Raw genomic sequence first — 72,089 nt, 5'->3', positions numbered from 1 at the left:
CTCAGGACCGTATTACTAAGTATAAGTGGTTAAACTGAAGTGATATTGATAATCACTGGTGTCACGGCACCCACTTTGAGGAACCCTACATGCTTGCAATAATATATTTGATTTTTTAAACAGTGTTGAGAGACGTATGCATGGTTTCCGTTGGCCCATTAATGTTTAAATTAAACATCATCAGGGTCACTGATGACATTACCTTAACTAAAATCTTGCAGATGTGATTGACTGAATCGTGTAAAACAGGATTAGCTCAACAGTTTAGCCCAAATCCACTTTGGCACATAATCCAACATAAATGTATGCATCTGGGACAGGGGTTCTCTCATTTCAAATTAATCAATTCTTTGTGGGTAATGCTTTTATTGTGTCCGTACGTCTTGAGTCCTGAGTAGAACCTCTTTCCCAAACTTTTCAAAACTTTTTTTTTTTTTTAATATTTTGCTCCTAAAGATTTGGTACAAATTGGTACAGTGTGATTGGCTAAGATCAGCTCACAAGTTTGCAAGATTGCTCAAATCATGAACGCAGCTTGCAATCTCCGTGACATTTCGCACACACATTCCCACTAGGTCGAGGAGGGAATGCCACCCTTTTCACATTGGCGTGTTGTAGTCTAATCTTCTCTTTTGGGGGTCCCTGGCACAAAGGGAAAGGCTCGATATTTCTACGTGTCATTAGTTCGACTAAGGGTTAGGGTTAGGTTTTAGGGTTAGGTTTAGGCACAGTTTTACTGAGGTTTGGGTTAGGTTTAGGCATAGTGGTTAACATTCACCAACGTCGACAGTTTAGCAATTTCACCAGGTTAGCATTCACCAGTGTCGAGCTAATGGGACGTCGCAATATCGACCCGCACCGGTACAAAACCTTCTCAGATGGGGTACACAGAAAAATATTTATCAATGTGGAGGTCCTTGGCATGGAAAAGTTTGAGAACCACTGCCTAACTGTTTGATCAACAGTTAGAAGCAAAGACCCTTTTCATTAGTTGATCTCATAACATATCTAAACATTTTGCACAGTCAGTGAGAATCTTAGCACATCTCTGCTAATACACCAGATGTTGTTGTCAATGAAGGAGACAAATCAGTTTCCATTCTTGAAGTGGCCTGCACCTTCTAGCTTAGAGGATGCCTCTAAAGTCTAAACCATCACAGAGCTAGGCTGTAGGTGCAATCTGCTTGTATTCTTATTTGGCAGCCTTGGACAATGGACATAGGTTGGTTGTGTAACAGGCTTCCAACAACTTGGGATGCCAAAGAAGCAGCTAAACGGCTTGCAAAATTCTGTGCAATCGCAAATACTTGTACCCTTGAAGGGTTTGTGGGTAATGGATATTTGTCCAAGGTCTGCTGACTGTACATTAGTTACAGCAACTTGTAATATTTGTGTCCTTGTATCATGTTATGTAGACATAAATAAACGATTAAATGTGTGTGTGTGTGTGTGTGTGTGTGTGTGTGCGCGTGTGCGTGTGCGCGTGTGTGTGTGTGTGTGTGTGTGTGTGTGTGTGTACGTGTGCGTGTGTGCGTGCGCGTAGCGGAGGAAGACGAGGACAAGGAGGACGACTTCCGCGCTCCGCTCTACAAGACGGTGGAGATCCGGGGCATCCAGGTCAGGATGAAGTGGTGCTCCACCTGCCGCTTCTACCGGCCGCCTCGCTGCTCCCACTGCTCCGTCTGTGACAACTGTGTGGAGGTACACACACACACACACACACACACACACACACACACACACACACACACACACACGTACCCTTACACATAACCCATTAAAGCAGGGGTCTTCAACAGGGGGGCGGCACCAAATCTTTGTGTGATAGGATCTTTGTTTTTACATTAACCAATTGAACCCTAGCATCCCTAATCTTGAGGAAAGCATTTGCCAAAAATAGCAGATCTACAAGCTTGTAGATCGGCTATTTTTGGCACAGAGGTTTGGTGTAGAGGGGGAAAAAAGAGCAGACCAAGTACAGAGTGAAAGGTCAAGTTTATGAGGTATTGAGGGTTCAAGTGGTTAAATGTCTGAAAATACACATTAATACAAATCCAACATATACCGATGACAGTTCTGTCAAACAAGTCTATGAAGCTATCTATGAAACTTATGAAAAAGTTTAATTTAATTTTCAAAGATGTTCAAAAGTAGCAGATGTACAAGCTAGCAGTGTGGCACGAACTCCACGAAGTGACACGTTCATTCTGTATATCCACAAACACGTAGGCACAGTAAGCATTATTTGTCCCCAACCGCTATCAGCCATACAATTGAAACCTTATCTAATTGAATCCTTGAATACTTCTTTGGCTCTCACTGAAAATAGAAGATCTACAAGCTCACAAAGTGTCATGTCGCGATGGAGTAAAAATGGAATGTGAGGCTTATTCTCTCCTAGGTGACATTGCTCTCTACTCTTCAGCCATCGGATGAACTATCTTGAAAACTCATTCATGTTGCGTTTTCGCTGGGGAAGGTTATTTTTCCCGCGTCAGTGCTGCCTTGTAGACGTGACTCTGGGAAATAAGGCACCTTATAACACAGAGTTGTTGCTGTGTAGTGAAGTGGAGTATGATGTCCAGTAGTTGAATGTTGTCTATAGTCATCTATGTGCTGTGTCTTATAGGACTTTGACCACCACTGTCATCTCTGTGCTGTGTCTTATAGGACTTTGACCATAACTGTCATCTCTGTGCTGTGTCTTATAGGACTTTGACCACCACTGTCCGTGGGTGAACAACTGCATCGGCAGGAGGAACTACCGCTACTTCTTCCTGTTCCTGCTGTCGCTGACGGCTCACATCATGGCCGTGTTCGGCTTCGGCTTGCTCTTCATCCTCTACCACCGGCAGAACATCGACCGCCTCCACGCCATCGTCACGTATCCTCCTTCAAACACTGCCTTTTTTTAATGACATCTCAATGAATTGAGTACAAAGGACCCCAATGTAAACAAGCCATAGTGCTTTCTTGTGGTTTAAATCCTATTAGTACTCAACTGTGCTCTCCTGTGCCTTTTCTTTTTGAAACTGCCTATAAGGTATTCAATCAATCAAAACTTGTCCCCAAATGTGGACGCCAGTTTGAAAAGTGGGTGATCGCGGTGGCAGCCTCCGTCCCCCGTTTTCAGCAACAAGTGGATGAAAACGATTGACACTTCATTAGAGCCTATAGAAATATCCCTCACAAACGATGTTTCTGTGATATGACTAAATGTTTTGGGTCAGGATCAGTAGCAGAACCTGCCTTTCCAGTATAGGGGTGGAAGCTACTAAAATAATCCATCATAACCCAATCATGATAATTAATTATTAATAATAATTATTAAGTGAAACAAGATGTTTTACTATCCATGTGCTTATATTAACATTCAGGCCGGGTACACATTTTAGTGTATGGGAGGGGCTTACAGTACATGTACAGTATGTTGCAACATATTTGTTTTTGTAGGCTAAATTCTGATTTAGGCCTAACTATAGGTCAGGCCTAAATGGGTTAACGCACATGCGATGCAAGAGTGTGGTCTAGCCAACACCAGCTCAGGACTCCTGGATCGTTGCCCTCCACACTCTCCTATCTAACATCAGGGTCTTGAGCTCTACAGTGTTGTTAGCTATAAGCTGCCGCGCTGCAGTGCATCTACGTTAGGTGATGTGTGTCTTGGCTTTCCTGGCTTTGCCCTGGTTTGGCTCCCACAGTGTCTGTTTGCTTGCCTCTAGTTCTGGGTGCCTGGTGCAGTGCCCTGCCAGAATCACGCATATGTAATAGGAAAGATTTGTTGAACGTATAACTAAATTAAATTGGCACGGTCTAAATATTGTATTAATTCATACTGCAACAATGTGTCTACATTTCATCCTTGCATTACTTCTAGATCAATATATTCAATAATGTTCTTTAACAATGATGATCTCAGCCTGGCAGTGATGTGTGTAGCAGGTCTGTTCTTCATCCCTGTGGCTGGTCTCACCGGCTTCCATATCGTCCTGGTGGCCAGAGGCAGAACCACCAACGAACAGGTAACTGATTACTGAGTCTGTGTTTGTCAATGTGTGAGGGTGACTTAAACAGTAGCTGTGGATGATGCCACCTCTGCCGGCACAACGTATGAATTTGGGCTACCAACATAGCACACCCACAATGTTATTTTAGGATCCGTTTTTAGAATGTTGGTAGTGTTAAGTAGTATTACTGTTGAGAGCGTTGATAGTGTTGTTGAAGTATTAGTGTTAATAGTGTTAAAGTATTAGTACCGGTAGTAGTTTTAAAAGAACAGGGAGAATAATAATAAATAGTGAAGATAACGGTAGTGTTCTCGCTTTAGCGAGCCCACTATTACATCAAAAACCTGACTATAGCGCCAGTGTCATCAAATAGAAGGCAATACATGTTTGCTTTTATACTGTTTTATTCTGAACATAAACAGGGTGCAGCAGCAGTGGCAGCTCATAAATGTGTGGGGAGGAAATTATTGGCATAACAACTGCCTAAAGTCCTGCGTGCGTCTTCTCAATGAATATGAACAGCAACGGGGGCGCAATCACACTTCTTTTTCTGTCCCCTCGAGTCTACTTCACACTTCTTTTTCTGTCCTCTCGGGTCTACTTCTAAAACGACGATGGAAAGTAGAAGGCCTCCTTTATGAAGGGCAGGGGTCTGTGAAGTGCTTGGATCGAGGGCTGAAAAAATGGCACGTGCCCTTTTGATTACTGTGCGCTTGAAAAGACCTCAAATTTGATTCAGACTAGATAACTGTCTCTGCCTCCTGGTCAGTTTGCTCAGAAGTCTCTAAAGGAGCTGTGCGATTGGCAGTGTGAAATATACAAGCGTTTTAATTCTGCGCCTATTCCCACTGGACGCCAAAATGATCTACAAGCTGTAGCTTGTAGATCTGCCATTATTTGGCGAATGTTCTGCCCCAGGCTAATGGGTGTTGGGGATATTTTGATTATCGCGATAATATCGTAAATCGCACATCTTTTGGTCACACTAATCGTGACATGACATATTAATTTCGTCCCTAGTATGTACAATGTACAACTCAATCGCAGGGACTTGATCTCTCTATTATAAACCGCCCAATGCAAAGTTGACTTCTCATGGGGAGATTCTGAATAATCCTTATTGATGTATTCCTGAGAAGCCTAGAGCTTACTTCTGAGGTACTTTGTGTTACCATTGCACCGGGAACAACAGGCTTAATCGGAGTGAAGCGGAATTACAGCTCCTGTCAGGGTAAAAAAGAAAAGAAAAAAAGTATATGATCTTGTTCTTTGATTAATCTTTTTGAGCCTCTACAGCTTGTAATGTACAGTATGTTCGGTGACACTGCTGCACAATTCTCCCAGCACAAGTCTATGAAAAATGCTGTTACAAATTGAGTTTATGTTAATGTAATTTCAGTGTCTGCATGAGCCCCTCAAGAAATAAGATTGTAACTCACTCTCTCTCTCTCTCTCTCTCTCTCTCTCTCTCTCTCTCTCTCTCTCTCTCTCTCTCTCTCTCTCTCTCTCTCTCTCTCTCTCTCTCTCTCTCTCTCTGTCTCTCTCTCTCTCTCTCTCTCTCTGCTCAGGTGACAGGGAAGTTCAGAGGAGGTGTCAATCCCTTCACCAACGGTTGTTGGAAGAATGTGTCCCATGTCCTGTGCAGCTCACAAGCACCCAGGTATACTAGTCTGTTTTACACCTATATCTTCTGTCTTACTATTTATACTTCAATAAACCAGTCTCCTTCATGTTGTCCCCTATCGATGCATGATGCAGTGTCCCCTTTTGTGGCCAATTAGCGACATGTTGTATTGTTGAGCTATTTATTTATTTATTCTGTCCTCTATCTAATTAGTGTGGTTGCTATAGGCAACCAGACTATTGTTCTAGGTCAGATAACCTTTATGTCACCTGAAGTAAACCTGTTTATGTCACCTGTTTTCATTTAACCTTTCTGTAATCCCAAAAGTCCATTGAGTTCAATGGACCTTTTCTGTAACCTTTTCTGATTGGATCGTGTCCAATCAGACAGGATTGGTCATGCATTATTTATTTGACATCACAATATGTGATATGAATGGTGGGACGGAATTCATTTCCCAGTGGATTCGCTCATGACCAGCGTCAGGACTTCGCCTTTCTAGTTTGTTTCATCCTTGCTCTGCTGTGACAACTGGATTCCCCTTGGGATCAATGAAAGGCCTGTCTCTCTCTGTCTCCAGGTATCTGGGCAGGAAGAAGGCTGCTCAGAGTGCGTGCGTGCAGCCTCCGTTCCTGCGGCCCCAGCTGACCGAGGCCCAGCTGGCTGCTAAGATCCTGGACAACGGCATCCAGGGAGAGCTGCACAGGGTAAGCCTTCAGCTTCTCTTTCTGCCGAGTCAACAACAACCATAGACATGTGTGGCAAAATCGGCCTAGTCGGTTAGCGCTGTCGCCTCACAGCCAGAAGGTCCTGGGTTCGATTTCCGCTGTGGAAGCTCTGTTTTTTGTGAGGGTACCTAGCCTAGGAGACACAATATATTTGTTGTGCTTAGAGTCACTTTTCCATGCCAGTTTTAACGTGATCGTATCTCTCTCTCTCTCTCTCTCTCTCTCTCTCTCTCTCTCTCTCTCTCTCTCTCTCTTTCTTTCTCCTGTCTTTGCAGTCCAAGTCCAGTCTGGAGATGATGGAGAGTCAGTCATGTGACGCAGAGCCACCTCCTCCTCCTAAGCCAGAGCTGCGCTACCCTGGACTGTCCAGCAGAGGCAACGCAGAGGGTTAGTTACACTTCAATAGCAGTCTGGTTAACTCATTTGTAGCCGATCCCGCGATACTCGCGAAATATTAAAAGGTATCTAGAGTGCCGATCGCGCGTATACGCGGGCTATTTACTGTATATACAGTAAAGCTGGCAGGGGCTACATACCGTCCGTTGAAAAGTGCTGGCACGGGTGGACTCGCCGATTCATCATCATTGCGCATCCACGTGCACACAATAGTGATCTCTTAACATGGAAGCCAACGGTCTTTCTCATCTTTAATGTCCATTTTCTCCAAAAAACACTTTTGATGCCAAGGATGGCATTGGATTCTCGCTAAAATAGCAAAAGTATAAAGGGATCCATCTTCCACTCCTGTTTACACTGGTCTACAGTACCACCCCCTTGTATGGTGTGGCTCTGCTTAGAGCATACATGGGCAACTGGCGGCCCGGGGGCCACATGCGGCCCCCACCTTCACTTAACCACACTTAACCACAGGTTAATACCGGAATATTGATATATTATTGATTTCAGCTGTTACAATTCCAAACATGACCTGCTTTAATTAATATTAATATTAGTAGCTTATAGGACTAGTATAGTAGTATTAAAATGTATTTTGTTATGTCCAATTATGTATTTGTATTTAAGTTCATAAAGTTAACATGAGTATATAACTATGTGTTTGACATTAATTCAAAATGTTACATGTCAGGATTCCAATTTAAAAATATCAAAACGATATTCAGGATTCCAATTCAAAAGAAGCAAAAAATAGCCGATCTACAAGCTACAAAACGCATCGCACTGCGATGCGTTTTTAGCTTGTAGATTGGCTATTTTTGCTTCTTTTGTATGAGATACAAGAATGACAAAGTAGGACGTAGCAATATGCATTGTGGCCCTCTGGAGTGAAGGTGGAAATATAGTGGCCCTCGCCATCATCAAAGTTGCCCACCCCTGGCTTAGAGGGTAGGTGGGTATCTATGTCCAGAGCTAATCTCACAAACCACTGGACTGATCCGATTCAGCACAGAATGTCTTGTGCACACTGCCAGTAGGCCACAGAAGTACCTCCACTATCTGTTTTCATGTTTTAGAAATAATAACATATATAACTTAATTTTCATGATGGAAGTCAATGCGTTTGTGGTCGGGCTGAAACCTTGCCCAAATATGTTGTCACAGACAACATAGCCGTGCCATAGATGACTGACATCACTGGCTGGAGCCACACCTTTCCCATGTGATTCCCGCATCTACAGCACATGATAAATGTAACCACTTTTTATTTGGGCATGTCTTCATAGCCGAAGGCGTTCAAACGTTTTCAAAAATAGGGTTAAGTTGACGTAATTTCCATTGTTCTTTGAATTTCATATTCTCTCTCTCTCTCTCTCTCCTCTGTCTCTCTCATCTCTCCTCTGTGTCTCTGTCTCTCCTCTGTCCCTGTCTCTCTCTCCTCTGTCTCTCCCTGTCCTGTGCTGTCTTACAGAGAGCAGTCTGCTGAACAAAGCCCCTCCCACCCCCACAATGTACAAGTACAGACCCACCTACAGTCCTGGCAAGAACCACACAGCGCTCACACACGCCTACGCCAACCAGGTAGACACACACACACACACACACACACACACACACACACACACACACACACACACACACACACACACACACACACACACACACAACCTCTAACAAGGCCATGAAGCGACATAGTTATATTCAGACCTTCATGCCAAATTAGGGATGTGTAAATATTACCAAAATGAAAGTCCATTACTATATTTCTATTAACGCTGCCCTTTAAAAATGGCCATTTTCAGGCTGAACTGCCAAATTCTCCATATACTGCCATGTAATCCATAGTGCACGGATCATGCATGCCCATGTACAGATCATGCACCACGTGTGCTCACGCCCTTCACAGCTTTCAAACAAAATAATCTACTTGGAAATCCGTCAGGCATTCATGAGATAGCAGCCATTATGTTTTCTTCAAATGTAAACAAACAAGGCTGCCATGTTTGAAAGATGGGGTTGGTCTGGGGGTCAAACATGCAATTTCGCGATCATGCCTAGCAGAGAGTAGGAAGTAAATCTTATGCAAATTCAAATTCGGCCCCAACTCTGGGAAACTCGGGCTTGGTGGTGTCAAACAATGGGAATAACTCGGGGAAACTCAGGAGGGGGCAGCAAATGAGTTAATAATGATTATTATTCTATAATTGGACCACGGATTGCTCGTCTGTGACACGCCCGGTCTATGAGGACCCAGAGAGAGCGCGCCATAGAGCAGTGGTCTTCAACTGGGGGTCCGGGACCCCTAGGGGGTCCCCAGAGTTACTACAGGGGATCCTCCAAATCTTTGAGTGATAGAAACTTTTTTATCTCCTTTTTTATATTAACCACTTGAACCCTAGCGTCTGCGAGGCGTTGTGAGCTTGTAGATCGGCTATTTTCTGCAATACGCTTTGGTGTAGAGGGGAAAAAGAGCAGACTTAGTACAGAGTGAAAGGTCAAGGTTATTAAGTATTGACAGCTCAAGTGGTTAAATATCTGAAAACAGAAATTGACATGAATCCAAAATACACTGATGATTGTGTTGTCAAAAGATGAAACTATATGGGATCTATGAAAAGGTAGTAGGGGTCCCTGCTTCATCTCTCTCTCTCAAGTAAGGGGTCCTCGGCCTGAAAACGTTGAAGACCCCTGCCATAGAGATATAATGCCCTTGCATGTGAGACGTTCATTGTTTTGCCCATGACTCAGCTGGTTTCATTTGATTTATTTATTTTCATTACAAACTGATGGCTAACGCATCTTTCTGTTTCTGTTCTGTTGTTTTGATTTCCTGTCGTCTGTCTTGATTTGGTTTCTCAGTGGCTTTCTGTCGATCAGTATCAGTAAGTGCATGTTCTGAAAGCTTCTAGTCCTGTCTGTCAACCTTTTCCTTTTTCCGTGCACACAGTGAAATCCTGGCTGTGAATTTAACTCTGAGAGGGTACAAACGGAACCAATTGGATCCAGTTCCAGTGGTGGAAAAAGTACTCAAATGTTTCAGTAAAAGTACAAAAGTATTGGCATCAAAACGTACTTAAAGTGCCAAAAGTAGAAAGTACTCGTTATGCAGAATGTCCCATTTCAATTCATCAAATGTATAAAAGTCTTTTGAAAATTGCAGATCTACTGTACAAGCTCACAATGGCACAGTGCAAACACAAAGACACAGGGCTTGTAGATTGGCCATTTTCAAATGGCAGAAATGTATAGGGTTGAAATATTTAATGTATGTTATTGTTTTGTAATAATCAATCTACAAAGTAACTAGTACAAATAAATGTAGTGGAGTAAAAGTACAATATTTGCATCCGAGATGTTGTCGAGTACCTCAAAATTGTACTTAACTCATTCGTAGTTTACGGCCGTAAAGCCCGTTAATTTCTCTATGTCTTTCACTGCCGGCTTCTCCTACCTGTTAACGTGGGCGCTCGTCCAGTTCCCATCGTGCGTGGATCGGACACTGCTATGCATCGTGTGTTCGCGTATTCCATCAGCTTCTCAAATCCGTTGAAACTTTTTCAATTGATCAATAAGTTCTCCATATGTAAGCCGGAGTTCAGACAGAAAGTTAACGGGCCAAAATAGAGGACGGACTTCCGCTTCCGGTTCAGGGACTCCAATGTTAAAGTTGTCCGCTCAATAATGTGTCCGTGTAGAAACCGATCGCGGAGCATTAGTTCCGGCCTATTTTAGTTCGGTTCGATAAAAAAATGTTTTTTAAGTAATTTTTATTACATTTACGGGTTCTACGGGCATGGCAGAGAAGGGGTACAAAGGGGTATTTTGATGGCAGAGTTTGAGTTAAGTACAGTAAGTAAATGTACTTAGTTACTTCACACCACTGTCCAGTTCTATTTGTGGACTCTCAGAGTTGGCGACCCGTAAGGGTCCATTTGGTTCCTTTTGGACCCTCGCAGAGTAGAATTAACACTCGGGATTGTATTTCCCAGGGAGGAAACTTTATTGGAATGCATTTTGAATACTTTGAAAATGCAATTGTAGCACTTAGATTTGTGATATTTCTGAATAATCTACTCATCGCTAGTTGCCTGTGAATGCCTTCATGAGAACAAATCCCAAATAAAGATGTTATCCGTTTCACATACAATAGAGTTTGAATAATTTAATGAATGATATCTTACATTTTGTGATGCTTGGATCAAATCCCTGTAATCTGGCGAGATGAATCAAGCCCATCTCAAATTCAAACATTTAAACTGTATTCAGAAAACCATTTGCATTTCTGTTCACAGAATTAATGTTACTACATAGAAATAAATGCAACTTAGCCAGTTACAAATGGAAAATGGTCCCTGTGGTGGTAATGGTTTGATACACTCATCGTAGTCTAGCTTCCCAGGTCTTAGCATCTGATGTCCCACCCTGTGTCAGTCACACTTTCTGGTTTTATTTTTTAACCACTTTCATCCTGGCGTCCCTATTTTGGGCTTGCAATTATAGAACATCATACACTTTCAAAAAGTAAAAATTTAAAAAATGACAAGCACTGTTGTGAGCTTGTTCATGTGTTCGGCATACAACATCCTTGTATGATCAATTATACCTTATATACTGTACAACAGGGCTTAAGTGGTTGACAAACCTCCAGTCTTCTCCTCCTCTTCTCCTTGTGTTCACATTTAGCTAGGAGTCACTCCTTTGTGATTTGCCCTGTCATATTTGTTTGTTTGTTTCTGCCAGAGTTGGTTATTGAGCAACTTTTCATCAATTCAAATGGCCCTGATGTTATCACTAACAATTGTTGAACTTGCAGCAGTCTGTGAAGACAGTGCCTGCACTGAGGTACATGCAGTGGTGTGTTCTACCGTGTTACGCTGTATTTGTAGCGTAACACGTAGCGTCGTAGCCATCCAAAAAGCGTCAGAGAAAGCGTATCTGATACGCATCTGATAGTCAGGAGGAGGTGCTGGGGCAGCAAGAATGTGGACTTCATTGCCTGTATGTGTAGCTATTGTCTTTCTCCATGATCAATGTCTGCTGGCGAAGGAATTCACACATTAAACAATAGACCTGCCACACTTCATAGTGTTCAAACTGCACGTCATCCTACAGCACAGACCATGCGTGCACATACAGTATATGCGTGCACATGTTTGTGTGCCGTGCGTGTGGGAGGGTGGGAATAATTATAGATGCCATCCAAAAAAATCTAGAACACACCACTGGGTACATGGTACAGTAGACCAAGATGTACTCCTACTGTTTCAGCCTTGTGCTGTTGAAGAAAGTGTCTCTGAAAATTAATCCTCTTGGCTTTTTTCTTTTTTTTCTTTTCATTAATTTCTTGCCGTTTCATTGAGGTTTTGAATGTTAGTCTGTAAGCAACGCTAGATTACTTGCTTATTTAATGAAATGTTATTGCGTTCTTAAAAAATTAAAAGCTCTGAGAACAAAATTTTGTCTCTTGTGAGCTGTGACTGCTCCAGGGCGAGAGAGATGGAAGTGAGTGCTGTGACCATGGCACAGGTTTTCTTGTTGAGTACCATGTCCCACTCTGACCTTTTGATTTCTCCATTAATCACTTTAGAATTTGGTTTGTGGCATTTGATTGATTGATTGATTGATTGATTGATTGATTGATTGATTGATAGAATACTTTATTAGCAGTTTGCAAAACAAAGGTACAGGAAAGCCCAGTTCAATACAAGGTCTGCTAAGAGTATGTAAAATCCAAGAATTCCATTGACGTCCTTTGTACTCAATTCATTGAAACATTTAATGACAGACAAATATACAAATACTATGCGAAAATATCATCCTATGAACAGTTAGAAATCAAAAAGAAAAAATATGTATAGTAAACATACAACTGTTGTATGCTACACCTCAGGTTCTCCATTTTTTTGAGTAGCAGCCATGCAACTACCGTGACTCTTGTCAGTCAGTCCGAAAATGTTCAAGCGTGAACTGAGAACTGGCTTATTATGGACTACGCTTGTTAAATGTTGCATAACAGCAGAGCAGTCCATCTCTCAACTCGCCTCTTGTTATATCTACTGTATACACACACATTAATGGTGATGGGCAGTTCACTCCGGATGGTGGAGGTTGTGCAAGACCTCGTAAACACAAACCAACAAAAACTGTTTTAACTGACATACAGTTAAACAGGTAAAATGCAAATGTAGTTTTCTTCTTTTTATTAAACATAAAGTGTTACTGTTTTGTCACTATTTAACCACTAGAGGGGGTTCATGTGTAAGAAATGGTGTCCTATAACAGGTTGATGCCAACTGTTCTGTCATTATGTGGTGGAACAGTGGTTCTCAAAGTGGATTTCAGGGTCTCTCTAGGTTCCTTTGTGGGTGTCTAAATTGACCCATACAAGTCTGTAACTTAGACAGTGTACACAGGTTCATTTGGTTCCGGGTCCATTTGGTTCGTTTTTTTGACTGATTGATTGATTATTGTTTAAATGGAGAACAGTACACGTATAGTCAATACAATAGAAATGTAGTACAGTACAGTTAAACACCCTGCCTAAAAGGAACATCCCAAATAAGTCCTTTTACGGCCTTTTTTACTTTGGAAGTTCTTGTTGTTCAATTCAGGGACAAAGGGGAGACCTTCAGATTTCAAAGTTTGAGAACCACTGTTATGGAAGAACACACTGGAAACTTTTTAACCTAAATGTCCTTCTGCCTCTTTCTCTTTGCCTTTCCACTCCCTGCTCCCCATTCTCTCTGTGTCTCTGTGTCTCTTTCTCTCTCTCTGTGTGTCTCTCTCTCTGTGTCTCTGTGTCTCTTTCTCTCTCTCTGTGTCTCTCTCTCTCTGTGTCTCTTTCTCTCTCTGTGTGTCTCTGTGTCTCTCTGTGTCTTTGTCTCTCTCTCTGTGTGTCTCTGTATGTCTAGTTGAGTCGGGGTGAGAGCGTGGGCAGTGCCAGGGAGTCGTCCTCCTCCTCGTTGCTCCAGGCGGGCCAGCAGCCGGGCTTCCGCTCTCAGCCCAGCCTGGACGGCCGCGACACTCCCTCCGAGAGAGCAGGAGGAGCCCTGGAGCGGAGGGAGGGCGGAGGAGTGGGCGGAGGGGGAGGAGGAGGAGGCATCCCCGGCTACTCCCTGGGCGGGCGCTCCTACCCCTCCTTCTCCGACCCGGCCGTGCTGTCGGGTGGGGGAGGGGGAGGGCGTCAGGGCGGCGGGGGCGGCCCCGCCTCCGAGGCCACCTCTGCCAGCTACAAGAGCCTGGCCAACCAGACGCCATCCCACCAGCCGTCGCGCAACAGCCTGTCGTACGACAGCCTGCTGGCGGGGAGCGGCGGCGGCGACGACTTCGACCCCTCGTCGCCTGCGGCGGGCGGCGGGCGGCTCTCCCCGCCGGCCGGGAGGCCGCGCACGCCGGCCGGCTACAGCTCGCCCTTCATGTCAGCGCAGCAGCGCGAGCAAGACGCCCTGCTGTCCAGCTCGGCCTCGCAGTCTCCGCACCACCAACCACAACCACCACCGCCGCACCAACACCATCACCACCACCACCATCACCACCGCACCGCCCAGCTGCCGCACCACCACCAGCAGCAGCACCACCCGCCCTACCTCCACCGCTCCGCCTCCTCCACCTCGCCCCCGCCCCTCCCGCCCGCGCCCCCCGAGCGGGAGCGGCTGCTCAGCGAGCCCCACGCCTCCGCCACGGCGGCACACCACCATCACCACCACCACTCCTCGTCCTCCTCCTCGTCCTCCCACCACCACCACCATCACTCCTCCTCCTCGTCCTCCGCCACCTCCTCGCGCCCCCCGCGCTTCTCGGCGGCGCCGCACGGCTACCCCTACCGCACGCGCTCCACGGACACGCCACTGCTGCCGCCGCCTTCCTCCGCCTCCACCTCCTCCAACACGAACACCACCCACCCGCCCCGCGCGCCCCACGCCCCGCCCCTGGGCAAGTCGCTGTCGTACTCGAGCGCGGCGGCCGCCGAGATGCAGTACCGGCTGGTCCGAAAGGCCTCGGCCTCGGCCAGCGCCAACGCCGCGGGGGCGGGAGGAGGAGGGATGGGAGGAGGGATACAAGCGCAGAAGTGAGTATAAGCGCCAGCGCCGGTCGCGGGGACGATCGGCTACTCTTTTCCTCTCCTCCCAACCCCTCCTACCTCCTGCCTGCCTGTCTGACAACCTCAACTACCTAAAATGACTGCTGCTCCTCCTCCACTTCTTCTTCTTCTTCCTCCCTTCTTTTCTTCATCCTCCTCTCCTCCTGCCAGGTTGCCTGTGAGTTCTTCCTTTTTTTTCCTCTTTGCTCGTCTTTCACTCGTTCATTCGTGGTTGTCTGTCGTCCTCCGTTGTCGTCTCGTCAGCGTCCCTCCCCCCACTGTGCTGTGTGTTTTCGGGGTGGCGTCCTCCTGGTTCGTTGTGTTGTCTTTTTCCGCGCTGTTTGCCTCTCGGCTCCTGTGGTCGCAGAACAGGCTTAGTGCATGTGCTGTAGGTTTCCAGAAGATGGCGTACACTCAGACCCGTTGAAGAGAGAGTTACGTCTCTAGCACAGGGGTTCCCAAACTTTTTTGATGCGAGGCGTTGTGTGCTTGTAGATTGGCTGTTTTCACTAGTTTTGTGCGACAGTCTTGTATGATGAAGCAGGGCTTTGCTTTACCAAAAGACTTACACATTTGAAACTTGGAGATAATGAGGTTTCTGCCCGACAGTGACGATATTTTAGCTATTATATTGCGAGGAAAAGGTTGAGATAATAGCCATTTTGGTTAGAACTGACTGAAAATAACTTTGTACTTCAAGTTTAAAATGATACTAAATATTTAAGTGTCCAAATAAATTCCAAATATTATCAAATGATCTCGCGGCACCCCTGGACTGCCGTCGCGGCACCCCAGGGTGCCCACTTTGAAAACCCCTGCTCTAGCATAGACTCCCATTGTAAGAATGGAATGCGGAAATGATCTTTTGTCTGTCTCAATGAGGACGTTTCAATGTTTGGAACTCACAGCCCATAGCAGCCCGCTTCGCGGCGAGATCAAGGCGTGTCTCTCTCTTTCTCTTTTTCAGCGGTTCCGAGATTACAACACATATACAAAACCGTTATACAAAGCACAACAACAATATGCAAAGAATACATACCGGTAATATGTAAAACAACATTATCAAAAATAATTCCATTGCATGAATTTTCAACCTCAAGTAGAATTTAGTGTGACAATCAGTGTGATCTAGTATGAGAGCGACGATCATAAGAATGGAATACAGAAATGCTCATTCTATCTCAATGCGATAGTTCCAATGTCTGGAACTATCTCATTGAGATAGAACGAGCGGCGAGACTCTCTTATTCTATGCCTCTGGTTCAAATATGCTGCTGAGCCAATCAAAGGAAAGCTAATGGGAAGCTGAAATAGGTACGCCACCTTCTGGAAACCCCTGGGACTACGGTTCTACACAGAGCCTGTTCAGATTTGAACAGGGCCTGGTAGAGGTCTGTCACACCTGTAATAGCTAAATCCATTCAACCATGTTTGTTTTGTAAAGAACATTTCATTAACCACTTGAACCCCAGCATGCCTATTCCGGGGTGGAATCATGACAATTTGTGTCTTTGAATATATTGTCCAGATTCTATAAATGTCTTCTAAAGAAAGTTTCTATCATCAGTGGTTCACAAACTTTTTCATGTCAAGGACCTCCAAAATCATAGGTATTTGTCCACGGACCCCCCATCTCAAAATATGTTGCCCCCCCAGAACCAGAGATTTGAATTACTCAAATTGACAAATCAAAGATATATATTCAAAGATTAGCATTAGAGTGCAGCGCTATGAGCTTGTATATCTGCTATTTTTGAATAGCCTAATAAAAAAAGAATGGTTAAAGCAACACAGATGTGTTCCAGGTCTGCCTTAAAGATATGAACTAAATGTATTCTTTGATGGATTATTAGAACAAGGATCCATAATATATTCTGAGAACTTTAGCCAAAAATAGCAGATCTACAAGCTACTCTACCCAAGCTTGTAGATTGGCTATTTTCGGCAAAGAGGTTTGGTGTAGAGGGGAAAAAGAGCAGACTAAGTACCGAGTAAAAGGTCAAGTTTATTGAGTATGAATGGTTCCAGTAGTTAAATATCTGAAAAATACAAATTGACATGAATCCAAAATACACTGATGATTGTGCTGTCAAACAATGAAACTATATGGAATCTATGAAGAGGTTGTGGGGGTCCCTGCTTCATCTCTCTCTCTCTCAACCAAGGGGTCCTTGGCCTGAAAACGTTGAAGACCCCTGGTCTAGAACAGGGGTTCCCAAACTTTTTTTTCTCAGGGCACCCCTGTAAATATTTTTTTAATCCGAGGCACCCCTACATTATCATTTTCACTTCCAGCACCTTATATTTATAGCATATCTTCGTTGTCGGGCGGAAAGCTTGTATGTCCAAAACCGTTTGTTTTGTATTTATCATCTATTAAATGTACTAAACAGCCGATCTACAAGCACACAACGCCTCGCGATGCGAGGCGTTGTGTGCTTGTAGATCTGCTGTTTTCACTAGTTTTGTGCGACAGTCTTCTATGGTGAAGCAGGGCTTTGCTTTACCAAAATACGTACACATTTGAAACTTGGACATACAAGGTTTCTGCCCGACAGTGACGATATTTTAGAGATTATGTTGCGAGGTAATAGCCATTTTGGTTAGAACTGACTGAAAATAACTTTGTACTTTGTTCCAATTATTATCAAATTATCTCGCGGCACCCCTGGACTGCCATCACGGCACCCCAGGGTGCAGCGTCACCCACTTTGAAAACCCCTGGTCTAGAAGGATCACTCTAAACGTGGTACTGATGCTGCCGTTATCTCTGTCCTCTGCCTCTCTCTCTCTCTCTCCGTCAGGGATGAGTCCATCCAGATGAAACCTCTGAGTCGGCCCAACGGCGGCCAGGCCCTCTCCTCCTCCTCCTCCTCCCCTCCCCCAGCCTCCTGCTCCGCCCCTTGCTCGCCCTCCCACCCGCTGGGCGTGTCCACGCGCCCCGGAGCGGCCGGGCCCGCGCCCAGCCCCGCCCACAAGCCCCAAGGAGGCGGAGTCAAGAAGGTGACAGGGGTCGGGGGCACCACGTATGAGATCTCAGTCTGAACTCTGTCGGACGGACGGACGGACGGACGGACGGACGAACGGACTCCAGGACCAAAACTATTACAGGAACAGATCAGACTGAACGATAGCTTCTGTATTTCTGGCATTTCGAGGGGACGTTTTGGGAGGGCGTTCTTTTTGGTCTTTTTGTATGTTCATACTGCAGACCAGAGGCAGAGAAAGAGAGGGAATAACGACAGAGTGGAGATACTTTTTTTGTATTTCTGTTTCTTTCTTCTTTTTACTTTGTGGAGCTAATTTTAACTACCGGTAACTCCCGATAGAAACTGTTACGTCGCTGGTTAACGCCTTGACGTGGACTGGGCCGAGTTGAAGCCAGGTCTGGGCTGCTAACTGGACGGCGCCGTGAAAGCGTTTCATTCCACGCTGAGAGATCGGGTCTCGGTTCAGCCGTTAACACTGCAATCCCATCTCATCTGCGACCAGGACTCGCGTCGAACGGGACCAATCCTGGCTGCATGGTTGGTCAGAGAGTACAGTAACCATGAACACTAAAGGCATGTCATAATAATAAGTGATAAGAGATTTGGTGTAGAGTTTGGGGGGGCGCAGGGGGTATAGACCCCTGGGGGGTATATAGGGTTGCCTGGGTGTCCAGACCTACTGTAGTTTAAAGGATCCTTTTTTTAAAGAATTATGGTTGTAATCCGTGTGGGGCTCAGGGTGTAGCTCTGGACGAAAGGGGCACAATACCCCGCCGGTGATTCCGCCATAGTGAAAATACCTGTGTCCATTTTTAAAAGCCGCCACCGAACGGAGAATCGCTAAGACGTTCATTTAGCCCTAGACAGGACGGCGGGCCTAGAAGAAACCTTATTTAACCAATAAAATACAAACAAGGTGTTGTCCTGTGGTGCATGCATGGGGCCCAGTCAGGCATTATTATCCCTCTTTCTTCCTCTCACACACTTTGCCTTCTGGGGGTCCTCCGTCAAGCTCTCCTTCCTCCCGGGGACCCCTCGGGTACACCGAGGACCGAGGAGCCGCCTCGTATCTCCTGTACAATGTACAATCAAGGAACTACACCGTAGAAAAGAAGAAGAAAAACACACAGACAACTCCCAGCCAATCGTGCACCACGAGAGACAAGACTCTGAACGCTGTGGTGATTGCAGGGGGGAGCCGTGTCTGTGAACCTGTTGATCGCGTGGAGGAGCTTTTTGCCTTTTCATCAGAGGGAAGAAAAAGGTGATGCTGGGAGGGAGAGAATAGAAAAAAAGAACCGCTGATTCCCCTCGTTTCATTCAGTTGATTTATTCCTAGGTGTGTATATGATTCCGTGTTTGTACAGAATGATGATGTGATTTAAATGTGGAATTTCCTGAAGAGAAAAACTAAACGAAAAAACAAAAGCAGTGGCGTTTGTAATAATAAGACTCATGCAGCATGCACTAGTACTACTAGCCACTAATGGGCCACTGTGATTGGCTGTGGACCATGCTGTCAGTCGTCTTTTGACCCAATCGGAAACATAAGGATGCTAAAGTGAACAAGGAAACGGTGTTTAATATGTGTTGTTGGGGTCTCTAAGACGGGGCAGCCTTTTCTAGGAGAAAAACAAAAAACAAAATACCTTAGAGAAATTGCCTTGGAAATCAAAGAAATTTGTTGTCTTTTTTTATTTCATTAATTTAATTTAAAATTGTTTTATATGAATTTATAAAAAAAAGTAAGAAAATAGCTGTTGATAAATGAAGAGTTTTTAATATTGCTCCAAGGCATGGCTGGTGTTAAATTGAGGGTGGTAACGAAACATGCCTGTCCCCCCCCGTTCGCTCATTTGTGGATGCTCCACCCTAGTTCCGAAATGATGTCCAGCCAATAAGAAAAATGCAATGTCCTTTGTCTGAGAAAAGCATAATCGTAGATGTTGGGTAGAAACCTTGTACAGTATTACAAGTTCTGTTCATTACTTTTCAGGAAATGGAAAAAGGAACCTTTGTTCCAACCCAGGGGTAAACTTTGTTCGCTGTAAATGAAGCATTCTTCCTGGGTTCTCATTGAAGCTGCTGTTCCTATTAAAGGGATATTTCACTTTCAAAAGAACTTTTGGTCATTTTATCGTCTAATCAGGCTTTTATGAACACTGAACTCTACTGATTATTATTATCTCAATGCAATTCAATGAGGTTTTGGGGCAAACTTCACACTTGATTTTATTATCTTAGTAAAACTTTTCATAAACACTTATTAGTTATTATGGTCCCATTCATTTTAAAATGAATGATAAAGTAGGCTATGTTTCTAGGCTTTCTACTGGTTCTACCAACCGAAGACCCGCCCTCACTGCGGTTGACAGCCAATAGCATTCATTTGATTAATTTCCGGTTGCATTTCTGGACCGTATCTAGAAAGATGGTAAATTTGAAATCGCTGTAAAATAAGCTTCATTTACGGTCTTTAGAAACCACTGGCGTCACTTTTATTACAGTCTATGGTTCCAATGGATCCTACATTATGTAGTTGTTTATTTATTCACAAGCCTTTTTTTAATTGGTCATAAAACCCTCACAGAGACACTTGAAACTTTCAGTCTTGTGTCACTCTTTTGGATTTGTAGATTGGCTATTTTTCCCTACTGTTGTGTGCCACTGTCAATATGACAAAGTATACATTCGTTTATGAAAGTTCAAAACATCAGTAGGCTACAAGGTTTCTGCCCGACAGCGTCATGCGTTTGAAATAAAGGTTTGGAAAAACATATGAGGTGTTATGAGGTGTTATACATCAGGTCTTCATTTAGCTTTCAAACCCACGTTATGTCAACCCATTAAGACCTGAGAACCATTCTAAAAATGTCTTCTAAATGTCTACTAAATCAGTTAAAACAGTTTTCTGAATATTCTATATCCTTCTATATAAGTGGTGCTCTCACATTTTCATGTCGAGGAACCCCAAAATGATATGTATTCGGCCATGGACCCCCATCTCAAAGTATGTTCTTCCAGAGACCCCCCCCTGAAGCCAAAAATTCACGTTAAAATAATATACTGTATATTCAAAGATTTGCACAAATGTTCCAAAAATAGCAGATATGTGAGCTTGTATATCTGCTATTTCTCAATAGCTAAAGTATAAAATGTTGGTTAAAGTGGTTTAAGATGTGAAATGACATAGATGCTTTCCAGGTCTTAAAGGGGTAATTACCCTTCAGTTAACCCTTCCCTACTTCAGTGCTGGGAATGGACTTATGTCATCTATCAAACACACTGATTAGTGAGGTAATTAGGCCATTTCCTCAAACACTTTCAAGTCAAGGACCCCTAAAATGATATGTATTCATGGGTTTCATTTGTAGTCCTAAACGGCCATGTTGAGGACCAACACGGGTGTTTCAATTTGTCTGATTGGCACAGAACTAAATGTTCTACGCCAATCGATCAGAACACCTGTGTTGGTCCTCAACATTGACTCGAGGACTACAAATAAAAACCTAAATATTTTGTGCCAGGGACCCCAGAAGAGTTGTGTCGCAAATTATCTTGGTCAAATGGTCAAAAATAGCAGATTTACAAGCTTGCTGCATGTGCACCTGTATATCTGCTTTATAATAGACAATGTTGATTGTGATGCTGTATTAACACATTTTCTGACCCAATTTCAAGTGAATTGAATTATAATTACATTAAAACTACCCATTTGGCTCAGGGGACCCCACTTTGAAACTAACAGTCATAACTATGACAGGCTTATGCTTAATATTGACTCTGACCTATGATGTTTTCCAGCTCTGAAAATACCGTATTAAGCTCACAACCTGTCACAATGCGTTGTGTGCTCAGCAGACATGAGCAAGAGGGTGACATTACAAATCATGCACACCTGGGTGTCCCACCTTTTTGCCATGTAAAGGACACAAACAGCCCATAGCCTACTTGAAAACTAGAAGGAGCACTTTATTTTAGCAAATTGTGCATCCAGTTTTGAGGCAGTTTCAATTACATGGTATAAATTAAGCACACCGTGACCGCAAGGACATTTATTTTTTATCCAAATGTTTTTCCATCTTACATTTTACCCTAAATGTCTTTTTAAACGAGCAAGACTTTTGCACAGTATGACAGGTGGGTTGGAGAAGTCAAAGGGCCGAACAAGGTAGAAGAAAGACTCCTGCACACTGTCTTTAAATGCAAATACAGAGTTGAAAGGGAAACGCATCATTTTTGTTACGGAAACCTCCGCCAGGCACTGCTCCCATCATTTTCAAGCACTTATGCTATGCCACACATAAAATGCAAAAAATAAACCACAGCGGATATCCGCCTCCCCCACTTCTGTTTTGTCCTTGCACTGCAGTCGCATACGTTTGTCCTACTGTGAATCAAATTAGCCGAAGCGAAGCATATAGCTTACTGCTTAGTAGAAATGGAAATTCAAAAATATAATTTAAAAGGCGACTTTAAAGCTTTCAGGTGGCATAGTTTAGTTAACCACTTAAACCGTATAATGTTTACCGGAGTCCCTCAGGGCTCTATACAAGTGTATTTTCTGCTTTGTGTTATTGTGGGGAAAGCTTTTGCTGAAAATTGCTGATCGACAAGCTCACAACATGTTGCAACACCATGTGTTCTGAGCTGGGTTGAGAGCAAAATGATCCGTCTCCCATTAAACTAGTTTTGCATTTTGAAGACTGATGTGTGGGGTATACTTCTTCTTCCCTAAACATCTCTGAAAGCAAAATCCTGCTTGCGTCCTCCTGTCGAGTTGAACAAAACAAAAATATAAAAATAAAACAAGGTTAGTTTGGCGTTCGTCCCTGGACTGCTTACAGTCAATTGATCCACATCATGCAAATACAAACCTTCCCTTGGAACAAGAAAATCTCCCTCTCTTTGTCCATTGTTGCATTTCAATAACATAAGTCTTATTTTTTTATTTTATCTTGGTATATTTAAAGACAAAGTTACCTACAGGACACAACTCTCGATGGAAAGTGAGTGACAGGGATGGATGGTAGAGACCCGAGGCTGGGGGTCAAGTGTATGTGACATGATGCAACATGACATACGTTTGATTGAGACTGTGTGTTAATTACATTTATGTTTCCATCAAAGAAACAGGAGGTGTACTGTATAGCTTCATCTGTGTGCAAGTATGGGTGTATGCTCTGTGTGTGTGTGTGTGTGTGTGTGTGTGTGTGTGTGTGTGTGTGACTGTGTGTGTGTGTGTGTGTGTGTGTGTGTGTGTGTATGCGTGCGGGCGGGCGTGTTTAAGTATGTGTTTGAGGATTGATAATAAACTCAATGAAACAGGTCAGATGTCTTTTGTCACTCTTTTGAGATAAGAAAATCACCATACCACTATTATTTTCTTTCTCTGCGTATTAACCAATTCTATTCTTTTATACTTTTTCATCACAGCTTGTAGATGGTCTACAGTATTTTCTTTTATTCTTTTTTTTAATTCGACAGTATAATGACATGCCCAAAATAGGTATGTTTTATTCTTTAATATTTATTTAAATAAAAGTATCGGTTAAACAAACTATGGCATTAACAATATGTAGTGCTTTAGTGTCACACTGGTAACAATGAATTTAAATCCATATTAAAGGACAACTTTGGTTTCCTTGTCCAAAAGTTTTACTTTAATATAGGGGTCTTCAACAGGGGGTCCGGGACCCCTAGGGGGTCTTCAGAGTTACTACAAGGGGTCCTCCAAATCTTCCAGTCCTTTTTATATTAACAACTTAATATTCCATATTCTGAGAACTGTAGCCAAAAATAGCAGATCTGCGAGGCGTTGGGAGCTTGTAGATCGGCTATTTTCGGCAAAGAGGTTTGGTGTAGAGGGTAAAAAGAGCAGACTAAGTACAGAGTAAAAGGTCAAGTATATTAGGTAACGACGGCTCAAGTGGTTAAATATCTGAAAACACAAATTGACATGAATCCAAAATACACAGATAATTGTGCTGTCAAACAATGAAACTATATGGAATCTCCGAAAAGGTTGTGGGGGTCCCTGCTTCATCTCTCTCTCGACTAAGGGCCCCTTAGTCGAGAGAGAGACTTTCAGACCAAGCTTGGCCTGAAAACGTTGAAGGCCCCTGCTATAATATCAAATATGCACTGATAAAAACAAATGACACAAGAGTTAATCATGTGCACATTGTTTTATTGCATGAAAAAAACAGGTCAGACTTTCATTCATTTTCAGCAGGCTTGTTCATCCCCTTACATGAGCACCAAGTGAAATCCTCAGAGCCAATTGATCCCATTTGTAACTCAGAGAATGTACAAATGGAACAGTAAATGAACCCTGAGGACTTTACTGTGTATGTTATGATACACTGCTGCTCAATTCAGTGCAACTCAAAAGAAAAATGATGCCAGAAGAATATGTACAGTAGACTGATGGCCTGACAACAAAACAAAAGCACAAGTTGAAGGGTCAATCAGTAGGCCTAGAATTATTGAATGCTTTAACCAGTGGAAAAATAGCAGATATACAAGCTCACAGCGCGGCACCGAGTGCCGCGCTGCGAGCTTGTAGATCTGCTATTTTTTGAAAAGTTGTGAAAATATGTGCAAATCTTTGAATATTATGTATTTTTAAAGCGAACGTTTGTAACTCAAATTTTGCTTCTGGGGGTGGTCCCTGGAACTAAATATTTTGAGATGGGGATCCGTGGCCAAATACATATAATTTTGGGGGTCCTTCACATGAAAAGGTTTGAGAACCACTGACATAGTAGTCTCTCAAGAACAGACTAACTGAGCTCCAGTTGAGTGAAAAGGACGTTTTCTTTGACGAAGATTGCTGACATATAGAAACATACGTTTTTCAAAAAATCTTGGAAGGATTCAAAAGACACTTATAGAATCGGGTAAAAATTCTAATTTTCACGATTTTTCAAAAATAGCAGATCTACAAGCTCGCAGCGCGGCACTCGGTGCCGCGCTGTGAGCTTGTAGATCTGCTATTTTTCAATAGTTAAAGCATAAAATAATGATACACAATAATGTGTACCTGTTCTGGATGGGTTATTAAAGGACACAGAGTTAGTAATAGAACGCTCCTTCAGGGAAACCACTTCACAGTGTTGACTAACAGCAGAACTGACCAGGTGATAAATGATGATGGCACATTTTCCATCACAAAATGCAAAAAGAAAAAAACAAATACGACAGGAATTAGAAAAGGAAACAGTCTTTCAGATTCAGTCAGTGTCAGTTGCGTCAGTTTCTGCGTATATGGGTGTAATTTTTACCAATAAAATAAATGGTCCGACAACTATATTAGCCACAAGGCTAAATGGCCAAAAATGCAATGATCCTCCTGCACCATGGAGCAATTCCATGCAGTGCAAAATAATTAACTTACTTTTTGTTTGCTATTATGCTGTGATATAAATTGTAAATGTCTCCAAAACAGATACAAAAACAAACAAAACATGGAATGGATCGTACCAAAAACAAATAACCTATACAGTAGGATGTTAAATTGTTCATGTACCACACGTATTAAAAGGAACATCTAAATACTGTAGCAGCGGTAGTTAGCATAAAACATTTGACCATATTTCTGAGCATGCAGTCATACTATTTAATAATATTTCATGGACTGGCATTTTAACCTTGGAATGGTGGGTACTGTAGGTATGTTATTATGGACCATCTGGAGTCTGGACTCATCCAATTTACACTACTTTTAATTGTTTCTTAGCTTTCCCGTTCAGGTTAAAAACTACAGCAGGTACTACACTCTCAAAGCTACATTAACACAGCTGTTTTGGTGTGGAGAGGAGTGTCATGTCTGATCACTGCCTGTTGCACTATGGACTGGACAATAGTAGTGTGTAAATAGTATTTTCCCCCTCACATTTCTGCGTACTTTGCAGTTTTTAATGTGAGCTGTTAGCATGAAGATTATTGCCTGCTTGATACGCAGAAACAAATCCTCAGTCTTAATGTAACACACAACCAACCAAAAATGTATACAATCGTAACCAAATGGACCCTTACGTTTGTACTACACTGAGTTAAAGACACCATATCACACCATAGCCCTACGCAGTCTAATGGGCCGTCCACACCAAACTCTAATTATTGTTCAACATTGTCGTTATAGTTGTGTTGCAGACTCTGCCATCCACTTGAGTCAGAAAGATTAGATATTTATAGTTGTCGTGCTTGGTGTGTGACTGGCCCTCAACAGTGAAGCTGAACTTTCCTTGCACAACAAAAATCTTAAGATTTGAAATGATGGACGGAGCAAACTAACTATATTCTGTTGCCGTTGTTTGCTGAACATAAGACAAATTCAATTTGTTTGTTGAGACAGAAGAGGAAAAACAACAAACAAAATAATTAACAAATGATAAGAGATAAAAAAGGAATGCCAAAACAATTATGCATGCTCATCTCATGTCAACGACTACAGACTGTTCATGTCCTGTAAAACAGCGTTCCACTGTCAATGACCTTTGACACCACCTTTGTGGCACCCCTTTAAATGTAATTTACACTCCATCGCATTTACAAGGTAACAAGCATGTCGTGACTATGGAGTATTAATTAGGCATTACTGTTCTGACTTACAAGTTTGAGCGCAAAATGTGACAAGCCTCAAAAGTGTAACACTGCAAGGTTTTGCGATTAAAAAAACCCTCTCAAACATCTACTTTTATGTACACTTTAGATTTAAATTAGTTTAAATTAAAATCTTTAAAAAAAGAAATAGCGATTCAGCAAAATTAGAAATAGCGATTCAGCAAAATTAGATTAGGTAAGTTAAAAAAAGAGAAGGAAAAAGTTCAAAATTCTAAACTAAATAACATAAAAACAAACATGTTCCCTTGTTCATCACTCCATTTCACCGCATGGTTTCAGTCAGATCAGGATGTGTTCAGTCACACGTCAAGTTTTAATGGGTTCAGAAATGAAAGGTAACATGCCGTGAACCCACACAAACAGCACATCTACACAACAACACATTCACAGGCCTTTTGAATTGATCTAAATGTTTGGATCCATTACGTCCTCAAAGAGAAACGCATACATGCTCCAGAATGTCCCATCTAAAAAGGTCCATTTATGGCTTTGCGCGACAAATGAAAAGTGACATCAAAACAACCAAGATGTGTTGCGGATGGCCTTCTCAGAGGGTGTCACCTTCCACAGGGAGATAAGGTAGTCACAGACGCCTGCTTAAAATGTTGCATATGGTTAGCCTCATAATTCAAAAAGGTTTTCAGGAGACAAAACTAAAATCACTTTCTGCTTAAGTCACCTAGATCAGTGGTTCCACCCCAAAGGTTGAGAACCACTGACCTAGAAGGCAGAAAGTAAAAAACATTTAGTTTTTCCTAAGTCATGTTTCACTGCCTTTGTTTACTTTATATCTGCTTAACTCTACTCTCCTAACACTGCTGACTCCTTATTGCCAATGTTCTGAGCCTATGAGAATGCTTGTTGCATTAAAAATCATCAAGTCAAGAGGTTGACTTAAAAGCACTTTCTGGAATGTATGTCAGTCATTCTTTGGAATGTAACAAGCAATCTGACTGGCTTAGGACACAGGCAATAGGGCACAATGATGCCGCAGTGTTAGCAGAATAAAGCTAGGCAGAAATGTCAATTTGAATGAGTTAGGCTAACGATACTGATTAGTTGGGAAGATCAAATAAAGGACTGTTGGACTGTGGCGATGCTATCGGAGAGTTGCAGACAGCTCAAGACGGAATGTTGTTACACACGTGGTGCCACGCATCGTCTGACACTTGTCGCTCAAAGCATATAGTGTACTAACCTTTAAGGATGAGATATTTTTCCAAATACAAAACGACAGTTTTGATTCAAAATTAGGTTGATTTTTCACCGCAAATTAAGGCATCAACCTGCATGAATGTGGCTTAAACTTATATGAATTTTTAATGCTAAATACTCCAGATTTCCGGAGCGTTTATCCTCATGCCCCTGGTGTGTTAAGACCTTTAAGCGTACACTTGCTCACCGTTTTGCTTTCAAAATGGAACATCCCACTTTAACCAGTCCATATTTGGGACAATAAGCTGATTTTCTTTAAAAACAAATCCACAAAATAGCGCATCTACAAGCACACAACAAGCTGCGATGCGCTGTGAGCTTATAGATCTGCTATGTGTTGCTATATACGTCGTACAATGAAGTAGCCTATACAGGGCTCACGCTTATGGTTCCTCTACTGCCGGACAGTCAGGTGGTGCATGGATGATTTGAAATGCAGAGCTTTAGTGTTATAGAGTCTGTAATGTGTTTCAGAGGGCTTTTCCACCCTGCCAAAACAAAAAAACAAAAAAATAACAACATTCCTTTGAAAACATCAATCCCATGTCGGTGTAGAAACATTGGAGAGGAGTGAAGAAATGGACGCTTAAAAAAATAATTAGCAAAAAAAACAAAGAGGAGAAGAGGTTAGGATGAAACATTCCATCCCAAACAGCCAAGGCGATCCGAGAGAGGAAATCCTTATTTGTCCTTCTTTGTCTCCAGCTCCTCCCCCGCCTGGGGGGTGTCCCCGCCCTCCTGCTCTGGCTCCTCCTCCTCCGGGACGGGCGCGAACTGTGATTGGATGGCCTTGTCGCCCTTCACCTTGTTGAGCTTCTTGGACTTCTGGTAGAGCTCGTTGAGGTTGAACTCTCGGATGATGTTCTCCTGTTGGGGCAGGAATGGAAGGGAGTGGGTTTTTGTTCAGATTGAAAACGTCACCCCGAAAACAGCGTTCATTTTGACTGCAGATTTTGACGTAGTTTTAGTCATAGTCTTTTGCTATTACAACTGCTAAAAGGTGTAAAAAGGTGGCATGAATAGCCAGTCATATTTAATGAAGACTTGCCTGACGGGAAACCTGAAAGCAAATCCCATTTACCCGAACGTTTTAATTACTTGCCACGTGCAGGCGGGCAACCGTTAGCGTCAACTGAAACACATTTTGAGAACCTATACTGTATGTCCCCAACAGACCGACTGACCGACAGTCTGAGGCATGCACACCTCTGTAAAGCTCCAGGACACTGCTCTGCCCTTCTTGTCCACCTGGGGGCGCCTCATCACCTCCTTCCCTCCCTGGAAAAGCACCAAGGAAGGCAGCTGCTTGGACAGAGGAGAGGTTGATACTTTGTACCTGGAGGAAGGGAGAGAGAGAGGCAAGAATTAAATACAAAAAGAGAGAAATAATTTAATATCTTCTATTGCAGACACAATTTCTAACACATTCTGTCTTTCCTCTGGGATGATGAGCTGGTAAGAGATCATGTTTATATTATCTATCTACTGAAAGACAAAATAACACTTACTTTTTGGACACCTCTCCATATCGTCCAATGTCCACCTTTCCAAACTTGAGGCCGGCACAATTATACCTGAAATGTTTAAAACAAAATGGACTTGATGACCCGGAAGACTAAATGAGAATACATGGCATCTCTAGAATAGTGATTTGGCAAGATGCAGATCACATTGGAGAAAAAGAAAGAAAAAGGTTTGAAATAAATATTGTCACAGAGTGATGCGTTTTACAGTTGAAAATCAGCCATTTATGTCAAGCAACCAATTACTAATCAGCACTTACTTTAATGAGAGATCAGCATAGACTGATGCAAAGGACTGGCACTCTGGAGACCAGTTGGCGAAGAACTCCACGATCCACGTCACTCGACTGTCTCTCTCTAACTCATCCTGAAAGACACAGATGAGAGAACATCGTTTAGTGCAAACCGTGGCTCAAATGTTCCATTTTATTTTTTTTTGTGCAGGCAATATTCCAATCTTTACCCCATATGCCATTTGGTAAATGGTGCATTAATATAGTGCCTTTATCCAAGGCGCTTACAGAGATTGTGCATTACATTTACCCATTCACACACATACATACGGCAGAGGAGCCGGCTGGGGGAGCCGGGGATCGAACTGGGAACCTTCCTGTACCCAAGCGGCCACTCTACCTCCTGAGACACTGCTGCCCCATTTAACCTTCCCCTAGCAGTTTTCTGTGTTGCCACTTGCTGTTGTATCCTACTGGCTCACCTGCCAGTGAGGAGCCCCCACCGGGAGGACGTGGCACCTCCGTCCTACTCCTCCCATTCAATAGAAAGTACAGCGACACAGATCGCCCTCCAAACCCCAGCCCTGGAACACGGCCAACTGTGTTTGTAAAGAAGCTAAGCCAGATGCACCGTGATGATGGATTCAAACCCCTAGCCTCCCACGGTGGTGAACAGGTGCTTCACCCCTGCACCAATCGAGCACCCACCATGCTTTTAACAACTATGTAAAACACTGTTGGACAAAAACATATCCACGCAAGATAAGAAAAGCAATGAAAAACAACAACAAAAATAGCACGCATGCGTGTCCCGATAAAGCCGGTCGATTTGACATATGGCCCATGTGCGTGCCACCAAAACTGTGGGGGGAGTAGCACGGCAAAAAAGGTTTACTTAGGAGACAGATGGAATAAAGTTGGTAAAGTACCATTATAAAATATATCTTTTCCCGATGGATAAACAATAGCTGTTCATCAACCGCCTGGTCTGCTTTTGCAGACCAGATGGATCTAAGTGCATGTCTTCGCATCTAGCTATACTCACATCAATGGTTTTATCACTGAAGTACTTGATGTATTCTGGTCCCATGTAGAGAGGAGGCTTACAGATCATCAGGAACACTGCAACAACACAAACAATTCATTCAACAGTGTAGTATTAGTAGTATGACATGCATAAGGCTACGGACCCCCAATTAATGGCATTTCTATCTCTGAGACCACTTTTTTTAAATCAACGCTAATTTAACTCGGAGAGTGTACAAAATAAATGGAACAGAATGGACCCATTAGGGTCCATTTTCCAACAGATAATTTATCAGTTGGAAGTGGTTCCCAGGCACATTGGCCAGTGTACACACATACACTGTGAAAGTTTAAAAGTGTTGTAGTACAGTAAGTGATATAAATAGATCTGTAATCATTGCTACAGAGTGTTTGTTCAGTAACAAGGGTCTCCTTGTCTCTCCTGCTCTTTGGTAGTAGACAGAAAAATGCATTTTCAGGTCGGGATAAAACTTTAATCCAATCAGAAGAGAGAAAAAAACATTGAGCAGCATTGGAACTGGAACATTAACACTGGTATAGTGACCTGAAAATAAAGATTTCCGTTTTACTGTTTAAGAGCTCAGCAAACACTCAAGTATATTATCAGAATATAGAGCTTTAACATTTCTTTACAAAAAAGGGTTTTATTTTTACAACACCTTTATCACATTAGTTCCCAACATTACAGTCAGCATAATAATCAAAAGTATGGAAATGTATGCATCAGTTGGTAACTGGACAGTGTACAAAGTGTACAGTTATAACTTGAGAACAAAGGGATTGTATGGTGCGCCACAGCCTATACAGCTAGTCCGGTGCAACACAGGAGCAGGGACAGAAGTTTGCAGAGGAGAGAGAGTGGAGCAGCTTGGACAAATAATGTATTATGTATTATATTGATTAATATACAGTTGATGTTCTGACCTGTGCAGAGGGTGAGGTAGTATTGATATAATGACAGTACTGACCTATGCAGAGGGTGAGGTAGATACAGTATAATGACAGTACTTTTCTTTTTTTTTAATAATTTTTATCCCACGATTTTGCCACCCATTTTCACCCTGTGCCAATTGCCTATGTAATCCTGGGCTCTGCTCTCCCTCTGCCGCGCCTGGGGAGACAACGGACTGACCTCATGCTTCCTTCAATGCATGAGTAGTCCAAGTTGTTTCTTTTCACCTGACAGGGGGGATTTCCCCGGTATGGACGTAGCGCGTGGAAGGAACACGTTATTCCAACCAGTTATTTTCCCCTCCATCAAGCGCCCCGGCTGGCCAGGGGGAGGCATTATTGAGACCAGGATTACTGCATGTTTTTGTGAGGGTATCAACCCTAGGAGACACGGGGAGAACATGCAAACTCCACACAGAAAGGCCCTATCGCCGACCCCAACTAGTGTGTGACGCTGATGACGCAGAGGGAGAAACACGCCCCCAGCACCCACAGCGTCCCCCGGCGGGAATCGAACCCAGAACCTTCTAGCTTTGAGGCGAAGCTAATGACAGTACTGACCTATGCAGAGGGTGAGGTAGATACAGTATAATGACAGTACTGACCTATACAGAGGGTGAGGTAGAGCAGACCCATCCTGATGTCCAGTCTGAAGAACAGGATGACGTTGGCCACCTTACTGAACAGAATGATGTTCCCCACATGCTGCTCCACCGTGACTGTTACACACACACACACACACACACACACACACACACACACACACACACACACACACACACACACACACACACACACACACACACACACACACACACACACACACACACACACAAATAAAAGGTCATTTTAACCAATCTGTATTAGTAGAGTACCAGCTCAGTGGGCTTGTGCTTAGAGTGTACACCCTTGGATCAAAACAAACACTATAAAATGGGATCCAGTGCCTCCCTGCTTGGCACTCAGCATCATTCAAGGGTTGAATTGGGGGTAAGTCCCTGTGACAAGCTAGCGTCATGTCCAGAGGATAGACTTCCAACATCCAAGCTGCAAAGCTTACTTATGGTACAGTATGTTATTACAATATAACTAGTACGTCTGCAGTGGTTGGAGTTGGTCTTCCATTGAGATATTTAGACACTGGTGCCGGATCAGGGACGCATCCTAGCAATTCCCAACCAAGTTGAGTGCCGATGCCCTGGCTGTAAAGATTTGGTTAACATGTAAAAGGTTTGCAGCTTTAGGCGGTTAGGCATCATAGGTACTCACTGGCTCTCCTGTTCTTCATCATGACGATGGCACTCAGAAACATCAGGATTTCCACCTCTCTCTGTAAGACAATGGGAGAGACGGTTATCAGTGTTTCTCCATCAGTAAACACACACACACACACACACACCCCTCCCCCACAGACCCTAACATACGTTAACCCATCGCAGGTGCTGTTTAAGGTGTCAACACAGTAAACGGCACCTCTCCTTTCAGATACTACAGCAGGTGGCTCTCAAAGGGGGCCTCAAGGTACTCCATTATTTATCTGTGTATGTCACAGTATAGACATTTGTAGAATGCTAAATGTAATTGTGTAGTCCAAAATATATGCCAAATCTTCTTTTATGGGGGTCCCTGACTCAGAACATTTTCAAGTGGTGACATGTCATGCATGACATGAAAATGATAGAGAACCACTTCTTACAACGCACGGCTGCAATGAAATGCACCTGGCTGCAATAGTCCTCTCCTCCATTTCTCTGTGACAAGACAAGTATCATGTCCTTCATGGGACTGGAACATAAGTCACAGTAAATGTTAAGGGTCCATTTGGTAATTTCTTTCAAGAGTTAGATTAACATAGATGTGTTAAATGTTTAATTTCTCTCAGAATGTGTTCCCTCTCCAATACTATACCGGCCTAGGTCTGTCATATTTTGTCAGAATCTTTTCCCCCTACGATATAACATGGCCTGAAGACTGAGCTGTCATATCTTGTACTGGCTGGGTATCATAATGTATTCCCCTCTCAACACAGTGCATCATGTAAACATTGTTTGTTTTACAGTTTGAGACAACATAATGTTAAAACTATCTTAAAACTAACATGTTAAATCTAACCTACCTGGTTTAAAGCCATGGTTAACTTCAATGACAAGCACTGGACACATTCATTTGGCAGACTAATAGACCCATCATTAGGCATTATGTGGGGGGACACTTCTGACCTTGTCACAACACACACACACCACCCACATGATACCGTCACTTTCATTGTCCCGATATCACCCTAGCTCTGGTCCATAGCGTTAGTGGAGTTGGTAGGGAGAACTCCACTAACACTATGGACCAGAGCCAATATCACCCTAGCAGGAGCAGATCTACCAGCTTAACGTTTATAGATCTACTATTATGATGGATGCCATGCCCATGCACCACCACCAGTGCAGTGATGCCATCCCAACAGAACGCTAGCCTATAATGCTGGGTGCCATCCAATGATGCTATGCTATGCTACCATCATTTATTTGGGATCACCAGGCAGTCACCACACACACATCATGCCCAGATTAGATTACCCACCCAGTCAAAGTCGCAGGAGTTGCCGTCCTCTCGCTGGCTGTCCAGTCGGTCGCAGATGCCGGGCGTCTTGCGGACCACCAGGAAGGCAGTGGACATGAAGAGAGAGGCCACATAGTAGGGCTTCAGCAGCCACTTGTACACCTGCGGCAAGTGGTAGAGGAACGCCAGCAGAGGCGTCAACAGCGCCATGGTTTATCTCACCAAAAACCTTCTAGTGTTGGTTAAAAAGAACCGGAATGGAACTGTGCGAACGCTAATGCTAAACCTGAAGGCTAAACATACGTATCTATTGTGTTGTGTGTGCTGCTTGCTGCTTTCTATGGTGACTGTGAGAATTAAAACACCGGAAGGAAGTGGCGGAGGTCACCGAGGACGAAGTGCCGAAGATCGGCGCTCATTGGCTGCTCGGGAAACCTGATCGGCGCTCATTGGCTGCTCGGGAAACCTGATCGGCGCTCATTGGTCGAAGGCTAGCTAACCAGCTTTGGGTTCTATTTGCTGTTCGACCCTCGTATCCGATCTAGAGCCCGCCTACTGGCTGGTGGTTTTTGAGCTTTGTACATACTCACAAGAATTATTTCCGTATCCGCTCCAGACCGGACATGCAAGCTTTAAAGGAGTAGTTCACCCCCAAAATGACTTTTTTCTATTGATTAGTCACGCCATGGAGTAGTGTTCACTAATATTTTTTTGTTTTTTGTCACATTCCTAAGACAAAAATTTGATTTGAGTACATTTACCCCCATTGATTCCGAAACGGGTCCCCATCCGGAACGAATGGGGGTAAATTTATTGTTATCACATTTTTGTCTTAGGAATGCGACAAAAAACTAAACATATTATTGAACTCTAGTCTCCATGGCGTGACTAATCAATAGAAGAAAAAAAAGTCATTTTGGGTGTGAACTACTCCTTTAAAACGAGTTGATCTCGGTTGATCTCCAGGTTTGCAGAAGGCAGGTCCTTCGTACTTGACTCAGAGTGGGTTTACCGTAATAACTAGTGGAGTAGCTCATCAAGTATCAAAAGTTGAGGTGTGTAAAGACCTGACTGAACAGTACTGTGAGTGTGGAGAGGACCTTAGGCTTGAATAACAGCCCATATTCCTTAGCCCCATAATAGAACCTCACCCTCCGCTACTGTTGAGGTCCTACAGGGGTATCCCGGAATTGTATCCAAAAAGTAAAGGTTGTTCCACGCTCCCAGAATAGGCCTATGTTTAACTATGACTAGCCTACAGCCCCCTGCGGGGGCCTGGCCCCTTTGTGTGTGTGCCTATTAGTCCCCCTTGGTGTGAAGCAGACAGACTGTCATGTTGCTCTCTCTGGAAGTGCCCCCGGACTGGGAGTGCGCTGCTTGTTGACGCCCATTTGTGATGTAATTCGCATCACAGGACAAAGCCGCCTACAGGCCAAAATTTGGGAAAATATTTTAAACATTTGGGGATTATGAGAAGTAGAGACACATCTGAAGGTGATAAAGTTGATGTTGGGCAAGGTACATGCGTTATTGATTTTTGTATTATGTTTTTTAGACAATTGAACTGCTGCTGAACGTGGAGTTACAGATGGAAACACACACACACACACACGGGGCAATTCTAATTAAGGTTGTGGGATATTTAACTTCGTTTCTCGGTACCACCCATATCATGTCTCACAAAAAGGCAAAACTGCACTGACTGAAGCATGAAGTATTATTAATGTAAATAAAAAACATCCCACAAATATTACTAATCTAAAAAAAAAAAAAAAAAACAGTAATTATTTCATCTTTAATAATCAGGAATTTAGAAAAGGTCACAGTGCCACATTCATGTCCTCGGACAACACACATCAATTAAAGTAATCAATGTGTAACCCACAACTACTTCCAAGCCACCTGGCTGCACATAGCCTATAGCTTAAATATTGTAATCATGTAGCCTACATGTATTACATGTAGTTGCATGCATACATGCATACATGCATACTGTGAAGTTGAATATATTAATCTGTTGCACATAGAACACACTGTGAAGATGTTTACAAAAGTACAGTACAGTAGCAACTACTGGAAAAAATATGCTGTTGGCGTATAGAATATGCCAAACATTTTGCACATGTACATCTGAGGATGCTCTTTTCTTTTCTTGTTGCTCTTTTTGCCTTTTGCACTGCTTTATTTCTTTTCATTTTTACGTCTTACTATTATTTACACCTTTTTAGATTATTATTATATTTTTTTTAGATGTGGTTTGCTGTTATATTATATTGTTTTTTGATATAAGACTGCATTGTCTGAAGGATGCCAAACAAAAACAAATTTCACTCTTATGTACCTGTACAAAAGACGTAACAATAAAGTACAACCTTGAACTTGAACCTTGAAAGTAATCATTACTGATCATTTGATCAATCATTAGCTACTAAGCTCATTTTGGCCATTTTAATACATTTGTGATTTTTTTCTTCCTTAGGGTTGGAAGGCTTCCAACCAAGGTAATATGAAAGTTTATATAATGGTGTTGCTGTTGAATATATATGTTTATAACGTACCATATTTCCCAAGTGTTTTATATTCTTAACATGGGAGTACACACACACACACACACACACACACACACACACACACACACACACACACACACACACACACACACACACACACACACACACACACTTTATTTAACCGTATACTTCTATTTAAAAAGAGAGACACTGCAGCAGTTCTTCTGCAAATATTAAGCCTTTATTACTAGCCTATAGTTCATTGTAGAACATTAAAAACCAACATGATTTGTCTCCCATTGGTCTACATCAGGGCTGAATGCATTCACAGGTGGTATAAATTGGGTTGCAGCAGGTAGAGCCCCACATGGACAAGTGTCAGTACAACTCTGACAGACACAATAAACAGAGAACTAATAAGCTTATAAATCAGTAAAAGCACTGATTGATTGAATACTTTACTAGCAGTTTGCATATAGGAAAAGTACATGTACAGTTCAAATACAAGGTTTACTAATAGGATTTAAACACAAGAGAGCACTATGGCGTGTTTGTATGGGGTCCTTTGAACTCAATTCACTGAGACATTAAATGACATACAAATATACAACAATATTATGCAACACATCATATAAAACTCAGAAGTCAGGAAATAAAAAGTACAGTAAACAGGTATGTGTGTGTGTGTGTGTGTGTGTGTGTGTGTGTGTGTGTGTGTGTGTGTGTGTGTGTGTGTGTGTGTGTGTGTGTGTGTGGGGTGGGGGGGGGGGGGGGGTTCTTTCAGGGCACTTTTAAAGGAGAGTTGGAGTTTACTCTCCTTTAAGGTCGTTGGTATGGCGTTCCAGATTTTTGTGGCATAGCAGGAGAACGAATTCAACCATTTGTTTGTGCCAAATCTGCATGGGTTTATAGAGCTGGCCTCTGGTGTTGTTATTGTGGACGTCTTTGACATTTTTGAAGTAGTTTGACAGGTAGGCCTGAATGGGTATCTTAGCGTATCTTGTAGACCAGGCCCACATAAAAACTAAAATATGCTAGGGAATGACTCGCCAAACATCAAACAAGGAGTAAAATCCATGGGAGGATGGTAGCCACAAGCAATTTAAATGCTATCCCCGTCTAAGTTGTGACAAGCTTCAGTGACAGCTCTTTCATGAAACAGAAAAATCCTATCTGACTGTAATCCAGTTAATTTTTAGCCTCGTCAGGATGTCCATAAATTCTGCCTTGAGGGACTGGGTAGAGTGTAAAGGGATTAAACACTTGACTGAATTCATTTTGTACATGTTTATCTGTTTTTTTTCCTCCATTGTCTGCCTTCTGGATCCCAATGTCTTTATAAATGGACAGGTTGTTCCTAATATTTGTGCCATGATTATTGGTGTCAATCTTCTGTATAAACATTTGTAGAGTATAATGACATAGACTGTTGTTTAAAAGGAGTAAATGGGGAAGGTTGACATTCAGTTCAAAATGTACCAGTGAAGTGTTTAATACACTTGTCAACATTGGAGTCGGCAATTTATGTTTCTTTTTTATTATTATTAACCCAAAAGTTATATTATTTAGCATCCTGCAAACGTATTCCCCACTGGAAAAAATAAAATAAAAAATCTGTTCTACTTTTTCCGCTCCTTCATTTGCACTAGCTCGCAATAAACAATATCCAAACAAAACATGGATTCTGACAAAGAGGTTAAAGGGAAAAGGTCAAAACTAAACGATGTGTCATCCAACAGACCAAAATTTGCTGTGAAAGGACTAGGAACCAGGTGAGGGAGAAGTAATCTATTGTCTGAGTGTGCACAGGCCAAAGCCCATGCTATACAGAGCAAACAAACATACCGTAGCCAAACAGTCAAATGTCATTGTCCAGGCAATCATGTGTACAATTTCACCCAATTGATCCCCACACACAGGCCAACTCCCATGCTAGATTAGGGACCATACAAGCCAAGCACTACGTAGACCGTCTCAAATGGAGAGACAGTCGTAGGCAAACCCGAATTTGATGATTTTTCAAATTTAAGAGCCACCCTGCGTGCGGAATTACAATGGTTCAAAGGAAACCAAATGAAGTTACTTTTGAATGAACATAACTTAACCGAACTACAGCCAACCAAATGAATTTATCCCCTCAAAGCCATTACTTTAGACTTTTTTTCCGGGGATGCACAAGTCCTCCTTGCCCTCTGCAGGACAACATCAAAGGAGGCACCAAACCAACCAGTGTTCCTATTAACCCAAGGTAACACACAGACAAGTGACAACCCACAACGTATACAAACAGAAAAGTACCGTTTGGGCCATTTGTCACCCGTTCCCGACCAGAATTCCGCATTTGGGCTCCTCGGGCCAGCTTTAAAACAGATGACATTTTTGTACACCAATCAACCTGCCTCAGACATATACAGATTGACTCCTAACCAAAACAAATGACTTTAGACAAACCAAATCCAAATGAGACTCCAAATGCACTGCATCGCAGTACCATGTAACAAGTAACCATGATAGATTCATTAAAAACACCCATTATATTTTCTGGTGACTCGTAATACCCTCCTAATACGTGAGCAGGCCGTGTTCTTTTCGATAACATTTTTCATTTATTTGTAATAATTCTTTGGGAAAATGGAAACAATGAAATACAAGAAAAAATGATTATGCTCATGTATTAGGAGGGTAGGCTGAGTCATCAGAAAAAATAATGGGTGTTTTAATGAATTTATAATGGTTAAAATGGAGTTTGAAGTTACAATGGGTGTGTATGGGGAGAAGCCCTAGAGGAGGAGGGCATGATAACATTTAAATCAAACTAAAAACTGTCCAGGGTGTTCATTAAAAGCCTGATTAAATGATAAAATGACCAAGCGTTTTTTGAAATATCCCTAACACTTTGACCGCCACCGGTGTGCTATCACGCTGGAACGTCTTTTTTTTATATTAAGAGCTACAATGATCTTTTTATTTATTTATTTTTCCGCTGGGAGATGTAAACAGACCTGCACAGCATGGCATAACTTAAACACAGAACTTCAACCAAATTCGAGCACTTCGCTAAGACAACACACAGCTTTTCGTCAGTTCTTTCTCCTCTTTACGTCTCTTCTCTTCATTCTCTTTGAGAATTCTCTGTTTCTCTTCCTCCATTGCTCTCTCTGCTGCCTGGAACATTGCATTGTTGTAGGTGTAGCTTCCTCCATTCTTCAACACCATGTTGTTGATTTTCTCCAGCAGCTCAGTGACCTGAGAGGGATCCTTGGTTTTGTTGTTGAAGACGTGATAGCGACCTTCACATTTGCTGACTAATTCTTGCAGTTTGGGAGTAAATTGCAAAACTTCTTCAACTGTTTCATCTTCAAGCTGGTCAACATTAGTGAAGAGAATCATGGTGTATTTATTTGACATTGTGCCAAATAGTTTCTGAATCATTTCCACAGATTCCTCATGCTCTTTTGTGAATCTTCCCAGTTTGATCACATTCAGGAACACATGGGGACCAGGAGCAGATAAACAAATGATTGATATGTTTGTTTTGATATCTCTAAGGGTTTCATCTGTGGTGAGCTCGGTGTCAAACCATCCTGGTGTGTCAATAACAGAGACATTTCTACCAGCCACTACACCTCTGGCCTTCTGACAGTACTTTGTCAGAGATGTACCTGAAAACTTAGATTCAAAAGCTTTATGACCCAGGATGGTGTTCCCACTGGCGCTCCTTCCATTTCCAGTCTTCCCAAGCAGCACAATCCTAACTTCTTCATCATTTACGTTGAGAGCTGGTGAATGAAAATGATATATTTATGAATGAACTTTTGAGGTTTATATTTGTGCCATGATTATTTCTCGAGTTCTCAATTCACAAGGTCACAATTCATCTTGTGTATAAACAATGAGTCAACGGGGAGGGTTGACATTTAATTCAGTTCAAAATGTACCAGGGCTATTTATCAAGTGTTGAAATGTAATGTGTGTTTAATTTAATACAACATCCCCCTTTTGATAGACATATTGTACAAGCATTGTTCATAATCCTAAACACTGGTCTTCATCTAGGCCTATGTCTCTCGCAATGAACATCTTTATATCAGCTTCAGTATCCATAATATTTATTCCATAGGATCTATCTACGTCTATAAATTCAACTCCAGCAGCATGTGCAATCCCTACTACAGCCCCTACTGAACCCCTACTACACAACCTAATGCACCCACAACTTTTGCATTAATTGGGCCAAAGCTAAATCCAACTACAGCCCCATACTTACTTCCCATGGCACATCCCGCAGCAGTGATTACTCTTGCTTCCCTTTCATGCTGTTCTTTCATCGTATTTATTGCTTCTTCCAGAGTTGTCTTTAGTTCTTGTTCCTTTTTACTTATCTTCTCTTTAGGAATTCTCTGTTTCTCTTCCTCTGTTGCTCTCTCTGCTTCTTGGAACATCTCAGTGGTGTAGTGGCTTCCTCTATTCTTCAACACCATGCTGTTGATTTTCTCCAGCAGCTCAGTGACCTGAGAGAGATCTTTGGTTTTGTTGTTGAAGACATGATAGCGACCTTCACATTTGCTGACAAATTCTTGCAGTTTAGGAGATTTTCTCACAATTTCTTCAACTGGTACATCTTCAAGCTCGTCGTTGTCACCATGAGTGAAGAGAATCATGGTGTATTTATTTGTGCCAAATAGATTCTGAATCATTTCCACAGATTTCTGCGTCTCTTTTGTGAATCTTCCCAGTTCGATCACAGTCAAGAACACATGGGGACCAGGAGCAGCTAAACGAATACACCGTTTGATCTCTCTAAGGGTTTCATCTATGGTGAGCTCGGTGTCAAACAATCCGGGTGTGTCAATAACAGAGACATTTCTACCAGCCACTACACCACTGGCCGTCTGACACTCCTTTGTCAGAGATATACACGAAAACTTAGATATAAAAGCTTTATGACCCAGAATGGTGTTCCCAGTGGCACTCTTTCCAGCTCCAGTCTTCCCAAGCATCACAATCCTAACTTCTTCATCATTTACGATGAGAGCTGGTGAATGAAAATGATATAGTTTATGAATGAACATTTGAGGTAAACAAAAAAAAAGTTTAATGACTATTACAAATACATGAGTTAGATTACACTATAGAGTTTGGTTAAGCTTAATGTAACCACTTAAACCATCTATACAGAGCTGCAACTGTTTACTTGGTAGGCTACAATCGGATTCACTCCATACAAAATCATTCTACACCAATAATAGGCAATCTACAAGCCAGGTCTGCCAAAGTACAGGTGTGAGATTATTTTTACCACTTGACTTGTCAGACAGGTCGGGGGGATGGTCGGCAAAACAGCAATAGTGGCTCTACATGTGCACAAATGCGAAATATAGGACTCCTTACTAGTCCTGCAAAATGTTTGTGACTAAATTGGAAGCCTTGTTTAATGTATTAGTCTGTATTTTTAAATAAAAATAGTTTTTACAAAGTGTGGGTCGGAGTGTCACTGGTTTGGTTAAACATGGCTGCACCTATCACGTGACGTTGATCGAGTCCCCCATTCGCTCATACAAGGACATAACGTATACAGAAGAATGCCCTGTTATAAATCATTTATAAACATTTATAAGCAGTTTGTAGATGAGTAAGAAACATGAACAAACTGTTTATTGACATTTGTAAATGTTTACCTAAACATGTATAACTGTTTTAAACATCATTTACATGTTATTAGTAAGGTATTAGTAAGTAGTAAACTAATCATGAATAAACCATTTATATACATTCATAAATGATTAATAAATCATTTGCAATATTTATATGCTATTTTTAGATAAGTAACTAATCATTTACAAGCTATCTATATACCTTGTAAAACATTCCTAATATTTCTATAAATCATTAGTAGATGTTATCAAGAGCCCTAATGTAAAGTGAATACTAGGTCGCTAGTTACTATGAAAACCTCCACCAGTTGTGTGTCAGTCCCTCCGCCAGTCTTTCAGTCTGTCTGTCTGTCTGTCACGTCACACTTTTGGCCCTACTCTTATCTCCGGCACCGTTGCCCCTATCCATGCCAAACTTTGCACACACACTCCTTGGCTGTCTGTTAATGTGTCCTTGTTGTTTGTTCATGGTTAACATAATGCTTTGGAAAACATTCCTTAAATAGCTATAAATCATCAGTAGATGTTATCAAGAGCCCTGATGTAAAGTGAAGACTATTCATTATTTACGGATGTCTGTTAAACATGAACAAACATGGAAGCCACATTAACAGACAGTTGACTGCCAAACCACAACCTCCACCCCTCATTTCTCACATGGCCCTCTTCTAGCGCCAACATGAGGCCCATTCTTGCAAAACACATTTTTGGACACTGCTCTCATACATTTTGCCCTAAAATCACGCAAAGCAGTACATACACAGTATGTCTAGAGTCATGTCATCAACATGGATCTGTCCCATTTAGCGCCACCATCAGGTCTATTTTTGCAAAACACATTTTTGGACACTGCTCCTACAGATTTTGCCCTAAAATCACGCAAAGCGGTACACAGTATCTCTAAAGTCATGTCATCAACATGGATCTGTCCCATTTCCCATATTCTCTCCTGATTGGCTACGACTGCCTTTTATAGTTTGTGTATGCGATGTGACGGTCGCTTATCTCCCGATTAGGGAGTCTTACAAGTAAATAATGAATTGTCTTCACTTTACATTAGGGCTCTTGATAACATCTACTGATGATTTATAGCTATTTAAGGAATGTTTTACAAAGCATTATGTTAACCATGAACAAACAAGGAGGCCACATAACAGACAGCCAAGGAGTGTGTGTGCAAAGTTTGGCATGGATAGGGGCAACGGTGCCGGAGATTAGAGTAGGACCGACGTGACGGACAGACTGATAGAGGGACTGACAGACAGCCGGTGGAGGTTTTCATTGTAACTTGCGACCTAGTCTTCACTTTACATTAGGGCTCTTGATAACATCTACTAATGATTTATAGATATATTAGGAATGTTTTACAAGGTATATAGATAGCTTGTAAATGATGAGTTACTTGTCTACAAATAGCATATAAATAATGCTTAATTTCTAGTTACAATTGATTTATTAATCATTTACGAATGTGTATAAATGGTTTATTCATGATTAGTTTACTACTTACTAATACCTTACTAATAACATGTAAATTATGTTTAAAATAGTTATAAATGTTTAGGTAAAAATTTACTAATGTCAATAAACAGTTTGTTCATGTTTATTACTCATCTACAAACTGTTTATAAATGTTCATAAATGATTTATAATAGGTCATTATTGTAAAGTGCTACCCAATAATGCTGTTGCAACTAACAACAGGAAAAGCAGTACACTTGGTAAAAACTCTTTTTATTTAAAAATACGGACTAATACATTAAACAAGGCTTCCAATTTAGTTGCAAACATTTATTTCGCATTTGTGCACATGTAGAGCCGCTTGCTGTTTTGCCGACCATCCCCCCGACCTGTCTGACGAGTCAGTAAGACGTTTCTGCCGTCGCCCCAACGTGGAAGTCTCGGCAGAAACGTCTTAAAGGAGTGATACAGACCACAATAGGACCCCCCCTGAATGAGAATGTTTCGACAGACGTTCTTACCTGGTTAGGTTGATATGTCTCATTTCTGCCCCTGTTCTGAGATTTGTAGATTAGTCCACACATCTAAAACGGGCTTATCGTCTCTATCCAAAAGCGCACATTTCGGCCGCTTCCAAAAAAAATAAATCTTTTATGAATCGTCCAGACATGCTTCCTACAGACACCACACACGGTGTTTTAGCGAGATGCTCTGTGCATTCTATGTACAGTGTTGGGAAAGTTCACTTTAAAAACAAACTAGTTCAAGTTCAAGTTCAGAACTTCAAAAATGAACATTTTAGTTAATAATTCCCCATTATGAACTAAAGTTCATGGTTCCCCAAAATGAACTACATAGTTCTTTTTTAGTTCTTTTTTTAACCATATTTTTTTTATACTTTTGGCTATTCAAAAAAAGGAAAAAAAAAATATAAAGGTCTATATATATATATAAATGTTTAGACGTTGCTGCATGCTATTATTTGTCAAAATTATTGACTCAGCCCATATAGAACCACACACAGCAATAATTTCATCCAACTTAACATTGAGGTGCCCACAATATTTATGTGCCCACTGCCTAGTTCCCAGTCTTCCTGCACCCTTATTGTGAAGGGCTGAATGTAATAACCATGTTATTGTCTCATTGTGTGAAATATCATAATATTCAAAACAAATATTTGACTCCAATTGATTCCCCACACAGTATTGACTTGATATAGCAATAAAAAAAATATATATATTAGCAGTTGTGGGAAAACTAAGACATTGTTCAAAAAACACAATTCCGATTTTGGTCATTTATTTATTTTGGAAATAGGGCAAAACATATATTTTTCTTCAATCTACTGTCTTGACACTCTAACCAAAATTGTTCTATAAACCATAATCTACAAATTGGAAGTGAAAGAAACTTTAACACACATTTGAAATGAAAACAAAAAATTACATGTACAAGGAACCCCACTAGAAAAAAAACAAAAAAATACATGTACAAGGAACCCCACTAGAAGGCAGACGTTTCTAAACCGTGCACAGCATGTTTCCGCGTTGGTTAAAATAGCTGATCTACAAGCTCACGTTGTCTCGTGGATGCGACGCGTTGTGAGCTTGCAGATCAGCTATTTTCGCCGTGCAACACACATAGGACAAAGTATAGTCAGTCAGGCTTGCGAGACGAGGAGGAGATTCACAGTGCAGCAGCAGAGTGCAGACAGCACCGCATATCGGAACGTTCACGAGATGCAGTAGGCACTGCTGCGTGCTGCTGCGTGCAGTGCCTACTATTGGAGCATGTGAATGAAAAGAGAGACGAGAGGAGCAGAGGACAGACGACCGCGGAGGCGCGGACCGCCGCATGAACGGCCGACGAACGCCGACGAACGTCGTTCACGGGCGTCAGAATGACCGCGTTCGACAATATCGTTCATCAAGCGAAAACAATTACGTTCAGTTCACGTTCGCCCAAAATATGAACGTGTTCATGAACGATCGTTCTTTGAACGCGTTCGGGTACAACACTGTCTATGTATATAAAGCAATGAGCACGGCCACTTCCTGCCTGGCTCCAAGAGCTAGAGAGCGGAAGTCTCGAGGCAGCATCGCTTTCCTTAGCCCTGTTAAACAGGCTATTAACCCTTCACAGGCTACAACAGCGTGTCTGGTATGTCTAGGAAGCATGTCTTGGCGATGCATAAAAAAAGAAATGGGCGCTTTTGGATAGAGACGATAAGCCCGTTTTAGCAGTAGGGACTAATCTACAGATCTCAGAACAGGGCAGAAATGAGGCATATCAACCAAACCCATAGAGTATATATTATATATATAATAGAGAGCGGACCAGCCCCGCCCCCAGCTATCATTTCAATGTAAGTTGCTCAGTGGCGTTTGAAGCACCCGGAAGACTGCCGGAAGCATCTATATATTGCACGCTGATTGGTTGGCCAGACTTAGAGGCCAAAAATTTAATTGGCCGAGGCACTGAGCAGGCGCACTAGGGTACACATTAGCCTTAGCAGTTAGCATATGCACTTGCAGTAGCGTTTAACTCGGTTTAACTGCAGTTCCAGGTTTGACCACTAGGCTAATGGCTGCTTCAATGCTCTACCGTGGTTCTGGGGGCTTGACCAAACCAGGTAAGAAGGTCTGTGGAAAGATTCTCATTCAGGTGGGGTCCTATTTTGGTCTGTATTACTCCTTTGATGTAAGGCTAGACAGACACATGCATGGATGTTACACAGATATTGGTGTCGGGCAGAGCCTTCAGAAATGTGTGACCGGCTGACCGCATCGCCTAGTTACATGTGTGTTACACAGACATTGGTGTCCGGGGCTTTAGCTTTTGGTGTGACGCGCGGGTTGATTTCTTTAAAAGGCTAAGTGAATAAACTTTACACCTGCTATAGGCCTACTTATTTTAGTATTTTGTTATTTTAATTAGCCTTATATTATTTCGTTACTTTATTTATTTTAGAGATATTATTTTGTTGTTGTTATTGCTGTATTATTCTGATTACTATTCTTATAAGGCCATGATAATAAACCTTGGCTTAAATAATGAATGAGTAATCTATTAAAACAAGAACATCAAGTAAAGAAGACGTGCTATTTAAATGAGTGTTTCACATCTGTTGTTCGTAAGCCATTGTAAAATAAAGAAAAAAAAGCAAAAAAAAAAAAAAAAAAAAAAAAACGGTGCCATTCGACTATCAACAAATTTTGGCCAATCATAGTCGACTATACAAATCCTTGGTCGAGGACAGCCCTAGTATAGCCTATATATATATATATATATATATATATATATATATATACCGGCACAGTGGCACAATGGCACAGTGACCATCAAGATAATGGAAAATATGGCACTTCATATCAAAAAGGTTGCCAACCCCTGGTATATACTGTGTGTGCGTGCGTGTGTGCGTGGTGCGTGTGATAGCCTACATACCTTCACCTGCCTTCGGGTTGGCCTTCATGCTGCTTGAATCTGCACTCATGTCTGTCTTTAAGAGAGAGAGAGAGAGAGAGAGAGATGGGGGGTAATAACCGATGTTATCATGTTGATATCTCACAACTCACAAGAACAGATTCTGTGCTGTGCAGAGAAGGAACAAAACAGCAGTTTTTTTCCCTTTTTTTTGAAAATGGGTCCCCTGATTGTGTTGGCTTAAACTAAATCTGCACTGTATTACCGTACTAGCCTGGTTCCAGCCCATAGACCCGCCCACTCTCAGAGTGGACTGTTTCTCTGGTCTGGAATTGTGTTCATAATAAGTGATTTCTGGAGCCGAAATGACGGCTCCTCCAATTAGCGCAGGGGGTGGGGGTGGGTTTAACAAATAACCAATCCGTGCCGTCAAAGTCCCTCCCCTTAGCGGGGCAGATAAATGCATTTTTGCACTAAAATACTTCAGAAGTGGAAAGAAACCTAAAACTTTTCACAAGTACTCCTTAGGGGTTGTTCCTATGATAAAACACATTAGACACTGAAAAATCAAAATGGCTGCCATGTTTCCAAGATGGCTGCCTCTGAACAGTACGCCAGCCGGTTAATGTCCGATTTTCATAATATTAGATTTGTTTTGTAGGTTTTAAAACATCCTGAGTTCATTTATTACACTTTTAAAGCAGCCAGAATAACCTTTCTGACTTTTGGTTGGGGTCTTTCCTCACCTGGGACCCCCCAAACAGACCCCTGAGCCTATCTCAGTAATCGCATTGCTCCTGCTCCAGAGCAATGTTAAATTAGATCATAACTGAAGCATTAAAGTTGTTGTAACTGGGCTCTGAAAGCAACAATTAGTAGTAGCAAATACCCAGGGGTCTTCCACAGAGGGTCCGGGACCCCTAGGGGGTCCTCAGAGTTACTACAGGGGGCCTGCCGAATCTTGATGGGGAAGTTATTTTCTTTTTTTAAACTGTTTTAATTAGTATTCTCAGTATTATTTATTACATTTTTGTGTTAGACAGACAGGTTCACAGGTGTTACTGCAGGGATTGCAAGAATTAAGGTATTGCAACTTCTCACTTTGGGCGCGCAGTCTAACATGTCCATTTATTACGCTGCACCCACATTGACAACACAACACACACACACCTCTTTGTTATCATCACCCCAAAAAAACCTGCACCCTATCCTCTTAAAGAGCTCACGGTCAATTGTACCCAAAGAAATTCACTATACATGTCCTCCCTAATAGTGTTGACAGTTGATGATTTATAATAGGTCATTATTGTAAAGTGCTACCCAATAATGCTGTTGCAACTAACAACAGGAAAAGCAGTACACTTGGTAAAAACTCTTTTTATTTAAAAATACGGACTAATACATTAAACAAGGCTTCCAATTTAGTTGCAAACATTTATTTCGCATTTGTGCACATGTAGAGCCGCTTGCTGTTTTGCCGACCATCCCCCCGACCTGTCTGACGAGTCAGTAAGACGTTTCTGCCGTCGCCCCAACGTGGAAGTCTCGGCAGAAACGTCTTAAAGGAGTGATACAGACCACAATAGGACCCCCCCTGAATGAGAATGTTTCGACAGACGTTCTTACCTGGTTAGGTTGATATGTCTCATTTCTGCCCCTGTTCTGAGATTTGTAGATTAGTCCACACATCTAAAACGGGCTTATCGTCTCTATCCAAAAGCGCACATTTCGGCCGCTTCCAAAAAAATTAATCTTTTATGAATCGTCCAGACATGCTTCCTACAGACACCACACACGGTGTTTTAGCGAGATGCTCTGTGCATTCTATGTATATAAAGCAATGAGCACGGCCACTTCCTGCCTGGCTCCAAGAGCTAGAGAGCGGAAGTCTCGAGGCAGCATCGCTTTCCTTAGCCCTGTTAAACAGGCTATTAACCCTTCACAGGCTACAACAGCGTGTCTGGTATGTCTAGGAAGCATGTCTTGGCGATGCATAAAAAAAGAAATGGGCGCTTTTGGATAGAGACGATAAGCCCGTTTTAGCAGTAGGGACTAATCTACAGATCTCAGAACAGGGCAGAAATGAGGCATATCAACCAAACCCATAGAGTATATATTATATATATAATAGAGAGCGGACCAGCCCCGCCCCCAGCTATCATTTCAATGTAAGTTGCTCAGTGGCGTTTGAAGCACCCGGAAGACTGCCGGAAGCATCTATATATTGCACGCTGATTGGTTGGCCAGACTTAGAGGCCAAAAATGTAATTGGCCGAGGCACTGAGCAGGCGCACTAGGGTACACATTAGCCTTAGCAGTTAGCATATGCACTTGCAGTAGCGTTTAACTCGGTTTAACTGCAGTTCCAGGTTTGACCACTAGGCTAATGGCTGCTTCAATGCTCTACCGTGGTTCTGGGGGCTTGACCAAACCAGGTAAGAAGGTCTGTGGAAAGATTCTCATTCAGGTGGGGTCCTATTTTGGTCTGTATTACTCCTTTGATGTAAGGCTAGACAGACACATGCATGGATGTTACACAGATATTGGTGTCGGGCAGAGCCTTCAGAAATGTGTGACCGGCTGACCGCATCGCCTAGTTACATGTGTGTTACACAGACATTGGTGTCCGGGGCTTTAGCTTTTGGTGTGACGCGCGGGTTGATTTCTTTAAAAGGCTAAGTGAATAAACTTTACACCTGCTATAGGCCTACTTATTTTAGTATTTTGTTATTTTAATTAGCCTTATATTATTTCGTTACTTTATTTATTTTAGAGATATTATTTTGTTGTTGTTATTGCTGTATTATTCTGATTACTATTCTTATAAGGCCATGATAATAAACCTTGGCTTAAATAATGAATGAGTAATCTATTAAAACAAGAACATCAAGTAAAGAAGACGTGCTATTTAAATGAGTGTTTCACATCTGTTGTTCGTAAGCCATTGTAAAATAAAGATAAAAAAGCAAAAAAAAAACAAAAAAAACAAAAAAAAAACGGTGCCATTCGACTATCAACAAATTTTGGCCAATCATAGTCGACTATACAAATCCTTGGTCGAGGACAGCCCTAGTATAGCCTATATATATATATATATATATATATATATATACCGGCACAGTGGCACAATGGCACAGTGACCATCAAGATAATGGAAAATATGGCACTTCATATCAAAAAGGTTGCCAACCCCTGGTATATACTGTGTGTGCGTGCGTGTGTGCGTGGTGCGTGTGATAGCCTACATACCTTCACCTGCCTTCGGGTTGGCCTTCATGCTGCTTGAATCTGCACTCATGTCTGTCTTTAAGAGAGAGAGAGAGAGAGAGAGAGAGATGGGGGGTAATAACCGATGTTATCATGTTGATATCTCACAACTCACAAGAACAGATTCTGTGCTGTGCAGAGAAGGAACAAAACAGCAGTTTTTTTTCCCTTTTTTTGAAAATGGGTCCCCTGATTGTGTTGGCTTAAACTAAATCTGCACTGTATTACCGTACTAGTTCCAGCCCATAGACCCGCCCACTCTCAGAGTGGACTGTTTCTCTGGTCTGGAATTGTGTTCATAATAAGTGATTTCTGGAGCCGAAATGACGGCTCCTCCAATTAGCGCAGGGGGTGGGGGTGGGTTTAACAAATAACCAATCCGTGCCGTCAAAGTCCTTACCTCCAGAAATCGCTCAAACAGGGCACAATGTCAGACTCAAGCTTCAGCTGAGTCTGAAATCAGGCTATTACCGTACTATAAGCACTCCCCCTATGCCATTGAAAAGGATCCTCTTATGTGCAGGTGGTATATGTTTGTGAATGTGTGTGAATGTGAGTGTCTTTGTGTATTGTATGTAAAGGAAAAACAATAAATATATATATATATATATATATATATATAATATATATATATATATATATATATATATATATATATATATATATATATATATAAGGAAAAGGATCCTCTCATAGATAAGAAAGCTGATAGAAGTGATCTTCATTCAAGGGTGTAACCTGTGTAGGTTGACATGTTTCTTGTTTACAAGGTGCATGCACATTCAGGGGGCACCTAGTCGTACAGTATGTTCTACCGTCTTACGCTATATATGTATGACGTGCTGACTTTCTTACTTCTCCTGATAATATCCATTAATTTATTTGTATACATTTTATATTCCGTTTCTCTGGTTCTATGTTTAATACAATCTCGATATAGTTCATTTTTCCTACAGGCATTCACCAATCCCCTTGTCATCAACGGCTTTTCAACAGTATTTGAGTTTTTTCTATGTTCTATTATTGGACAGTTTCTATCATATAATAATAGGAGTTTTTTTTCTCCAGAGTAGTAGTTTTTTTTCTACAGAAAGAGTTGAAATTAGGTTTTTATGTGGCCACACCCACCAGTTCATTAAGTATGCCTGGTTGTCATGGTGACCCAGCTGAAGTTAGCCACACCCACAGTGTTGGGTGAATGGTAAAAGGGGAGGGGATTGTTATATGATGTCAGTGTTTTTGGACTGGCACTTTTGACTCACAAGGTGTCAGCCTCCAGGAAGAAACATCAAATACAAAGGGAATATATAATTGTTCATAACAACCACACCAGGGGGTCTAATACTGTCAACCTCCTAGACACATGAAAACCAGAAAAAGTACAAAACTATGGCATCACCTCTTTAAAGTTTTCAAATGTGATGATCGGCTATCCCCTAAATAAATAAACTAGAATTGACGTCAATATTAAGCCGGGTTGACTTGTTGCTTTGTCACAGTCGTCTACACCAATGTACTTGACTGTTTTGCATTTCTGTCTTATAAATTATTCAATTGATCAATTTTCTATGCTATAATCATGATTTCATACGTTTAGTACTTTTACTTCTATATCACTACATCTCGGATGCAAATATTGTACTTTTACTCCACTACAATTATTTGAAAACTTTAGTTACTTTGCAGATATACATTAATAATAGTATAAAACATACATAGAACACTTAGCCCTGTTATATACGTTTGAAAATAGCAGATCTACAAGCTCACAACGTGACGCGTTGCAGCCCTGTTTTATACGTTTGAAAATAGCAGATCTACAATAATAATAATAATAATAATAAAGAAATGTATAAATGGTAAACAGCAAAACAAAACAAAAAAGCAAACCACGCAATAATAAAAAAAAACTTCAATATAACCCAAAGAACAGAATGAGGACATGAAAAGGAATTAAAAACAGATGAGACTGAACATCAGCTAAAAGCAAGGGTAAAGAAATGAATCTTGAGCAGTGCTTTAAAGCGTTCAGGAAATCATGCCACAGCATCTTTAAATAGTTTATATAAAGACAAACACGGATGGTTTCAATTAATTTAAATAATAATTGGGTCTATGTTCTAGTACTAGTTAGTATAGAGTGTTTGGTCCATATTTGGCCTTATCCCCTGTGCATGAGGAGAAAAAAGCAGTTTCAGTTTTGGTGGAGCTCCTCCTTGGGTGACAGGTGTTCTTCCTCCATTCATGGTCGAGTGGGAGCGGGCCTTATGCGCACCAAGGCCCGCCCCCACTTGATCTTGATTGGAGGAAGGCGCCTGTCACCTACATGAAAACTGAAACTTGTGAAAATCAATTACCCCACCTTTACATGTGTGTGCAAAAATATAATCGTCATTTCATTTAGACACAACTGTCTGTGACAATAACTTTGGTGATTGATTAGTCTAATTATTATCTGTATATTATGTTGTGACAAATTTTTAGTTACATTTGGAAAAATGCAAATATCAGCTGCTGACCACTGATTGAATGTTGTCATTAACATCAAGTAAAGAGGTTAAGTCACATACGGTATACTGTATATGTCACTAAAAGACAAGAGTTCTCAGTGTCTTACCTGTTTCAAGACTTCAAATCCTAATGTAGATCTGGGGGGACAAAGTAAATATAAAGACAGGCTATGAAGATTAATCAACAAGGACCAGCTCACTGACACGTCTCTGGTGTCTATCTGTCAGTTTGTAGTTTTCAGTTCCTTTGATGGGGGAGCCAGAGATCTGAGATAGATGTTGTTTATAAGAAGTAGGCGGGCCATTTCTTCTAAATGCTGTGAGCTGATGAATATCAAAATAACTGTGAGGATTGTATGACTCACGTTCTGTTTTAACTCCTTATATCTAAAGAAACAAATAATAATACTAATGCTATCAAGTGCATTAAAGGGGCCCCACGCTTTTAAAAATATATATTTTATATAAATATTGGTCCATAATAAGGTTTTATACAGGTTTTAGCCTAAACAACCACTCAGATAATCAAATGTCACGTTCTGTCTCTTTCTAATTGCAAGCCATTTCAGATGCAATACCAAAATGCCCTTTGTTGGCAACAGGGCGCTTTCTTTGGGCTAAAATTGGAACGATACAGAGAATATTAGAGAACCACGATGAGAACCATGTAGAGTCAATCACAATCTTCTCTGTATCATTCCAATTTTAGCACCACTTTACCTCATGGTTCCACCTCATATATATATATATATATATATATATATATATATATATATATATATATATATATATATAGTCTCAATAGAATATAGCCTACCAAAAAGTACCGCCCCTTGATCCCCCTGTAACATAGAATGTGGCCCGATTTCAAAATAGTAATGTTCAGAAACGCCCATTCAGAAAATCACTGAAATGAAAGGCAAGGCTTAGAGTTAATGAATTGTTTTTTGGGGGGGCTGGAAGAGACACTGGGAAGACCAAAAAAAAAGAAATTAAAATAATTCATGGTGGGGCCCCTTTAAATGAAATCACACAGCACCCATCTTGGCGGTAACCTCACATAGCGCTCGTAGTAAACAATATCCAAACAAAAACATGGATTCTGACAAAGTTACATCTATTAAGAGCGAGTTGAGCTACAATCTATTTACGTTTGTTTTGCTGGGGGATGTAAACAGACCTGCACCACATGATGTAACTTCCCTTAATCGCAGCACTTCCGCCACTTCCATTTGTGCAACGCACAGCACATATCGTGCCCAGGGTGTCTTGGCGGGCAGACAGTAGTTGAACAGCTGGCACTGAATTGAACCGAACTGGACAGACAGAAATTCCATGAATTTATAGATTTATCGATATATAATATAATATTATATTCCCATTGCAATAATTAGGCGATCGATGACGCGACCGCCAGGTTGCTGTTATACCTGACCTATCGTGTGGCGCATCGCTGATTTCCCACAGCTGGGGCGCTCCTGTCGCTGTTGTGTAATAGTGTGACGGATGGACGGACGGACGGACGGACGGGCGGACAGACATGAGCTGTCAGTTTTCTAACTGCGACCTATACGGTCACAATAATAAACTAATAGCCTGCTCCCTCCCTCCTCGCTCTCTCCCTCTCTCTCTGCGCATTGATGCTACTGAAAGCGAGATCAATGAATGATTCCAACTTTATCTTATTCAGTAGGCTACAGTAGGCCTCATTTTGACAAGAGTGTGCATATAGCCTAATTTTTATTAAACTGTATAGTTTTGATACAAGCCCGGACTTGTCGGGAGTCGGGGACGCATCGCTCATTATGCTGTGATGGAAGTTGGAAGCACGACATGAAATGGGCAATTATAATCAAACCAATGGATTTGATTTTTGTTTGAATCAAATTAATGTAGGCTAAGAGAAATGAGACATGGATGGAGTTTTACTTTTACCATGAGGGACAAGAATCCATAGAGTTTTTCGGTGGTTGAGTCTTGTTGTAAACTGTCTGCCTTCACTACCAAATTAATCGTCAGTTTCAGCTTGACTCGTTATCATTTTGAATTTATTAAAGTTACATTGTGTGATTAAACGTACAGAAAGATTGCAAGTCTAAAGCCATATCGACTCCGAGGCAGAGGCACTGTGTCTCTGTGTGTCTGTCTGCGAACCAGACGGTCACAGCCAAGCAACTTGCAGCCAACGAAGCAGCTGCCGCTGGTTTATTCTTCATAGTCCAGTAATAATATCGCTTGACTTCCCACTAATTGCAACAAAAACAAACTCAACTGATTTTATGTCCTATTATGTCCTGAATGACAGAAAAAAAAGTTGTAAGGCATTGCATGAAGGGAAAACCCTGAAATTCAAAATGGTCACATTATTACATTATTACATTACATTATATTACATATTCAAGTATATATATTGAAACCCGAACACTGTATGAAGTCAGTATTTGGCAGGCGTGTTACTGGGGACCCAGAGAAATGTTGTATCAAATTTGAACTTGTTTGGATGAGCGGTTCTTAAGAAAGCTGCAATTAAGTGGCCCATTCAGAACAGGCATAGGCTGACTATATGTCCAACGGGCACAGCAGTTACTTACGGGAGCTAGATCCATTCAGCAATGACCCTAGTTTGCAGAATATTTTCACTGGGGAGTATATGCTCTTTCCACTGTCAATATTGATACAGCACAGTCAGTTGGCACCTTCATACTTGAGTCTATGGATGGACCAAAACCAGCTGAGTACACCTTCAAGTGGAAGGATCAAGTTGTCAATCTTAGCTTGAAGTCTTCTGTAAGAATTGATGGAGATCAAATTCAAGTTGATCCATAGCTTCTCAGAGACTGGTCCTAGTTCCACAGAAATGCGATGAACTTGAGTTAGCCCTCAAATATGAGCTATGCTATCCCCAGCCCTATTTGATTCTGCCCTACCGCTCCAATAAGCAAAGAAGTCAGCCCTTGCCGATGCCATCTGGGGTCTTATTGGGCCTCATGTTCCAGCAGATAATGTATAATGTACAGGATTGAAGTCAGTATGTCTTGAATGAGGGAGCACTTCTTCAACGCATCCCATGGTCACGTGGATCTACTTATAGTACACAGAGTATGTATGGAAGAAATTTGGCAAAGATGTAGTGGTGTTTGGTGGATATAAAAGTAGTAACACACAGGACATGACACACCAAAGACGGTCAAAGGGGAAGCTTGGCACCACACATTTACAGCTGACATGATTGTCACAATGCAGAAGGAACAGTTCTTGGCTAACACGCAGAGCAAGCAGCAATTTATTCCCTGAAACCCGGCAGATCCTGTCTGTCTGTCTGTCCGTCCGTCCGAGAGTAACGCATCAATGTCTATAGCTGACCTGTTTTGTGACATCACATTGTTGACTCAATGACCTAGAAAGCCTGTTCTGGCAATCTTACAGTATATGGAGATCCCTGATGTCATCAATATTAAGCCCATATATTGCAACAATGCCCATATATTGACACTCCATATGGCCAAGACAGAATTCATTTGACTATCATAACCTGGATATCCATATATGAAGATCACGACGACACTGACCTCTGAGGTCAGTGTCGGTCAGGGTCAGACCTCATCAAACCCTGGATATCCATAAATGGAAACGACTGGATCATTACCCCATATATGGAGCTGACTATATTGATTCCCTGATGATGCCCTGTTAGGCCAACCACACTAATATAATCTTGTTTATGCCCATCAATATTAAACCCATATCTGGGAATGGCCATATATGCACGTGTCAATCTAACCAGTGTGGTTGAAGCACACAAGTTGTAACTGCAGCCAAGCCTTGGTTTCTTGTTTCTGTATTTGTCCTTTTGGGGGCGCTCTAAGGGTGTTTTATGTGTTCCAAGTTCCTAATTAAGTCACCTCTCTGATCTGAGATCTCTGTAATCAAGGGTTGTTCACTACACCTGTTGAGGTAGCAGAGAGCAGAACAGCAAACATTGTCCACGGAGAAAGAGCTTGTGCATGAGGAGAGATGAAGTAGAAGAAAAGTAAAGTAAAATGCAGTAAATGGAAGAGAAGAAATGTAGTAAGGCTAAGAGATCAAGTGAAAGAAAGCTAAGAAAGAACTCAAGTAAAAGACTGTCAAGAGAACTCAAGTAAAAGGACAATTAAGTAAGAGAAATAAAGTAAAGAGGAGAAAAGACACAGTTTTACAAGAAGACTGGAGAATCCTGGTCCATCCAGTGGTCAGTATTTGTGAGGCCTGCAGTCATGAGCATTATATTATTGTGAATGTACTGTATACTGAAGTTGATTTTGTTTTGTCTTGTCAAGAAGACTGAAGAACCCTGCAGGTCACCCCGTGACAACCCCCCCATATCTGTGTATGCAGGCGGTGGTACCAGTAGACCACAAAGTGGTCAGTAGCCTATTATTTTGTGAGTTTTCAGTCATGTACAGTATATTTTGTTGTGAATTTATTATCCAAGTTAATGTATTGTTTTTGTGTTTTGTTTTCTATGCTAGTTCTACGATGTTTATGTAATAAACAGCAGTAAAAAGAACTCCGAGTCTCACACACACTGTATGGGAGGCACACAAGTCACACAAGTCACACTAATGTCTGTCCATCAATATAAAGCACATATCTGGGAATGCCCATTTTTGGCAATGCCTATACATGTATATGACCAAGACAGAATTACTTTGCAAATCAAGACAGCTGGCTATCATCACCTGGATCTCCATATATTGTACTAGTAAGACACCTCAGGGTGACATGCAACCTCGCCCTAAAGGGCCATCTGGCCAGTGATGTATATGGTTACTCATATGGAAACCCCTGCATGATAGTCAACAATGTTATGTCAAAACATGCCCATATATGGACATTACCAAATATGGGCATTCCCAGATATGTCCTTAATATTGATAACATAATATCCTTATTGATAATATAGGAATCTCCATACATGGGCAAAAAATGTGTGTTAATTAGTACAGCCAAGCAGGGCCTTGGCGAGTCAGGGCCTGGGTTTGATTCCTGGGGATCTCCACACATATGGGCATAAGGGGGTACCCTAACAGGGCATCATCTGGGAATGCCCATACTATATTTGGACATTTTATTTATTGTATCCTTTATTAATATATATCCATATACATATATGGACTTGATATTAACGTTTTCGGCCTGGGATTGATGACATCAGAAATCTCTATATATGGGCATAAAAGGGATTTTGTTTCTGGGAATGACCATATATGGACTTTTTATGTTATTTTATCCTTTACTAATAATAATATGCATCCATATACATACTATTATGCCCAGCCATCTGGCCAGTGATATTTACCAGTAAGACTCCCTAATCGGGAGATAAGCGACCGTTGGTCGCTTATCTCCACAAACAATATGTCAAAATCGTCTAGGAAGGATGGTGTGAGTCATGCTGGCAGTATGACATCACACCGTACACAAATGACCCTTATATAAGACCGGCATTATCTACCGACAGATTAGTAACAAGATGTCAAAATCGTTGAAGGTTGAATCTCCAGATATGGAGATAACCAACACATCCCTCCATATATGGAGATAACCAACGAATCTCACTAAGTCTGACCTCACAAGCTCCATATTTGGACACGAACAACATATAACTCCATATATAGAGACATAGCTGCTGACATCAGTATGACATCACACTGCTGACATCAGTATGACATCACACCGTACACAAATGACCCTTATATAAGACCGGCATTATCTACCGACAGATTAGATGCAAGCAGGGTCCGAGGCAGGTCATCACTGCCAGCATGACTCACACCATCCTTCCTAGACGATTTTGACATATTGTTACTAATCTGTCGGTAGATAATGCCGGTCTTATATAAGGGTCATTTGTGTACGGTGTGATGTCATACTGATTGCGACTTTTATGCCCAATTGCCCATATATGGAGATATCATCAGCCATGCCCTTTTATGCCCATATATGGAGATATCATCTGTCTGTCACTTCTATGTCCAAATATGGAGTTCTGTGTCAGCCATTCCCACATATTTCAAATTAGTGACATACTACAAGGGGACAAATACTCATATTTGTTGATTATTTTGGTTTCTATGGTTACCAGATAAAGATATTTCACTTTGCACAATTTGTTGATTTTTAGTTGCTATGGTTACTTGATAAAGGCCTTTCACTCGTTTGTTGATATTTTGCCACACATGATCTCCAAATTTGGGCATGGTGCACAGTCACAGTGACATCATAGCTAGTGACATCACCAGCAGCGAAGCTATACTGATGCGGAGATATGAGCAGGGCAAAGGTGTGACGTGTGACGTGTGACCGACCGACCGACCGACCGACGGACGGACGGACGGCCGGTGGAGGTTTTCATAGTAAACTGCTCCCTGACTGTCGCAATCAATGACATCAGGGATCTTCATATATGGGCATAATAGAACTGTCACTGTGATATCACCTGTGATGTCACAGTAACAGTATGGATATCCAGGGTTTGATCTTTGATGAGGTGATGTCACATGAAATCTGCACTTCCTGTACTGACTGAAAGACGAAAGGACGGACAAGCTACAACATTTCTCATGGTATACTGCGACCTTCGGTCACAATGAAGATCACGACAGTGACCTCATCAAACCCTGGATATCCATACATGGAGACAACTGGATCATCACCTAGATCTCATGGAGCAGGTCAATTCCTCTACATCTGACCTCACAGACTCCATATATGGATATAGCTGACCTGTTCTGACATCACTCGACCAGCTCAGCATACTGTATGTGCATACATGCCAAAGCAGCCATGTGCATGCGCCCATGTGCACACACTCATGTGCGCGACCTCGGGTGAGGTTGCTTCTTGCCCTTAGGGCGTCTTACTGGTTTCAATGTTAAGTGAAGAATTGCAGAAAGCCAACTGTGAGACACACCATGCCTCAGGATATGTTGATTGTGCAGAAAGCTGTGCAGTGTGCTACCTCCAACAGCACTGTACTAATAGGGGATGATGCAGACCTCTTAGTCCTTCTCTGCTACCATGCTAGCCTAGACTCCCATGACCTGTTCTTTTGTTCGGAGTCAAGGAAAAGCAGCTCAACATAGCAGCAAAGTATCACAGTACGTGTGTACTTGCAAGTGCAAGAATGGAAGGGATCTACAAATGGACCTATGGTAATCCAACAGAATGGGGATGGCAGTAATGTGATGAGGGTTTTGTGCTAATTCAGATGACCCTACACCCTGCTCCAGAAAGGCTTGTGCGGGCCATTTAGTGCAACTGCCAGCACCCTGAGATGCACATGCAAAAAGAACAATATAGAGTGGACACTCCAGAGGATCCAGCTGCACTAACTCAATACAGATGCACTGTGATGAGGATGAAGGTGCCATTTTGTCATATTTATCATAATACATTCTTGTTGTCACTGTATCCTTGTTTTGATACAAGGCACAAATACAAAAAATATAATCTAGCAGACAGGGCCAAAAAACTTCTTTGGTCGGGTCATACTTACAGGCACATTTCAAAACATTCCCTTCATAGAATTTCTTGCAACTTTTTTGCTGTTATTCAGGACATATTGAGGATACAAAATCAGCAGAGTTTGGCTTTGTTGTAATTCTGTATCCTTATTTTCATACAAAGAACAAAAATATAATCTAGCAGAAAGGGAAAAAAACAAACAAAAATAAAAAAACATCTTTGATGGGGTCATAAAGCCATTTTCAAAACTGTCCCTTCATATAATTCCTTACTTTTTTCTGTTATTCAGGGCATGTTGAGGATACAAAATCTGCAGAGTTTGGTTTTGTTGCAATTAGTGGTAGGTTGACCCCCATTTTTGCCTACAATTTCTGGACTATTGTATGGACGTGTTGCGACTTGGCTTGCATTTGCACAGGGAGGGGAGACCTCTGTCTCATGAGACGAGCCGCCTTTTAACGTTACATGCGATTGTTATTTAAATCGAAGCATTTTTTTTATAGTTGAATATTCTTTTATTTTTAACATTCAAAGGAATATTCAGATATAGAATATTCGTTGACAGTCCACACACACACACACACACACACACACACACACACACACGCAAACGCACACGCAAACACGCACACACACACACACACACACACACACACACACACACACACACACACACACACACACACACGTATGGACAGAAGGACACAGTCCCCTGCTGGAACTGGCTTGAACCAATAGTCCAGGAGCAATATCATTGTTAATACATCTTTCATTGAGATTTACATTAGACTAAAGCCAACAGACTAGCAATGCCTTTCAAAATGATCAGGAAATCAGGGTTTTTACCATGATTTTGGAACTGAGCTAGCTAAAAAAATAAATACAAAAATGGCGACCCATTTTAAATCTCTCGCGACCCACCCCCGGGTTGCGACCCAGTGCTTGGGAATCAGTGAGCTAGCACCATGATGGATTTAACCCCCTAGCCTCTGCAGTGGTGGACAGTCCCGCACACTGTTTTAACACAATAACTGCCGGGCGCCGCTAGGTGCCGCTAGAGTGCCAGCCATTCTCCCGTAGGCATTCACTATCACATCCGGGTCGCCAGCCTGAACTGGCTTGGCTTTTCACTCGAATGAGTGCTATGCTAGCGAGCCGGAGGAAGTTAGCTTTCAGTTGTAATTTTTTAGAAGACCGATCTAAAGTTATTCAGCCGCCAAAAAAACTTTTCTGCTGGCCTCGGAACACAATCCGGAGAAAATCCGCTGTAAAGATGTGTTTTTGCCTTTTTTTCCCATTACGGGCCGCGTAAACAGAATCGCGGCCTTGTGCTTGGATGGAAAATTCGACCGGGGCTTCCGTTGATGCCTCCGATTATTTAATTCATTTTACTAAAGGAACCGAAAAATGTCGGTTCTTGTAATCCTTAAAGTTGTACTATGTAACTTTTTTTATAAAACAAATCTTAAAATTCTCCTAACTATTAAATCACAAAAGTTTTAGAAGATCCGCGCCGTGAATTTCAGCCTGTAAAGCCTTCTCTGTATGTAAACTGAGATCCTTGCCGTGGACCGGATCTCGCGCCAAAATTGCGTCATCACACTACCGGCCAATCACAGCGAGGGTTATACAACTGCCGGCCAATCACAGCGCATCTTGAAGTGGGGTCGCTATGGCAGCCATATTTGTTGTCGCCCGTTTGTACCATCCCTTCTCTAGGTAATTTCGCCTACCAGGCAGGGTGAAGGAGTCCGTATCTCTGGAATTACTGAACGCACAGGAACAAGGGACCCCTTAAAAGATAGATCTCAGCGAGGTGGAGGCAGACGCGGGGGTCTGAAGGTACGAAAAACGTCCGAAAGACGCGGACGCGACCGCGGTTTGCTATAGGGCTAATGACCACTAGTTGGGCATCTTACACAGTATGGCTTTAATACGTCTTGCTGAAACAGCGTTTTTTTGGGGGGGCTCTAAACTTTTTTCTAAACCATTTTCAATGGAATAAATCATCGGGACAAGTAGAATGGCTCGTTGGGAAGCGGTGGAGGAGCCAGGACCACCCACGTCGCTACTAGCAGCTCAGGGTAAGCGAAATAGATTAAAAAATTAGTATTGGAATGGAAAAAAGAACCGAGATTATTCGGTTTTCGCACAGAAAGAGTTAACAACTATTTAAAACTGTTAGACAAAAACATATCCATATCCATGCAAAATAAGACAAACAGATGAAAAACAACAAAAAATCATAGAATATATATTTTCCCTGTGGATAAACAAGAGATCTTCTCTTCACCAACCAGTGCACTGTGCAGAGCTTTTGCAAATGACATGGTCAGGTCAGGTGCGCAACTTTGATGCATGGGCCACATGCGTCCCCCATGTTCACATAATGTGGCCCGCAGGTTTATCAAAATCAGAATACTGATATATTATTGATTACAGCTGTTACAATTCCAAACATGCAAACATGGGGAGCGTTTCGCTGTTTCTGTGTCATCCTTTCGACACCCAAACCCAACCCTTATCGCTCACCCTCCCGACGCTCCGTTGTCGAAATGACGGTTGTTCGAAAGAGCGAGATTTCCCCGCAAACATGACTCGCTTTAATAACTCTCTCGACGCGGAGGTGACGCGGAGCCGACATGGAGGTGACACGGAGGCAGCGCGTCAAAACATACGGCCCAATATTTTTTATGAAGTAACCACACCGGCAGCGTCAGGCGCGTGCTGGTGCGGGTCTGGCGCCTCGCCGCAATACGTCGCTGTTCTATTTCTAGAAGGGGTGAAAATGTTTTATGGCCATCAATATTAAGCACATATCTGGGAATGCCCATACAATAAAATCCCTTTTATGCCCATCAATATTAAGCCCATATCTGGGAATGCCCATATATGGACATATTGTCTAAGTAACCAGTGTGGTTGAAGCGAGTCAAACTTGCAAATTAGTTCCGTCCTTGTCCCTTTTATGCCCATATATGGAGATCCCTGTCCCGATGTCATCAATATTAAGCACATATTTGGGAATGCCCATATTTGGCAATACCCATATATGGACGCTCCATATATGGCCAAGACATTTGCAAATCAAGACTGCTGACTATCATCACCTGCATGGATCTCGATATATGAAGATCACAACACTGACCTCATCAAACCCCGGATATCCATACATGGACGACTGGATCATCACCTAGATCTCCATATGGAGCTGGTCAATACCTCTATCTGACCTCACAGACTCCATATATGGATATAGATGACCTGTTCTTCTTCTTCTTTCGTGTGTCATCATCAGATGTCCAGATCAGTAGCGTATGGCCACGCCCTCGTCTCAGGTCACAAATCGAAGAGGCCGGCCTCCGAGGGTGGTTTATACAGAGGACAGGCGTTGATTATGTGTGCACTCATCCATGTGCTTCTCGCCCTTAGGGCGTCGTACTAGTGACTATACCGGTAGTATTCAAAATGTATTTCCTTTTTTACGTCCAATGTATTTGTATTAAAGTTCATAAAGTTAACATAAGTATAATTAAATAATTAGGATGCAGTGGTGAGTGGTGTCGTGTCACTGTCACTCATGGGAAATATAAAAAATTAAACACTTCTTTGGTATTTTAATTTCGCTACACTTAACACAATGTAGCTTTAAAAGTAAAAATGTGTCTGCCGTTAATTATGAACAGGCTAGACGTAAACTTGGACCCAAGTACAAATATTGGAGACTACTTTTGTATTTTAATTTATCTACACTTAGCCTCTGCTACACCAGCATGATCTAAGTGTTGACTCCCATTGTAAGAATGGAATGTGGAAATGCTCGTTCTCAATGAGGAAGTTCTGATGTTTAGAACTTTCGCTGGCTTAACAGGAGGTGTGAGTGTAATGGAACATGTTTCTTACTTAACTTTACTGCCACTTGGGGGCACAGTTCCTTCATTTTCTACCAGTTTAGTACCTCCCTGTCTCCAGGGGGCGCTGTGCTGCAGCTCTTATGCCACAGGAAGTGATTGAGTTAGACCTTCTCTCCTTGTAAGAATGACAACAAAAGATCGTTTTTTGAGAGTGTTAACAATCCTTTGCCATCAGCTTGTTTGCACCCCTTTGAGTGGCAAAATAAGTAAGTAATCAGCATTGTGATAATGTGTACTTGATTTATTGAGAGATATGTCTATCTTGTATAATGTTCCTTTGTGATATTTGGCACTGCAGTGTTTGGAAGTGCAGGCTTAGGCCTATTTTGAAATTACCTGTTCACTTGTGGTGTGGAAGCTACAGTACAGTTATTATTAGTACTAATTACCTTGCTTGCCTGCATAGTTTATATGAACAACTACCCCTTCTTTGTTACCTATTTGGTTAACACTTTCCTGACATAATACAGTTACCTGTTAATGTGTGTAACATTCTGTACCTGCAGCGTTTGTGTATTTATTTTAATTGTGACTTCTGTATTTTTGTGTTTCAGTTTTACATTTTCTTGTAATAAACCCAGTCCATATACAACACCTGCCTGTTCCTTGGAGGGGAATTACAAGGGAGAGTTTAGCTGGCTGTGATTGCCCAGTATACGACACAGTCACATTGGGTGTAACAGCACAGTGAGTACTAAGGAACCCTAGTCAAAAAATCCTATAGGATCTTTGAAATTTCCAATAGGATTCTATTGGATTTTGAAAATCCTATAGGATCATATTGGTTTTTACAAATTCCCAATACAGTCCTATAGGATTCTATCGGCACTTAAGAGAATCCGATAGGATTTTGCAAAGTTCCAATAGGATCCTATAGGGTTATATCGAACTTTGGAAATCCAATAGGATTTTTCAAAGTTCCAATAGGATTTTATTGGAACTGTAGGATTTCTGATAGAAAAATCCTTTAGAAAATCCCATTAAGAATCCTATAAGAATCCTTTACAGTTTTGGACCAGATCCTATTGGATATTTTCTTATAGGATAATAATCCTATAAGAAAAAAATCCAATAGGATAGAAAAATCCTTTAGAAAATCCCATTAAGAATCCTATAAGAATCCTTTACAGTTTTGGAACAGATCCTATTGGATATTTTCTTATAGGATAATAATCCTATAAGGAAAAAATCCAATAGGATTTTGTAGGGGAAATCCCATTGGATCCTATAAAATGTCAAATAGGACCAAAAACCCATCCTTACTAACAGGAGCTGTGGCGCAGAGGATCAGGGCAGGATTCAAGCACCGGAGGTCGTAAGTTCGAATCTCACTCAAGATGTCAATGATAATGTCTAATCTAATACTGTATGTCTTAACACTGATAGCCTGATAAATCAGTCCGCACAACACCACCCCCTGTTGGTGGGTGGCAGCCAGGCAAGGCACCTGAGGCATTACAGTACTATAAAGATGTACAATGCCTCGCCAAAATATCCTTTAGGATTCTGATAGAGAATCCTATAAGAATCCTTTACAGTTTTGGAACAGATCCTATTGGATATTTTCTTATAGGATTATCCTATAAGAAAATATCCAATAGGATCTGTTCCAAAACTGTAAAGGATTCTTATAGGATTCTTAATGGGATTTTCTAAAGGATTATTATCCTATAAGAAAATATCCAATAGGATCTGTTCCAAAACTGTAAAGGATTCTTATAGGATTCTTAATGGGATCTTCTAAAGGATTATTATCCTATAAGAAAATATCCAATAGGATCTGTTCCAAAACTGTAAAGGATTCTTATAGGATTCTTAATGGGATTTTCTAAAGGATTTTTCTATCAGTTTTGACTAGGGAAGAGTGGGCACCTCGATGTAAAATTGTCTATTTGGTCAGAAATGGAAAAAATGGAAAACGTAAAACCTGCCATACCTGCGCTATTTCCTTCACTTTGACATACAGAGCACTGGGCAGAAATCACATATTTATTTATTTATTTATTTATTTCAATACCACCCTATTATGCAGATGTTTAATCCTCAACATATTTCAGATTTCAGTATTTAATCTACGGAGGGGTGACAGAGTGATGTGATGCTGATACTGTGCACGATGTAGCTTTGTCCACAAATGGGCTGCTGTATGTCGAAAGGTCAATTCATAGTCATCACTCTCTCCCATAATACAGGTGAGATAGGCGGGTGCAGTTATGAAAACCCCCCAAAAATCGCAACAAAAGGTTTTGTAATATTAGGTGTCCTTAATAAAATACTAAAAGTCTACCAAAGTCTGATCACTGGAAAGGTGTCATTTTCAAGATGGCAAACCCTATGTTTATGTGGCCTAGGAATCCATTGGAACACCCATCAGAACCTATCTGTACCCACCTGAGTGCCACCACATCCCCACTACACTCCCACACTGCCCCCCTCACTGATCGTCACACCATTCACCCCTAATGCTCCCTGGGGAAATTGCGCTCTTTCGAACGACCATCATTTCGTCCGGAGGGTTAGCGACTCACTCCATGGAGATTAGGGTGAGGGTTAGAGTCGGGTGTCGAAAAGATGACATGTAGTAACAACGACTCGGTCCCATGCTCCCTTTTCCGCCCAATGTGCATTCTATCCCTGCTACACACATCCAAAGTATCTCTTTCTTGTTTCAGCGCAAAACTAATGCTTTTAATTAATTCATAATCCTGAAGAAACTCTAGTTTGACTGATCACATGCTACGTACTGAGGTGAGAATTAAAAATATTTCGATTTTTCCTGTATAAGGTTGCAGCACTCCAACTTTCAGCGTCTGACACAGGTTCCCCTAGGGGAGTTATATTTCATTATGATTTTTATTTTTTATGTGATACTAGACACCTTATCAAACACAATGCTGAAGACATTTCTTGGTAAGGAATTTGTTCCCAAATGTGTATATTTAATGACTATAACATGGCCGCCCTGTTTTTATTAATTTCACAGTACTGCACAGTAATAACTAATTTATTCCTTGTCAAAAGAAGAGATCAAAAGAAATCTCCTGAAAGCTTTAACAAAATGTTAATTATAACTGAAATCATCAATACTGGACATTATGGCACATGGAAAAAGGAGGAACGTCCATTTACATTTGGAAATCTTCAAATTTAACATAAATATGCTTATAACCTTATTATAACCAACAGTTTTAACATATAATTGTACTTGTAATCACTTGACTATAATTTATATATGCTAATTGGATTCCTAGATCATCAAAATATGAGGTTTGACACCACAAATATTTGTCTATGATGAATCTGGTGGTCAGATTTTGGTAGACTTTTGAAATGCTATTAAGTACACCTGACTACAATAAACCATTGAGAAACCTTTTGTTGCATTTTTTTTAAAGCAACAAATATTGTTTTGTTACTATTGCCATGTCTGTAAATTGAGTGTCAAGGACTCCAAATGTAAAAAAGACTGTAAAAGGCCTTATTGGGATGTTCCTGTTGGGCAGGATGTCTAACTGTACCAGTGCTGTACTGCATTTTAAATGTAACTACTGTACTTGTTTTGTTAATCATTGTGACTAATAAAATATTCAATCAATCAATGCTTTGAGTGTCAAATGAAACACAGCACTTGTTGAGCAACACATACATTAACAGTAAGGCGGTTGTTTCATCTGAGGACCCCAGAGGCCAGATGAGGATGATTTACTGAAAAGTAGGGTTTACTGAAAAGTAGGGTGTAACAAACTTTTACAGTGATATGATACGCATCAAGATACATGGTTGACGATACATGGACGATATTGGTTCATTCATGGCAATACAATACGATTCAATGATTTATTTGAAAACATAATAGACAAACCTTGACATGAATACAGAGATTACACACATTTATCAATAAACCAATTGTAGTGAATATATGTAATGGAAAAGTAATTAAAGCCCACTTTCTTCTAAATACAACGTTTCGATACCATACAAAATCAAACGATACAATATTTAGCTGTTTGCATATCGATACAGTAGAAATGTAAATTGATGCATCGATGCCGTTACACTACTACTCTACTGAAAAGGGAAGCAATGTCTTAATGTTACAATTAGGGCTGGGATGCGATTAAAATTTTGAATCTAATTACAGGCTCTGTGATTAATTAATCGCAATTAATCACATTTTAATCGCACATCGATATTTGACCTGAGAAGCAATTGTATTTAAATTAAAAGTTTTTACATTTTTAAAACAAAATTTCCCATCTACTGGGCCGAGCAAATTAAGTGGTCTGATCGGCGGCTTCTCCCATTGCGTGTACTGGGGTTTTGTTGACTGTTGGTTGGTGCAATTCGTCCAGTGAGAAAGGTTCTATGGTGCAAAAACTAAGCACGATTAAAATGCGTTAAGTTTTTTAATCGCGTTAATTGTCTGTAATTAATTAATCATAATTAATCAGTTAAAGTCCCAGCCCTATACCAACAAATATCAATCTAAAGATCTAAAGGTGTGTTTCAGAGGTGAGTCATATCTTAAAATTATCAAGCAATACTTTATAACTAAAACACAATTTCAAAATATATAACATAAATTATAAATTGTGATTTATTGACTTCATATTCAAGAAATCACAATTTATTTGAGCTCATTGAAGCTTCCTCTAATTCATTGGATAATGCACTTCCCTTTTTCTACAACTGCTTTTGCCAGAGCCTCAAAGTTCTCTGCTGTACCAAACACTGCTGCAGCCCCTATACTCCCCCCTACTGCACTCCCTACTAACACACCAATTGGGCCAAACGCAAGTCCAACAGCAGCTCCAATTCCAGCACCGAGAGCCATTAGGCCAAAATTCATGAATTTGTTTATTATCTCAGCCTTCACTCTTGCTTCTAGTTCATATTTTTCTTTCAACTTTTTCATTGCTTCTTTCAGAGCTTCTCCCTCGTGAGTTTTCTTCAGTTCTTCCTCCTCTTTACGTCTCTTCTCTTCATTCTCTTTGAGAATTATCTGTTTCTCTTCCTCTATTGCTCTCTCTGCTTCTTGGAACATCTCAGTGGTGTAGTGGTTTCCTCCATTCTTCGACACCATCTCTTTGATCTTCTCCAGCAGCTCAGTGACCTGAGAGTGATCCTTGGATTTGTTGTTTAAGACATGATAGCGACCTTCACATTTGCTGATTAATTCCTGTAGTTTTGGAGTATTTCTCAACATGTCTTCAACTCCTTCATCTTCAAGCCGGTCACCATGAGTCAATAGAACCATGGTGTACTTAGTTGATGTCTGGCCAAATGCTTCCTGAATAATTTGCACAGTTTCCTGCTCCTCCTTTGTGAATCTTCCCAGCTTGATCACAACCAGGAACACATGGGGACCAGGAGCAGCAAAACAAATACACTGTTTGACGTGTTCAAGAGTTTCCTCTGTGCTGCACCTGGTGTCAAACAAGCCTGGTGTGTCAATAATAGCGAAATTTCTACCACTAACTACACCTCTGACCTTCTTACATTTAATTGTCAGAGATTCAGCTCCAACCCTGAAGTCAAAAACTTTAGAACCCAGTATGGTGTTTCCAGTGCGGCTCTTTCCAGCTCCAGTCTTCCCCACGAGCACAACGCGAACGTCTTCATCATTTAATATGAGAGCTGGTGGATAGAAATTGTATGGTAATGGACACTAACCTTTTGAGGTTTCCAAAATGGCTTTGACAATTACTGGTACATTACATTGTTTAAAAAATGTATAGCTTTTCTTTGTCTCATGGCAAGTTTCTTACCTTTACTCATGTCTTCGTTTTTCTCACTTTCTGAGAGAGAGAGAGAGAGAGAGAGAGAGAGAGAGAGAGAGAGAGAGAGAGAGAGAGAGAGGTTTTATAAATCTGCATAGGAAGACATATGCTTTATACTCCACTCCATAATTTCTGTGTGGACAATTCACATCCCTTTCAAGATAGTTGGGACACCTCCTTTACACATACATTTCTACATTGTCCCGTCTGTAGGATACTGATTTCTATTCCTCTCCAAAAAAGTAATGAAGTAATGTCTATGAAGCCCCGGAGAGGGTATAAATGTTATTTTTTTAACATGCGCACAATGAATAACAAAAATGCACATCAAATAATATAATATCACAAGGATATCATTTTCTAATTAGGATTAGACTCTTACTTAAAAACCAGAACCCCCGCATCCCTATTCTGGAGGAAACGTTCGCCAAAAATAGTCGCTCTACTACAGGCTCACAACTCATCACATGCATGTAGATCTGCTATTTTTGGCATATGATATGATATTTGGTGTAGACTGATGCCGCACCAAGTACAGAGTAACTCAGATCCGTTTTAATAACTATAGAGGATCTAAGAGGTTAAACTGAAGTGATATTTACCAGTAAGACTCCCTAATCGGGAGATAAGTGACCGTCAGGTCGCAACGTGATTTTAGTCCAAAATGTGTAGGAGCAGTGCCCAAAAATGTGTTTGAAAAAATCGGCCTGACGGTGGTGCTATATGGGACAGATCCATGTTGATGAGATGAGTGTAGACATACTGTGTACCGATTTGTGTGATTTTAGGGCCAAATCTGTAGGAGCAGTGTTCAAAAATGTATTTGAAAAATCGGCCTGATGGTGGCGCTATATTGGACAGATCCCTGTTGATGACATGAGTGCAGAGATACTGTGTAGCGATTTGCGTGATTTTAGGGCAAAAATTGTAGGAGCAGTGTCCAAAAATGTGTTTTGCAAGAATCGGCTTCATGGTGGCGCTAGAAGAGGGCCATGTGAGAATTGATGGAGGTTGTGGTTTGGCAGGCAAGGAGTGTGTGTGCAAAATTTGGCATGGATCGGGGCAACGGTTGCGGAGATATGAGCAGGGCAAAAGTGTGACGTGACGTGATGTGACGTGACGTGACGTGACGTGACAGACTGGCGGACTGACTGACTGACAGACAGACAGGCGGTGGAGGTTTTGAGATAGTAAGTGCAACCTGACGGTCGCAATAAATTCTAAATATTATCAAAGTTGTATGAAGGGCCCCTGGACTTGTAGTAGAGTCACAAACTGAAGTTCTGTTACCATCCTCTGGGAAGGATGTTTTGATGATTGATTTGATGTCTATGAACCCTTTATAAAAGATTTAGCCCTCAGGTCCCTCGCATAAATCCTTGCATTTTCGAAAAATGTACTGTTGATCCAGATGACCTAGAATCATGTATGAAGACGCTTTTTCATACAAGTCAACCATGAGTATTCCAGATCTAACACCATTTAAATCACAAGACCTCCTTTGAATAGCATAATGCATGTTTAATTAGAATATTTTATGCATTATGTAACGACTCAAAGCAAACACATGGTCATTTTCTGTTGCATTATTCTAAGTAGGCCTACTTATTTTTACAAATATTATTATTCCTGTACATGTACATCTGACCACAAATGAGGCAGTAAATATTCCAATAAAGTGCTCTTTGTTCATGTATAAAGCTAGTATGTCCATAAAAAATGGCCATGTATATCAATTATTATGACTTCTAGACCACATGGTCACATACCAAACGTATCCAAACTTTACAAGTCAACCACGAGGATTCAAAATCTGACACCATTTTAATCACAAGACCGTAATTCAAGATGGCCACCATCCAGTAGAGTGAAAACGTAACTTTTGAATAGGAACGTACTTTATTTGGGGTTTGTATTTTTTACAGACACAAAACACATACTGTATCAATCTGAATCAAAGCTGAAATGACTTGGAAAGGATTCTCTGGAAAGAGGCAGAGCAAAGAGCTGGGTGCCAGTGAGAAGTGGGTGACGTACCAGTTTAAATCTCAAAATATGCCACCCTTTTCTACGGGCCAGAAGG

The 72,089-nt window shown here is 41.5% G+C and overlaps 3 protein-coding genes across 3 annotated transcripts in view; 1 reads left to right on the top strand and 2 right to left on the bottom strand.

The window, feature by feature from the left end:
* Nucleotides 1-20,006, top strand: part of LOC308282510 (palmitoyltransferase ZDHHC5-A-like) — a 27,990-nt gene extending 7,984 nt beyond the window's left edge. Inside the window, exons 3-11 of the mRNA XM_080722875.1 lie at nucleotides 1,544-1,701; nucleotides 2,712-2,884; nucleotides 3,920-4,022; nucleotides 5,576-5,667; nucleotides 6,212-6,338; nucleotides 6,635-6,746; nucleotides 8,227-8,336; nucleotides 13,667-14,823; nucleotides 17,640-20,006. Of these exons, the coding sequence (XP_080579001.1) occupies nucleotides 1,544-1,701; nucleotides 2,712-2,884; nucleotides 3,920-4,022; nucleotides 5,576-5,667; nucleotides 6,212-6,338; nucleotides 6,635-6,746; nucleotides 8,227-8,336; nucleotides 13,667-14,823; nucleotides 17,640-17,880 (2,273 nt within the window). The 3' untranslated portion in view covers nucleotides 17,881-20,006. The remainder of the gene's footprint in view (nucleotides 1-1,543; nucleotides 1,702-2,711; nucleotides 2,885-3,919; nucleotides 4,023-5,575; nucleotides 5,668-6,211; nucleotides 6,339-6,634; nucleotides 6,747-8,226; nucleotides 8,337-13,666; nucleotides 14,824-17,639) is intronic.
* Nucleotides 20,007-24,830: 4,824 nt separating this feature from the next.
* Nucleotides 24,831-34,310, bottom strand: LOC308282513 (thioredoxin-related transmembrane protein 2-B-like). The gene is made up of 8 exons (XM_080722878.1): nucleotides 33,997-34,310; nucleotides 32,692-32,752; nucleotides 32,028-32,141; nucleotides 30,470-30,546; nucleotides 29,452-29,558; nucleotides 29,177-29,242; nucleotides 28,875-29,004; nucleotides 24,831-28,535 (listed from the first exon to the last, which is right to left on the bottom strand). The coding sequence occupies exons 1-8, from the start codon at nucleotides 34,183-34,185 to the stop codon at nucleotides 28,350-28,352; spliced, it is 930 nt and encodes a 309-aa protein (XP_080579004.1). The 5' UTR covers nucleotides 34,186-34,310; the 3' UTR covers nucleotides 24,831-28,349.
* A 5,232-nt stretch (nucleotides 34,311-39,542) lies between these two features.
* Nucleotides 39,543-70,004, bottom strand: LOC308282036 (GTPase IMAP family member 8-like; the record flags this gene model as incomplete). The annotated part of the gene is made up of 5 exons (XM_080722383.1): nucleotides 39,543-39,796; nucleotides 40,148-40,264; nucleotides 40,864-41,520; nucleotides 69,006-69,863; nucleotides 69,995-70,004. 5 exons carry the CDS (start codon nucleotides 70,002-70,004, stop codon nucleotides 39,543-39,545), a joined length of 1,896 nt encoding a protein of 631 aa, XP_080578509.1.
* Nucleotides 70,005-72,089: the final 2,085 nt, after the last annotated feature.

This window comes from Nannobrachium achirus (assembly GCF_963921795.1).
Source record: "Nannobrachium achirus genome assembly, chromosome: 3".
Lineage (NCBI taxonomy): Eukaryota > Metazoa > Chordata > Actinopteri > Myctophiformes > Myctophidae > Nannobrachium > Nannobrachium achirus.
This window is presented reverse-complemented; position numbering and strand designations above follow the sequence as displayed.

Coding starts and splice junctions, on each gene's coding strand:
- LOC308282513 (XM_080722878.1), bottom strand. CDS start 34,185: ATGGCGCTGTTGACGCCTCTGCTGGCGTTCCTCTACCACTTGCCGCAG. Junction 32,753..33,996: donor ACTCCTGCGACTTTGACTGG/GTGGGTAATCTA, acceptor ATTGTCTTACAG/AGAGAGGTGGAAATCCTGAT. Junction 28,536..28,874: donor TGTCCTGGAGCTTTACAGAG/GTGTGCATGCCT, acceptor CTGCCCCAACAG/GAGAACATCATCCGAGAGTT.